This window comes from Stegastes partitus, unplaced genomic scaffold (assembly GCF_000690725.1).
Source record: "Stegastes partitus isolate 25-593 unplaced genomic scaffold, Stegastes_partitus-1.0.2 Scaffold1000, whole genome shotgun sequence".
Taxonomy (NCBI): Eukaryota; Metazoa; Chordata; class Actinopteri; family Pomacentridae; genus Stegastes; species Stegastes partitus.
Window position 1 is genome coordinate 74628 of NW_007578731.1, and position 70539 is coordinate 145166.

The 70539-nt window shown below is 41.5% G+C and overlaps 4 protein-coding genes across 5 annotated transcripts in view; 3 read left to right on the forward strand and 1 right to left on the reverse strand.

The window, feature by feature from the left end:
• The window catches only part of LOC103366966 (sterol 26-hydroxylase, mitochondrial-like), a 15471-nt gene extending 1793 nt beyond the window's left edge, over positions 1–13678 (forward strand). The window contains exons 2-10 of the mRNA XM_008294842.1: positions 175–365; positions 1185–1384; positions 2654–2851; positions 2923–3086; positions 8329–8495; positions 9346–9427; positions 10285–10521; positions 11438–11571; positions 13207–13678. Coding sequence (XP_008293064.1) covers positions 175–365; positions 1185–1384; positions 2654–2851; positions 2923–3086; positions 8329–8495; positions 9346–9427; positions 10285–10521; positions 11438–11554 — 1356 coding nt within the window. The 3' untranslated portion in view covers positions 11555–11571; positions 13207–13678. The remainder of the gene's footprint in view (positions 1–174; positions 366–1184; positions 1385–2653; positions 2852–2922; positions 3087–8328; positions 8496–9345; positions 9428–10284; positions 10522–11437; positions 11572–13206) is intronic.
• A 23151-nt stretch (positions 13679–36829) lies between these two features.
• Positions 36830–42514, forward strand: tmem198ab (transmembrane protein 198ab). The gene is made up of 4 exons (XM_008294843.1): positions 36830–36986; positions 37999–38580; positions 39043–39245; positions 40120–42514. Exons 1-4 carry the CDS (start codon positions 36830–36832, stop codon positions 40270–40272), a joined length of 1095 nt encoding a protein of 364 aa, XP_008293065.1. The 3' UTR covers positions 40273–42514.
• A 1058-nt stretch (positions 42515–43572) lies between these two features.
• Positions 43573–56076, reverse strand: desmb (desmin b). The gene is made up of 9 exons (XM_008294844.1): positions 55499–56076; positions 52110–52170; positions 51200–51295; positions 49123–49284; positions 47381–47506; positions 47076–47296; positions 45527–45570; positions 44935–45023; positions 43573–43723 (listed from the first exon to the last, which is right to left on the reverse strand). Exons 1-9 carry the CDS (start codon positions 56074–56076, stop codon positions 43682–43684), a joined length of 1419 nt encoding a protein of 472 aa, XP_008293066.1. The 3' UTR covers positions 43573–43681.
• Positions 56077–62245: 6169 nt separating this feature from the next.
• dnpep (aspartyl aminopeptidase) overlaps positions 62246–70539 on the forward strand; it is a 15743-nt gene continuing 7449 nt past the window's right edge. The window contains exons 1-10 of one of the 2 annotated variants that reach the window (XM_008294845.1): positions 62246–62316; positions 62760–62850; positions 65218–65306; positions 65381–65494; positions 66948–67073; positions 68708–68832; positions 68985–69069; positions 69508–69615; positions 69820–69897; positions 70263–70343. In XM_008294845.1, the coding sequence (XP_008293067.1) occupies positions 62311–62316; positions 62760–62850; positions 65218–65306; positions 65381–65494; positions 66948–67073; positions 68708–68832; positions 68985–69069; positions 69508–69615; positions 69820–69897; positions 70263–70343 (903 nt within the window). In that variant the 5' untranslated portion in view covers positions 62246–62310. Of the gene's footprint in view, positions 62317–62659; positions 62678–62759; positions 62851–65217; positions 65307–65380; positions 65495–66947; positions 67074–68707; positions 68833–68984; positions 69070–69507; positions 69616–69819; positions 69898–70262; positions 70344–70539 lie in introns of those variants that run through there. The other variant, XM_008294846.1, reaches the window with a different exon arrangement.

A 70539-nucleotide genomic window follows, 5' to 3' on the forward strand; every position in this document is an offset into this window, starting at 1 on the left:
TCGGACCGACACCGATAAAAGCACTAATATCAGCTGATACCGATGTGATCGCTGATGCATCGTGCATCCTTCCCTAAAAGTGAAGGAACTGCTGTTAGATTCTGTTCATGCACCTCAAAGTTCACCCCAGTACAAACTTCAGCCTCCTTTCTTTGCTTCTCGCTTCGACTCCAGGGCGTCCAGAAGAACCTGTACGGACCCATCTGGCGCTCCAGGTTCGGCCCGTTCGACATCGTCAACGTGGCGACGGCGGACCTCATCGCTCAGGTGATCCACCAGGAGGGCCGGTACCCGGTCCGGGCCGAGCTGTCCCACTGGAAGGAGTACCGGGACCTGAGGGGGCAGGCGTACGGGCTGCATGTGGAGTGAGTGGACGTAGTGTTGTCAGCCTCTACTTTGGGTTCTAGCACGTTCTTCTAGTTCTACACTGGTGAATGTTGTGTGCTGCTGCCAGAGGAGATCGTCTGGAAACGTGCAAAGTGACGATAAAGTGTGATTTGGTATTTTTATTCAGCAGACAGGGAATTAAAAAATAACAACAACAAAAAAAACAGCAGCTGGATCAAAGATGTCAGACGGCTAATATCGACCAAAACAAACATTTTTAAACATAAAGTTTAAAGTTCTGTGAAAGTAAGTTTAAAAAACCATTTTGATGGGCATGTTTTCCATTTTCAAACCCGTTTCGGTGAACTCTAGAAGGTAAACCCTGTGCTGACTTGATTCGTTGTCCTGTTCATTTAGCTCATGGACTGTGAGCATGTCCTCATTTTCCCTTAACGAGTTATAAAACTAAGCACACTTGAATAAACTGGACTTGAAACGTTCTGTTCCTGGACTGAACACAGACCCAACAAGGCAAAAGGGCAAGAAAAAAACCCAAGAAAAACTTGACGAAAACTTCCCGGGCGGCTGTGGCTCAGGTGGAGTTCCTCAGGGCTCCGTTATGGGTCCTCTTGTTTACACCAAAGAACAGAACAATAGAATAGAAACACTTTGTTGATCCTTCAGTGGCCTGAATACAAATAAATAAGAAAAATAAAGTACAAAATACACAATAAAGTGTAAAATATGCTGCTGAAGTGTCAAGTGCACGAATGGACTTTAGAAGAAATATGCAACGAAAGACGGGAATTAAAATGTTCAAGCAGAGAATCATTTACGATCCTTCTGAACCCTTACAGCACAGGACCAGAATGGTACCGGATCCGCAGCGTCCTGAACCCCAAGATGCTGAAGCCGCGGGAGGTGATGAGCTACGCTCCCGTCATCCACCAGGTGGTCGGAGATCTGCTGCAGCGCGTCGAGCTGCTGCGGCGTCGCAGTCCGGACCAGGCCACGGTCTCAGACCTGGCCGCCGAGTTCTACAAGTTCGGCTTTGAAGGTGAAACTCTTCAGTGTTCATGTCAGGGTCACATTTTGACTTTTGGTTGCAGCTCTGTGTCCCTTTCTGTAGTTTTTAGGACAAAATATGAGACACTTTTTAAATTTTCTCTTAAATTTCAAGTCACATCAACGGGGATCCACAGATTTAATGTGTTTACATCAATCTAAATATTAATATGACCTCATTTTTTGTCCATTTTTACAAATCTTGATTAAAATTTTATCCAAATAAAACTACAGCATGACAGTAAACCACCTTGTTGTGGTACGAACTGGTCAGAAATGCTGCTTTTAGGAATATAGCAGGATATAGAGGATGCAATGTGATTAAAAACAGCCTTTTTTATTCTGTTTGGAGGCAGCTGAAGTCATTTCTACTTTGTCTATTTAAGTAAAATATGTGTCCCGTCACTGTCTTTGTCTTCTTTGAGCCACTTAGTGACAATTATTTCTCCAAAATTTACACAGAATCTCAGCATTACAGGCAAAACTCTGCTGTTGTACTTTTTGAATGTTGCAGCTGGTTTAGGTTTGATTATTGATATAATTATGAGTTGATTTCATGTTTTGATTCATCGTTTTTTCATCTCAAATCATCAAAGTTCTTACAGCGTACATGCAGGATGTCTGTCAAGATATTTGTGAAATCTTAGCTTCATATATTAAATGGTTTCCGGGTTGGACGTTTTTAAAAGCTGCCCGTTGACCCACTTGCAGCATTTTAATTTTTTTCTCACGTTGAAATTTGAGGCTGTTTGATCGACAACATCTCAGGAACTACAAAAGACAAAAAGCTGAAATCTTCTCTGTTATTTCTCATCACGTCGCTGATTCAGAATCTGTAATATCAAACAAGCAGATCAAACAATCTGCAGTCGTGGGTGAGTTGAAATATGAAAGAAAAAATGAAGCAAGTCCCACCTTTGAGCTCACATTGACAGAACAATCAGTGATGCGGACGTGAGCTGGTGATGTTTTCTGATCCACGTGTAGCTGCAGGTCACAGAAAAACTAAACCAAACAAATACTTTAACAAAACAAAACAAGGTTATTCTAGTTGAACTCTCATAACTGATTGAACAGGTTCAGCACAGAAACTCAAACATTCCTAGAAAGTCTGATCCAAGCAGAATAATCCTCTCAGCATAACTAAGGAAATATATATTCCTTTATTACATATTGGATGTTCTTTGTGCGTTGTTGTGACATGCAGCTACAAGTTCTCCTGCAGTGAAACCAGCGATAACAAACTGAGCTTCCCCTCCAGGTATCTCCGCCGTCCTGTTTGAGACGAGGCTCGGCTGCCTGCAGGAGGAGATTCCTCACGACACGTTGCGCTTCATCGCCGCCGTCAACGACATGATGAGCCTGTCGGACACGGTGCTGCTGCTGCCCCGCTGGAGCCGCGACATCCTGCCCTTCTGGAAGCGCTTCGTCCGGGCCTGGGACGACCTCTATGATGTAGGTGCGTAGCTGCGGAAGCAACAGAAACCTTCTCGCAGCTTTGGGCTCCACTGACCCGCTGTGCTTTTGCAGCTCGGACGCTCATCGACAGGAGGACGGCGGAAATCGCAGCTCAGGTGCGCAGCGGCGAGGCCGCAGAGGGGATGTACCTGACCCACCTGCTGTCGTCCGACAAGCTGAGCAGAGCCGAGGTCTACGTCAGCGTGACCGAGCTGATGCTGGGGGGAGTCGACACGGTGAGGCTTCGTGCTTCGGTTTGCTGTAGTTTAACCCAGAATTGTAAAGCAGAGGCACCTTTGTCCTCCCAGGAAGCAGAGCTAAAGGTGCAGTCTGGATGAAGATGGTTGATATTTAGCAAGTCAGCAAATTTAGATGAGATTCGACTTTATTGTCATTAAACATGTACAAAACAACGACATGCAGGAGAAGTAAAATAGTGCAGATGTGTTGTTAATATCTATATAAACGATGGTATTTACATGAGCATATGGCACGGTGTAGATTTACAAAGTAGAGTTTAGCACATTTTTAACAATTAATTTCTGCTCAACCATCTCTGACCATCTACAGCATAAAATATATTTATAAAGACATCTGAGAAGTTTTAGCTGATATATGAGATACCTTTGAAATGACACATATGCCCATTTGAAAAATATTTTCTTAGATATCTTTTGAGAATCACTTTGAAACTCCAGAACTGTTTTAGACGATTATTAGACTTTCTAGGAATATTTCATTTCACTTCATGCGTCGTTGTGACCAAACATTAAAGTATTCTACGTGGGGCGTTAGCAGCATAATGCACTCAAGAAGCTTTCAGCTGCTTTTTCTTGTGATGAATCTCATAGGAGTTGATATTTAGGGGCATCTTTGTCCTCCCAGGAAGCAGATTTAAAGGTGCCGATTCTGGAGACAGATTGCTGCGAGTTTGCAAATTCAGCATGTTCCTAAAAGTGCACATGGTGAAGCCTCGGTCACATCCGGGTCTCCTACAGCAGAATGACGCCACGCAAGTCCGTCGTGTTATGAGGTTTTAGCTTTTGTCCTGAAATCAGTTTGTATCGTCCCAGAGCTATTTTTTATCTCCCTTGTTTTATCTCCGGGACGTCCTGAAGCTGGAACCCTATCAGTAAGTTAACAGAGTTTACAGGACAGCATGTTTTGTTTTTTGCTTTTGTTTTGTTTTCTGAAAATCCCGCCAAACCTACGAACGCCGTCAGCACGCCATCGAGCGCGTGACTGACTTTCTCTGTCCGTTCCGTTCAGTTCCAACTCAAGACAATTTCCACGGCAATTGCATGTCACAGTTACCGTCCATGCTTGAACGGACTTTCTGACGGAGCCCTTGCAACCTTTCCTCTACCTCCACGACCTCCATGACCTCTACGACCTCTACGACCCCCACGACCTCTACGACCTCCACGGCACCAGGATTCGCAGAGGATCCCAAAAGCCGTGCGTCCGGTTGTGGCCGAGGCTTGAAAGAGTGTCGCATGGTTCAAGAATCAGCCGAGACTCGTTCGCTGCAGCCTCTGGGACTTTCATCGCCTTCTGGAGGAACACTCGTCTCAGCAGACGGAGGCCAACACAGGCGACGTCATGGGGAGGAGGTCACCTGTTGTTTTGGGAACTACGGAGTCCAGACGACTAGTTTCTTGGAAAGCGTGTGTGTGGGGATATTTCCAGTGCTTGTTCTGGTTTCATTCCAACATTACCATTTCACTTGAGATGTGTGTGTGTGCTGTACAACATCCTATTTCCCTGACCTCTTTGTTCTTGACTCCGACACAAACGCTGCATTTTTCCACAAACAGAACAGACGACTAGTGAACCAGCAGCAGATTCAGGTTTAAAATCGCTCCCTCCGCCTTCAGGTGACACTAAACCCCAAAACCTTTACGCTGAGGGTCCCGTCCTCGTCACTGTCGGCTTCCTCAGAGAGGATTTTAAAAAAGCAGCTTTTATGGTGGAAGAGCTGATAAAACATCATCTGCCTGCTGTCCGTCCATTCGTTGACTCATGCAGACGTCATCAGATTGTGTTTCCAGGAACAGACGGTTCTTCCTGCACTTTACAATCTGTTCCAACATCAGCCCTGCTGTCTGCTGTAGCTTCTCACGACCGACCAAACCCACAGTTTGATGAGCCATCAGTGTTTTTCTGCTCGACCAGCTCTGATTTGCTTAAAACGTTTTTTTTTTTCTCATTAACTGTTGATGATTAAAACGGGATCTGTGAAATTTTCGGTGAAGATTTGTTGAGATAAACTTTACTTGAAATTGCACGTTGACCCACGTTTTCTGGCAAATTTCAGTCGGCGAGCAGTTTAAAAATTAAAAATAAATCTCTGAAAGTCATATTAAAATAAGTGTGTTGATCAGTCGGGTGTGATTGTTAAATTTTTAAACAATCGAGCAGAATTATTTCTAAAACGTTGATGATGTGAGGTGGGACGAGGCTGCACTGGTTTAGTTATGATCTCCAGTTGGTGTCTTTCTGTTTTGTTTTTTATCCATCGACAGCCGGCGTGAGTCAGATCACGGCTCTTGAGAAGTTCTTTGTTTGAAGCCGACGACTGGGAGTTTCCTCACGTCTGCAGAGCTGTTGCCGCCGAACCCGAGAACCAAACTGAAACCTGAAGCTGCGTTTTTCTTCGTCAGCTTCAGTTTGCAACGTATGACGTGTCTGATTTCTCAAAGCGTTTAATGATAAAACAGAAGCCAACCCTTCCCAGACACGCTGGGCTCTGCACGATTCATTTTGCTCATGTGTGAGTCGCAATGCGTTGGAACAAACCGACGTTTTGTTGGAAAACCGTAGAAGCTTCGTCACAGTTTAGGCTGCACACTGAGCTCGAGGTGTGGACCTGCCCGAGGACCGGCTTGTCTTGACTGTCGGCTTGACTCAGCAGCCACCGGTGATGCACGACACAACAAACGTCACCTCAGGATCTGTCAGTGTCGTGTGCGATCACACAGCTGTCACTTCTGACCAGCTGGTGTGAAACAGTGGCGAAAACGGAGCCGAGCAGGAGATCAAACTGCCAAGAAAACAAGCACCAGCAGTTCCTTTTTTGTCCGGCAGCGTGTTCTTGTCAATGAAAAACCAGATGCGCGTTTAATTTGGAGCCAAACTTTGCTTTGGCCGGAGGGAATCAAAACCTCCAGCAGCAACAAACAGAGCTGATCGCAGTGCAAGCCGTCACAGAGCTGGTCTGGCTGCATTCCCAGGCTGGGTTCAGGCTTGTTTGTCATTGCTTTAGCCTCGAGCAGGAGGTTTGTGAAATCTACAAATCTGCGATAACGTGAGCAGAGATGTAACCGACTGGCTTTTACCAGCGAGCACATACCGTTCACATGATAAGCAAACGTACAAAAGTGATGAAATGGATGCACGAGAAGCAAAACAAGCTGTTGATGTGGTCGAGAGGAACATCAGGCCACGGCACGGCGATGGGTTTGAATCTGATTCTGCTTTTCAAGAACAGATGTGGAAGTTTGTGTTTGTAGAACTGATGCTCCAGCCTGTGAACTATGCGATAAAGACGACTTTGGCTAAAACACGGTAACAAAAGCACTTGAAGGACGTGGATCTGTTGGGAAAACAGCGCTGCATTCCTTCAGTGCAATGTGGGAAAACAAATTCCAGAAGACAGATCCACTATCTGCAGCTTCATTTCCTCTCTTCCCTCCCCTCTCTCCTCTCCTATAGGCCATGAAATGTGGTTTCAGACAGATAAACCACAGAAATGTCCACTCTTGGCTGTTGAAGCACACGATTGTCTGTGTTCGCTTCCAGTATCACAACTTTCTCTGTTGAAAATAAAACATAAAATAGGCGTTAAAAAGCTAGTTGGTAAAATGTTTAAGTTGTTTACAATCGTGGGTTAGAAACGAGAAGTTCCAGATGTTGTTGTGTAACAAGGATGGGGTGTTTCTTTAAGTATCACGCCTTCTATAAATCCTAAAATCTCCAGTGAATGACAAACTTAAATGATTACTGCTTTTGTTTTAGATAATAACATTGCAGATTTAGTTACAAGGAAACGTTGTGCAACTCATTTTATTGATCTTTCAAAGACATTTGATGGCCAAAGGTGTCCCACAGGGCTCACTAATGGGGCCTCTGCTGTTTACTCTTCATGTTATATCATATTCTTCTGTTTTTGTTGTGTTTTTAAATAGACAAAAGTCATGTTCTCCTGTGCATTATTCAGAGACACAGATTGAAGCAACTCCTTGTTGGGGTGTACTGACATTTCATACATATGTGACTCAGTTGCGACTCTTCAGGGCGCCGTTTGTCGTCCACAACGGGTAGTTTTAAACAGAAAAACTACAAAAGTTTAGATTCTTGGCTGCTGAAATACGCACAACCTTCTTTTTAGGAGGCCAGACAGGACTTCTGTGTTGGATTTCACTTCCAGTATCACATCCTGATGCAACTTTGTCTCTTTTAGAAAAGAGTCAAAACTTTCTCAGATAATCAGCCATGCTAGCAAATCATTAGGCGCTGCTATATATCCACGTCTTCCAGCATGAAGCCTTTCCTACAAATGTACCAGCAACAGCAACTTAACAACAGTGAAAATGCTCCAGACACCACAGAATACGACAATAAAATAAATACAAAAATCCTAGAATCCCAATAAATAATAAATAATAAATATAGATTTGGTGCTTCGTTTGATGCAGTTTTTGATGCATTGCTTTTATAAAAGTCGTCAGAGTTTGATGAAAATGCTCAGAATTGGTTTGAAGTGTTAAGTGTGATTGTGAAAGGTGTCCCACAAGGCTCAATCCTGGAGCCTCTGTTGTTCTCTCTTTATATTGATAATATTGTTTCTTCTGTTTTTTAAAATGATAATAAGTCATGTCTTTATCAAACACACTCAAATTACTGTTTTAGTCTTTGTGGATTAGTTTTGTTCTCTTTGGTTTAATTACTCTGCTTAGTTGCCTTTTGACATTTTTACCGGTAATTTTTCTCTATAAACGTTTATTAACGCGCCTGTATTTTTGCTTTATTTTATCTTTTTGTTTGACTAGATTGTACATAAAGTCTCAGTGTGTCTCCAAGTTTAAATGAAGGCTGATTAAAGATAACGAGTGATCTGACCCTGAAGGCCTGAAACAGTTCTGATCTCACAGACGGACGATGCAAGTTTTTGGTAATATGTGGTGAAGGAAGTAAAGCTGGAGGCTGTGTTACTGTCTCAGGATCTGCAGCAGTGAAAAGGGGTTTAATTATAGATATCATCCTCTAATTTAAGTGTTATGAAGCTTTTATGCTCAGAAGGAAAGAAATAAAAGCTGCAGGTGCCTGTAGAGTTTCTCACAGTTGCTTTAATTCTTTTGTCCATTTCCATGTGCGACAGTCGAGCGCATCAACAACAACTCACTCTCCGGCTGTTTTTTTTTCAGTGTTTTTTGTCACTCTGGATGAACTTTTCTTGCTTCTTCTTACACCCGCCAGACGTCCAACACCTTGTCGTGGGCCTTGTACCACTTGTCGAGGGACAGCCGGGTTCAGGACGTCCTGTACGGCGAAGTGAACTCGGTGTGTCCAGACAAACGGCAGCCGACCACGGACGACCTGAGCAGGATGCCGTACCTGAAGGCCGTCATCAAGGAGACGCTACGGTGAGATCTTCCTCCAGCAGCAGGTTGAACGTTGCTGTAAAACAACTCAGCCTTTTGCTTCTGTGTCCCCATCGCTGGTTGCACCTGAACTCGTGGCTGTTTTTTTGTTCAAATGAACCAGATAATGTGTCAGTGAAGCAGCAGCAGACAGGTCTTCCTGCACAGCCGTTGAGCTTTAACATGTGTTCCAACATCAACACTTGTGCAAACATTCAAGCTGCTGTAACTTCTCATCGAGCAAAACCGGCCAAACCCAGATCTGTCAGCGTTTCAACAACAATCCTGGCTGCACAAAAGCTTCCACTCGAGCGTGGATGATTAAACGAGGCGTGTCCAACGTTTCTTGTGGGAGTTTATCAGCTGACTTTGTTTTCAAACTTTCAGATCCTCCGTTTCTTTTCTGCAGAGTTTTAGTGATTTTTGTTTTTATTTTCTGGCCTCACAAGCTGGAAACGTGTCCTTCTTGTGGCCATCGGTCTGAGCTGGGAGGACGGTTCGGCTGATTTATAGCTCCGACAGGAATGAGTTCCTCGTCTGCAGCAGCCTCGGGCGCATTCGTTCGCAGGACTGTTGTCATCACAGTCCTCCAGTAGGAGAGAAAACACTGCTCTGAGCGACGGGCTTCACTCAGATTGAAATCCTCTCAGAGCTCGTACAACGTAAAACTCACAACCTGCAGCTCATTCAGTCATGCAGCTAACAAAGAGTTTCATAGGTCTGGGTCCTGTTTGTGATTGTTCTGGTGCTGATAAAGGATCAGAGGCTGTTTCATTTCCATTTTAATCCTCCTCATGTGCCCCGTGTGGTGCTCAGGCTTCGTCCACCTGATTGATTTGTTCCCTTCTTGCAGCCTTTATCCCGTCGTGCCTGGAAACGGACGCTTCGTCACAGAGAATGAGGTGATCGTGGACAACTACTGGTTCCCCAAGAAGGTAGGAAAATAAACCCGTAACCATTAGACATGAGCGTCTTCTTTAGATGAACTCATGAAGCGTGCCGATGCAACGGGTTAAAGCTCACTGATGGTCGTAAATCGTCCTGCAGCTGTGGGAACAGCCAGACAAACTGATTGGGAACGCTTTGCTGTGACTTTTGATGGCGATGAACTGTTCGGCTTCTGCAAAGTGTCCCATAAAAATCCTCATTTGAATCAACAGGAAGTCGGCCAACATCTGCAGCGCCGCCATTTTTTACAGCAGAGACTTGGTTCAAAGTTTAAACGACTCACAAGCCGTTGAATGTTTTCCCTACAAATCCGTGTTTTGGTGTCTTTTACGCAGTTTAAGTTTGATGACGTCAAGTGTGACCAAAGAAGCTATCTGAAGGAAGTGCCGTTAGCCTCGTCTCCTTCTCACAGCTTCTCCTCTGAACGAACAACTTAAACACCAAGACGTCGGCGTTTCTGCCCTCCAGTGTGAGTCTCATCGCTGTAGGATTTATGGTTTTTTCATAAATCACCTGAGAGCTCAACCAGAACTCATTCACTCCCATAAAATGTGGGGAGAAATTCTACGTTGGTGAGTCTCTGACCTGCCACCAAACTGATATCAAACGTTGCAACGCGTCAGAATGTTCTCAACAAGATTCTACTTCACACGCTGAAAGAATTGTTTCGATGCGACGTAGAGTTTTTGATCTGCGGCTGTTTGTTCGAGGGTCTGATCCTCAGGCTGCTGCTGATTGATTCTTTCAAAGTAAAAGCTCATGAAACAGCCGGCTTTTCAAAATAAAAAGCAAACGATTCCTTATGTATGCGTGTTCACATCTTTGTTTCTCCCGTTGTTTTCAGACCCAGTTCCACCTGTGCCACTACTCCGCCTGCCACGACGAGTCCGAGTTCCCGGACGCCGAGCACTTCCTGCCGGAGCGCTGGCTTCGGACCGAGCCGCCGGGCAGCCGCTGTGGCCGGACGTGGCCCGGCTTCTACCAGCACCACCCGTACAGCTTCATCCCGTTCGGCGTGGGCGTCCGGGCCTGCGTGGGGAAGAGGCTGGCCGAGATGGAGATGTACTTCGCTCTGTCCAGGGTGAAAAAAAAACCCATAAAATAATAATAATAATAATAATTAATAATAATATTACTCATAATATAATTTCTTTATTGCATTAATTAAACCAGAACGAGGCCGTCTAGCAGTACAGGATGCAGTGTTTTACCTTTAATATTATAATATCATCAGTATCTCCTCAGTAAGTCACCTCATGGGAAGATTTATAGAAAAACAAAAAGAGCTTTTTATTGTTTTTAAATTGTAGAGATTTTTTTTTCAATTTTTTATGTTGTTATCGACTTTGTAAAGTGTTTTTATATTTATAATAATAATAATAATAATAATAATAATAATAATAATAATAATAATAATGATGATAATGATACATAAGAAAAGGTTGTCTTGAATTTCAAAAAAAAATAAATTAAGGCCATAAAATGTCCAGAAAGATCTATTTTTTTATTTTAAAAAGTTCTTCTCTCTTGTGGTGATGTCGATAGATTACAGATTTAAATATGAAATCAAAAATTAAGACTTCATTTCTCCACAATTATATCGATTGATGTCAAAAATATAATCAATATTTATCATGTAGCTGCACGTAATGTGAAGAGTTATAGAAAACAGAACTATTTATTCTTTTATTTCTTTTTTTGAAAAGTGCTATACAATAATAATAATAATTTTAATAATAATACATAAATCAAAGGTCTTTAATTATTATTATTGTTTTAAATTAAAGCCATAAAATGTCCTGAAAGTCTTTTTTTTTTTAATTTTAAAAACTTCTCATGGTTTTGGATGGATGATAAATTTAAATATAAAATAAAAATTCAGCCTTCTGAGCACGTTTTCTCCACGATGACATCACGGTTCATTGACAGCAGAACACTGGAACGAGCAGGAAATCAAAGCCCAGCCCGCTTCCTGACCGACTCTGTGTCTCCTGCAGCTGATCCAGAACTACCGGGTCCGGGCCGAGGACGGCGCTCCGACTGTGGAGGCCAAAACTCGGACGCTGCTCATCCCGGCTTCGCCCATCAACCTGCGCTTCTCTCCCAGAGCCTGAAGGAGGCGCCGCTGAGGGTCGGTTCTGGTCGTTTCACGTCTCTGTTGTGTCTCATTTTGTGTTTCGTGTTGAACCGTTTCTGTCATTTTGTCGTTTTCTGGTCATTTTAAATCTCTCTCGGGTCTTTTTTTAGTTGCTTTTGTCTCATTTTCAGTTGTTTTTTCTCCATTTTGTCTCATTTTGGTGGTTTTGCATCTGTTTTGTGTCACATTTTAAACATTTTGTGCCTTTTTAAAATCTTTTTTCCCCCATTTTGTCGTTTTCTGGTCATTTTTCTTCTCTTTCGTGTCTCATTTTAAACTTTTCTTTTCCTGTTCTGTCTCCGTGGTCATTTTAAATCTCTTTTGTGTGTTTTTTTTTAGTTGTTTGTGTTTCCTTTGTATCACATTCGGGACTTTTTGTGTCTCAGTTCAACCTATTTTCCCCATTTTGTCTCTTTCTGGTCGTTTTAAACCTCTTTTGCGTCTCATTTTCGTGGTTTGTGTCTCTATTGTGTTGTGTTTTAAACATGTTGTGACTCATTTTTACCTTTTTTTCTCCCTTTTGTCTGTTTGTCGTCATTTTATTTCTCTTTTTGTGTCTTATTTTAATTGTGTTGTGAATCGTTTGTGTCCCATTTTGAACAGTTTTGTCTGTTTTTGGTCATTTTACGTCTCTTTTTGTGTCTCATTTTTGTTGTTTTGTGTCTCTTGTGTCACATTTGGGATGTTTTTTGTTTTGTTTTCATCTCTTTGCTTCCATTTTGTCTCTTTGTGGTCATTTTATTTCTCCTTTGTGTCTCAGTTGGTTGTTTTTTTTTCTATTTTGTGTCTCATTTTCAACAGTTTTTTCCTCATTTTTCTTCTTTTGTGTCTCATTTTGGTGATTTTGCGTCTGTTTTGTGTCACATTTTAAACATTTTGTGCCTTTTTAAAATCTTTTTTCCCCCATTTTGTCTCTTTCTGGTCGTTTTAAACCTTTTGTGTCTCATTTTCATGCTTTGTGTCTCTATTGTGTTGTGTTTTAAACATGTTGTGACTCATTTTTACCTTTTTTTCCCATTAAGTCTCTTTGTGGTCATTTTAAATCTCCTTTGTGTCTCAGTTGGTTGTTTTTTTTCTATTTTGTGTCTCATTTTCAATTATTTTTTCCTCATTTTGCTTCTTTTGTGTCTCATTTTGTTGGTTTTGCGTCTGTTTTGTGTCACATTTTAAACATTTTGTGCCTTTTAAAAATCTTTTTTCCCCCATTTTGTCTCTTTCTGGTCGTTTTAAACCTCTTTTGTGTCTCATTTTCATGGTTTGTGTCTCTATTGTGTTGTGTTTTAAACATGTTGTGACTCATTTTTACCTTTTTTTCCCATTAAGTCTCTTTGTGGTCATTTTATTTCTCTTTTGTGTCTCATTTGGTTGTTTTTTTTCTATTTCGTGTCTCATTTTCAACTATTTTTTCCCCCATTTTGCTTCTTTTGTGTCTCATTTTGTTGGTTTTGCGTCTGTTTTGTGTCACATTTTAAACNGTCACATTTTGGTGGTTTTGTGTTTAGTTTTCAACTCCTTGCTTCCATTTTGTCTGTTTGTGGTCATTTTAAATCTCCTTTGCGACTCACGCGGGACGTCTCGCAGCGTTTTTCTGGTTCTCTTTTCATTTCTCGTCTTTTGTCTGTCTTGCAGAGTGTCCCGGGGAGGAACAAAAGGTCTTTTCTCCATCTGACTAACCGACGGATCGGACCTGCGTGAGGACACAAACACCGGCTTTAATCCAAACACTTTGTCTTTTGCATCGTATCGAACGTCACCATGAACTCAACGCACTTTGCTCCGCCGGCTTTGTTTGTGGTTTCCATCGTTTGTCACAAAGCCGGAGCAGGTTTTCAGTTTTACATGTAAAAAGCGACACGCTGGGTGAACACCGCCCCCTTCTGGCGCTGACGGGCATCACAGCATGAACACAGTCAGTGTGTCGCTGAGCTCTGGATGTCTTTTTAACTTCTTAAAATTGCTTTTGCACAAACACACATGTATATATATGTATGTAGAGTATATTTTATGGCTTCCAAAATAAAAGCAGCTAATTTTATTTTCACCCTTCACAATAAAGTTAAATGTGAAACGCAGCAAAAATAAACGTCAGCGTTTGATTTTGTTTTTATGTGTTTGATGATTTCTGGCCTGTTTTCATTCACTCACGTTTCTGATTGAATAACTTTATACGTAGGCGTGTGTGTGTGTGTGTGTGTGTGTGTGTGTGTGTGTGTGTGTGTGTGTGAACAGAAGTAGGACAAAGTGTGACGCAGCAGAGCGACGGTCGACCTGAATCCTCTGCTGACGGATCGATACGTCTGCTTCACCAGATGTTCGTCCTGCAGATGTTTCGTCTCTTCCTGCATCTTGTGCTTGTTTTTTTTGTCCCGCTTTGCTCATTTTGTGCCACGTTTTGCGTGTCTTTGTGGTTGTTTACGTCGACTTCGCTCAATTTTAGTTGTTTTGTGTCTCAATTTTTTTCATTTTTGTCCCTTTCTGGACATTTTTCATCCTATTTGTGTCTCATTTAAGATGTTTTTAATCATTCTTCACTCTTTGTTTCCATTTTGTCTCCTTTTAAAGCTTTAATTGGGATATTTTTGTGTATTATTTAAATTTTTTCCTCCATTTTCTCTCTTTGTAGTCAATTATCATTTCTTTTGTGTCTCATTTTGGACGTTTTGCATGACTTTTGTATATTATTTGGGACATTTTGTGTCTCATTTTGAACTCTTTCTTGATATTTTGCCTCTTTGTGGTTGTTTTACATTCATTCTGTGTCTCACTTTGGTCATTTTGTGAAGTATTTTCAACTTTTTCCCCATTTTTTGGTAATCTTACATTTCTTTTCCAGCACATTTGGGACATTTTGTGTCTCATTTCAAACGTTCTCCTTCTATTTTGCCTTATTGTGGCCTTTTTTAATCTCGTTTGTGTCTCAGTTTTGTTGCTTTGCATCTGTTGTGTCACATTGGTGTCTCACTTTGATCATTTTGCACCTATTTGTGGTTGTTTGCAGTTAATTGGCTTCATTCTGTGTCTCATTTTGAACTCTTTGTGGTCTTTTTTCATCTCCTGTGTTCCATTTTAGTCGTTTTGTGTCCATTTTGCATCACATTTTTAACTTTGTCCCCATATTTTGGTCTGTTTTTGGCCATTTTACGTCTCATTTGGGACATTTTGAGTCTCATTTCGGACGTTCTCCTTCTATTTTGCGTTATTGCCGCCATTTTTCTGTCTCAGTTTTGTTGTTTGTGTTTGTTTTTGTGGCACATTTGGTGAATTTTGTGTCTCATATTGGACTCTCTGTGGTCACTTTACGTCTCTTTTGGGTTTCATTTCGTTGTTTTCTCATTTTGGCCTTTTTGTTTTGCCACTTTGGTCTCTTTGTGTTTATTTTACATCTTTTAAAATCCATTCTGGGACATTTTGTGTCTCATTTTAAACTTTTTTTTTTTTCATTTTGTGCCTTTCTGGTCATTTTACATCCAGTTTGTGTCTCATTTAAGACATTTTTGAACTCTTTTTTCCCCCCGTTGTGTCTCTTTGTGGTCATTTTACATCTAGTTTGTGTCCTTCTGGGATAAATATTATATTTCTTGGAAAATGACGACGTCCTGGAGCCTCCAGTACAGCAACGCAGCAAGTCCAGATCCTGTGGTGAAGCTCATGACAGAGTGAAAGTGCTCTCAGCTCAATGTTTGAACTTTATTTGCGGTTGTTTTCATAAGACTCAGTCTGTTGGATAAACTCTGGCCAGTAAATCGTCTTAATGTGGATTAAATGTGGTGAAGTGAGTCCATGGAGGTGAAAACAACCCGCATCAGTCATCAGAGCGGCGGCACAGCAGCAGGTTCCTCCGGTTCTGCTTGGACCTGTGGATGCGCTGAGGACCTCGGCCTGTAGGAGCCGCTGCGGGTTTTCCGGATTCTCCTTTTCCTCCAGCAGAGCTTGGCAGGCCTGACAGGTCCGGACTCGTCATTTCTTGCAGCGGAGGCCACCTTGTTCATGTGAGCTGCTCCTCCATCATCCGTCGGACCGCAGCCCGGATGGTTCAGCGGCTTATTCCGGCTTTACGCACGAACCGCGGCCGTCCATCCGGCACCGAAACCCGCGCTGCTCCCCGCGCCGAGGCCGGTTTCTGCGTCCTCCCCTCCCCTCCCATGGATGACTAGTGTGTCCGGAGATCCGCCGCCCTGCAGGCTGCCGGGACGCGCAGCTCCACACCGCCGGAGACTCACGGGGGCAGATGGTCGCCGCTTCGGGCTCGGGACGCCGCTTTTGCCGTCATGTGAACGCGGACGAGGCGCGTCGAACCGCCGGGGATGATGGTGAGTGTCCGACCGACGCGCACGGTGCGTCTCTTTTGTCTCCAACACCTGCTGTCAGACAGGAATTTACGGGAATCTGCCGGAGCCGCAGGCCGGGCGGATCAGAACCCGGACGGTTCGGCCCGCAGTGGACGCTGAGGTTCTGACCCGGTCGGCCTTTACAGTCTGGTGCGTGTCTTTACAGCAGATGGATGGATGGAGTGTTTTTATCCGTTAAATGTACATCCGTGGAGGCTGAACTCTCCCACGGTCCCTGAATGTGTCAGAACCCGTCCGGAGCTCCGTTTAAGCTCCAGTGATCTGATTTGTTCCGAGACGTGTCCTCTGCTCAGATGAACCAGAACCGTGTTTATGTGGCTCCTTGTGAGTCCAATAAGAGGAGGACATGCAGGAGGAACCACAGAAGGCAGAAAGAGATTCAACAGAAACCAAATAAACAGGATGGCAGCAGAAAAAACACGAAAATCACCTCAAAGTTCGTGTTGAATGAATGAAAAACACGTGGAATTTAAATAAACGGAGGATAAAACCATCAAAAACAATAAATAAATGAATAAAAAGGGTTAAAGACAACAAAGAATAAATAAAATCTGGAGTTTATTGATCAGCGGATCAGCTGCTGACCTCACATTCAACATAAAATATCAAATATTCTTCATCTCCTGCTTCTTATTTCTGAGCTTCTGTTGCTTCTTTAGACTCATGTGACACTAAATCCAGTATTTATGACGTCTGGCTGTTTATATTTTTAACTTTCTGGCATTTTGGAGACAAAATCAAATGTGTGAATGTTTGCTGGACGTGTTGGATGAGTAAACCACCCAGAACTGGACTTTCCACTTCAGTCATTAAACTAATCTGTTAATCGTTACCTTTAGACGGGTTCTGGTTCCAGCCGGCCTCATCTGTCGCCGTCATTTGAATATGACTGTTTTTATTCCTCTCAGTGTGACTTTAATAATTAGCTGAATGAGCATCAAATACGAGGACGTTTGCACAAAAACAAAAAGCTCACGTGACCTAAATGTAATCATGACGAAGTCCAAATCCAAAAAAATGTTAAAATATGTGATCTATACGTTCCAAAGCGTATTTCTACCATTTCGAGTGTTCGACTTGTTAAAGCTCATCCAGGAGTCCAGCCTTGTTCCATTCATGAGCGCATCTCCAACTTGAACCCAACGGTGGCGCTACACTGTTGGAGGCACGGACACCAAACTTCACTGGGTTCTTTCTTCTCCAACCCTCCAGAAGTCCACCAAATTTCATGACCATGGGGATTGTAGTTTTTGCGTAGTCCTGCTCGCAGACGGACCGTTTTAGTCGTAAATGCTGTTAAACTCTGAGACGTCTCATGTCGATCATTCAGCAGCTTTAGATACCAGGAAGTGTTTGGCTTTTATTTCTCCATATTTTACATTATTTTTGTCTCTTTGTGTCACATTTGGCACATTTTTTTGCCTCATTTTGAGCTTTTTGCTTCCATTTTTGCCTCACTGTGGACATTTTTCGTCTCATTTTGGTGGTTTTGTGTCTCCATTGTGACACATTTAAGACATTTTGCAGTTTATTTTTGAACTCTTTTGTTTTCTGTTTGTCTTTTTGTGGTCGTTTTACATCACGGTTACATTTAAATTTGGTTGTTTTGCGTCTCTTTGTGACACATTTAAGACATTTTGCATTTCATTTGGATCTCTTTCTTTCATTTTGTCGCTTTGTGGTCGTTTTGCACCTCTTTTGTCACTAATTTCAGTGGTTTTGTGTCTGTTTTCTGTCACATTTGGTACATTTTTTGCCTCATTTTGAACCTTTTGCTTCCGTTTTTGTCCTGCTGTGGTTGTTTTAAATCAGTCTTGTGTCTCATTTTGGTTGTTTTGGGTCGTTTTAAAGTCTTTATTCTCCACTTCGTCCCTTAGCCGTCACTTTACATCTCAGTCGGGTCTCGTTTTGACCTCTTTGCTTCCTTTTTTGGCTCATTGTGGACATTTTACGTCTCTTTTTTGTCTCGTTTTGTTGGTTTTGTGTCTCTTTTCTGTTGCATTTGGGACATTTTGAGCTCTTTTTTTCTCCCCATTTGTCTTTTTGTGGCCATTTTACATGAAGGTTGGGTCCGAATTTGATTGTTTTGCGTCTCTTTGTGTCACATTTTGGTTGTTTTTCTTTAATTTTGTCTCGTTGTGGTCATTTTGCATCTCTTTCGTGACTCATTTTGGTGGTTTTGTGTTTGTTTTGTGTCACATTTGGCACATTTTGTGTCTCATGTTTAATGTTTTTTCCGTTCTGTCTCTTTCTGGTCGTTTTTCGTCTGGTTCGTGTCTAATTTTGGTTGTTTTGAATCTGTTTTGTAGTTTTTTTGTCGACCTCTTGACGGACTTTGTAACCAGAAAGTTGACTTCAGACTTGAGCACCTGCTTCTTTTATACATTATTTTACCCTTTTGTCATCGTAGCAGCAGCAACAGCCAGACCATAAACGTATTCGTGGTGTTTTCACGGCGCTGAGCTTCCCGGACTAAAAATAAAACCCCACGAGGGTGATTTGAGGAAAGAATGAGTCCCTCAGACAGAACTGCTTCTTTCTAGAGATGCCATTTTGAAATGTGAGCTCAGCAGCTGCACAGGATCCATCAGAAAGGAGGAAGCTGGCCACCGTTTGCACCCGCCAGGAGCAAGGAACATCCCAGGATGCACTGCAGCTGCAAGTTGATAAAGTCGCTGTTTGAAGCCTCGTTCTTCGGGAGGCGTTCTCGCTACAGAACCGCCTGCCGGCTCGCTCTGAGCTCTGCAGACAGGAGTTGTGAAGCCGCCTGATGAAACCCTGCAGACCTTCTTTGTGCATTCGCTGCGTGTCGGCCGCCGTCTTATCGGTGCAGTCAGCCGTCTCGGCTCGAGCCCCGCAGGCCGCCGGGGGAATGGAAATGCCACAACACGTCGCTTCGGATCCGGCGGCGGGTCAGGCGTGGTGCCGCTCGTCCTCGCCTCATGTCTGCTCGGTCACAAGCTGCTCTGCAGGTCCACCGACGGGACGACGCTCCACCGAGTCACGTTTCTGCAACGAGCGCTCGACGGCGCTTCAGGCTCAGCGGCGGGAATCTGAGGCTGCATCACGAGAACAAAAACACACATTTAGAGTCGTCGTCCAGCACGTGCTGCACGACGACAACCAGCTGCAGTCTGAGGATTTAAATATACAGAAAATAACACTTCCACAAAAATATGTAAAAAAAAGACAAAAACATAATACATAGCAGCCAATAACATGGAAAACACCACATTTAAATATATTTCTATTGGATTTAAATGCAGTAAAACAAAGTAGTTTAAAAGTAAAAGATCTACTGTTTGTCAAATATACATTTTTGATGACGTTATTTTCAATATTAGCAGTTTTTTATTTTGTTCTTTTTATTGTCACACTTTATAAAAAATCTTTATTGTTATAAAATTATAAAAATCAGAAAAAAAAGCAAGTATCTGTAAAAAGTTATTTTATTGGTAAAACTCTAATTTCATATTCACACATTATTAAAGAACAAATTCCTGATTGTAAAGGTGCAAATGTTTGAGATAATTTACAGTGAAAATCTGAATCAGACTATTTTGCAATTTAAAAACAAATCTGGACTTCAACAGTTAGAAAAAAGAAATCACAAGTTTTCCTCAGGAGACATTTTTGCATATAAATATATCTAGTATTTAATATATCATTTTATATCTATTTATTATACATTTAAAATATTATTTAATGTGATATATAATATTATAATTATATAAATATATTATTTATTTTATGGTCACACACTAAAGTTTGTAAAATACACATCTTTGATTACTTTTTAAAATTTATTTATTTTTAATTTATTTATTTTTACAATTTTAGCAATTTTGTTGTTGGTCATCATCTAAATTTAAAAAAGAAATCTGTAATTTTACTGGATATTATCGGAAATTTAACAAAACTAAATCTGTAAAATAACACTTTAAAACATGAAATACTGTTTTCTTTAATACACTATATTGTTTTCTTTTAAATAAGAGCAGATATCTGTTACATATTGTGTTAAAATGAGCTTCAACCGGTCGCATCGGCAGCAACAAGCACAAACTCTGTTGAGCTGCAGGAGGTTTTGGTTCCGGCGGAGACGGTCGCTGCTCCGGCTCGGACTAATTACTGGACAGACTCGAACAGCGAGCCGAGACCTGCAGGCGGCTGAAGGCCAGATGTTTGGTGAGAGCTGACAGCTGCAGAGACGAACATCTGGAGACCAGAAACAACAACGCCGATCCTGGAATGAACCGAACGCAGAACGACAGCTCGTTGAACAGCATCGTGGTTCTGGTGCTGAAAGATGATAACGTGGATCCTTTCTCAATGTTCAGGGGGAACATCTGGATGTTTATCAAACCAAAGAAGACGTCTGAAGGTCGATTCACGAGCAAATTATTGATCAGATGAAATAATAATTAACACAGCTGCACTTTTTCTGACAGAAAATGAACCAGAAAGTCATAAAATAAACCCATAAAGATGGTAAATGAAGGAGAAACAATATGAAACACTGAATGATGTTAAAAACAGTGAAAACAACCACAAACATCTGTGAAATTATTCCGTTTTTATTGGATGTAAAAACAGTAAATCTGTATTTTGAGGTCACACATTATAAAAGAACAAATGACTTTTTGTAAAATTCCAGATTTTTCACATTATTTACATTTTTTCTGGTGAAAATGTAAAAAACAGAAAAAACTAAATCTGTAATAAAACAGTTTAAAAAAAGATTTCTGAACATGTTTTGTCTTTTAGATTCCAGCAAACATGTGAAATAGTGACTTTACTGATTTAAAGGCAGTAAAAATAATAATTATAAAAGAAAAACCAGTAAATTTGTAGATTTGTCATGTGGACATTATTTATAGTTTTGTTTGTTTGTTTTTAACAATCAATATGTAAACAATCCTTTTTTTCTATGATTTTTATTGGATATTATCTGTAATTTATCAAAACAAATTCTGTTAAATTCCACTTTTACACATCATTTACCTTTTTTCCTTCATATTCATTTATTTTTTAAATAACATGCATAATGTGTGTGTGTTTTTTTACTTGTGAAAATTGTAAAATAACAAATTTTCTTTAAATAACAGCAAATATCTGACAAACACTAATATTTTTTTGATGATTAAATTACAGTAATTTTACCGTCAAACGTTTGAAAACACGTTATTTTTCTTTCGGATTTCGGTAAATTGAGCAGAACGCTGTAAATCTGTTAAATAACGGTTGAAACACGTTGGTTTTTTGCCTCCTCTGCTGCGTTTTCACACCACAGCACCAAGAAAACGACGTCCTGAGCCGTGTTCTGTTGGTTTTTCTGTCCGTTCTGCTGAGATCCCCGCTCTGTGTTTGGTTTCTCCTCCATGGGAACAAAGATGTGATCCTCCTGAGAGGCGGCGAGCTGCAGGATTAAGACCGAGCAGGAGGAGGGTGGCGCTTACGTAAGAGAGAAAAACGAAGGCAGCGAGTTCTTTGAAGTCCACAAACAAGCTGCTGCAGGTCTGACGGCACCTGATGTGAACCTGAAGGTGGAAACTCTCCAGGCTGCTGGTTTCCTCTCTTCAATAACATCATCCCACAGCTGGTTGCACCGCCACAATTCAGCTGAAAGTCTTTGTGTTGCTCTGAGCAGCAAGAAAAAGCTGCTTTATGAGCTAAATGCCAAACCTGCCCGCTTCCTACCAGCTATGTGGGTAAATACTGTCAAACTAAACTCCTGTGGAGCTTCTTATGCACAATAAATAGTCAGAAATGTAAGTTAAATATGTTTCAAACCAGACTGTTCCCACAAAAACGAGATTATTCAGCTTTATTCACATTAAATCGTCTGCGTCGTCTCATCTCGTAGCATAAAAACCCATAAAAACGGATCCATTTGGTGCAAAATGTCCCAAAACAGGAAGTTTGTCTCCAGTTTCGGCGCCATTGGATCAAACTTTCAGCAGCTTTTAGGTGTTTTTTGGGTATTTGTTGGTAAAATTTGAGGATAAAAGCAGCTGAATTATAACAAAACAGGAGTTTAAACCAAAGAAGGACGAGCAGAAAGGAGTCGAGCTGTTTTATGGTGATCTTCAGGATTAAGATTCATTTCCTACAGAATTTTTTAAACGTAAAAAATCCACGACTAAATTAAATATAATTACATGTTTAATTGTAGACAAACGACGTTTAAAAAAAAAGTCATTTTTATTTAAAATTTTAGAAAATACGTTCAGGACAAATTAAATTTATGGCGATGATTCCAAATGTGTTTTAATTGGCCGGCAGCTGTGATTAATAACAGAAACTAAACCTGTTTAACTAAATAAAGTCTAGTTAAATAATCCACCTAAATATTCTCCTTTAAAGATGATTATTCAGTGTTTAATCTGGAAGCGTGTGGAGCAGTGAGAGCGCCAAACTACAAAAATCAACCAGTAAAATAAAAGTGGAAATAAACAGAAAAATAAATAAAATAAAACATAAATAATCTGACAATATTAATCAGAAATGAATCCAGAAATGAAAAAGCTGATAAAACTAGAAATATAAAGACAAATAAATAAAATAATCATAATTTATTTATTGTTTTATTATTATTATTATTTTATTTTTTAATTTAAGTTATTTTATTATTATTATTATTTTTTTAATTAATTTTAATTTTAATTTATTTATAACGTCGCTTTAAAAGTAAAGGAAATATTCAGACATTTTTCAGTGCTTTTTTAAATGAAAAAATAATTTAAAATAAAAAAAATTAATAAAAATTACAATAATAAAAAATACATTTGGAAAAATAAAAATAAATAAAATAATAATGATAAAAATATTATTATTTCATGTATTTGTTTTTATATTTCTACTTTTATTCTTTTATTGATTTATTTTTTATTTGGCTCCACAGAAGCGTCTCAAACTCGTCGCTCTCCTCTGGTCCGTCTTTACGTTTTTGCCTCCAGCTTTTGTTTCTTTGATCCTTTTAACGTCGACAAACCAGATGCATGATGGGAAACGTTTTCTTTACTCGTCCACGTTGAGCCACATAAACCCTGAACGGTGAATATTTGTGTCTCTGTTTCTGCTTTAGTTCTGACCCAAACCCTGAACCAGCTCCAGGAATTCTTTTTCCTTCCTTATGAGCAGCTCCGGTCTGAATCCTGTGCTGCTGTGTGTCAGATAAAGGCCTCAGTGTCTTCCTGCCCGTCAGCAGATTCCCCACATTTCACCCAATCAGAGGAAACAGCTCCGTCCCGGTTACGTAAGCCGCCGCCCGCCCGCCCGTCTGAGGAGGTGCGAGGACGCCTCGGCCTCGTGGCTCGTCGTGCCGGCGTTTTGTGGGTGACGGACGGAAATAGAGCGAGTCACGTAACGCTGCTCTGCTCAGAAAATAAATAAGTGGAGTGAGATGAGAAGAGAAACGAGACGCTGCAGCGATGCTGAGCGACGTCAGGCCTCCGAGCGCCGCCGACTAAAGCAGCATGTAGAGGATGTGAGGGGAAGCAGACGCTTCGCTTCACCTTCTATGGATTTATCTGATAAACAACCTGAAGCAGAAAAATCTAATTCTATGAGTTTAAGGCTCCAATGTCACATTTCTGAGCTTGTTAAAGTATTAAAGATGTTTTGTGCACTAGAGTTGAGTTGATTAGCTTTGCTGTAAAACACAAGATGTGTTCGTTCCTGAGCTTTAAAGGTTCTGATCGGCCGGTCTTTATGCTAAGCTAAGCTAACTAGCTGCAGGCTCAGACCTGATTTCTAAACACAGCAAACTTTATGTTATGAAATTCTCGTGTTTCTGCCCAGTTTGATCTTTTGAATGAGAAAAAGGAGATGAAACCGGCTGTAAATGTGCATTTTAAATGTTTTTAGTCGGTATTCAGTTTCACAAAAAAGCTACGTTGCTAAACTTAGCCCACATAAACCCCGTATCGTACTATCATTTGGATTTCTATCATCAAAATCCAGGTTGTGCTTCGTTTTCCTGCATTTATAACCATGAACCTGATCCTGATCCCTAATCCCATCCTGTCTTACTTCCGGTCTTTATGCTAAGCTAAGCTAGCTAGCTGCCGGCTACCTGTTTAGACCTGAGGGAGCGTGTAATTAAATCCTCGTGTTTTTGCTCAGCTGGATCTTTTGAATGAGAAACAGGAGATGCATGTTGGGAAACGGGCTGTAAACGGTTGTTTCTCTGAATTTTTAGAACGTTTGTGTTGATTGTGAGGTGCGCAAAGAAAACTACGCAACTAAACGTAAACCCTGGATTGTACTGTAATATGGACGTCTGTTATCTAAAATCCAGGTTGTGCTGCATTTATATCCATGAAGTCTAATCCTGTCCTATCGTATTGCACGTCTTTATGCTAAGCTACGCTAACTAGCTGCCAGGTCACAGTACATGTTCGGAAACAGGCTGTAATTGTGTGTTTTAGAATGTTTTTTTGTTGATATTGAGGTGCACAAGAAAGCTGCTTTACTATTATTTAGGTTTCTGTTACTAAAAATCCAGGTTGTGCTTCATTTTCCTGCATTTATAACCATGAAGTCTAATCCCGTCCCATCGTATTGCACGTCTTTATGCTAAGCTAAGCTATCTAGCTGCCAGGTCATGGTACATGCTCGGAAACGGGCTGTAATTGTGCGTTTCAGAATGTTTTTTGTTGATATTGAGATGCACAACAAAGCTACGTTCATAAATTTAGCCTACACAAACCATGTATCAGACAATATTTGGATTTCTATCATCAAAAATCCAGTTTGTGCTTCGTTTTCCTGCGTTTATAACCATGAAGCCTAATCCTGGCTTTAATCCCATCCTGTATTTATGCTAAGCTAAGCTAACTAGCTGTCGGGTCAGGACGCATGTTGGGAAACGGGCTGTAATTGTGCTTTTTAGAATGTTTTTTGTCGACATCTTGGTGCACAACAAAGCTGCTTTCCTACTATTTAGACTTCTGTTGATAATAAATTCTTCGTTTTCCTGCGTTGAAGGCCTAGAACTAAACCGGGCCCTCTGCTCAGCCCCCTGACCCGCATCCTGCCTCCGACCCGCCTGACTAACATCCTCCTCTGCACTCGGTCACGTTTGTGCAGCAGCTGCTGCTCGTATCGATCAGCCGGCGGCTTATCGGCAGGCCGGTCGGCGCCACGCGACAGTCGCTGGCAGCTGGGCTCTGAGCGGCCGGCCCACTCTGAGGATCCGTGGGTTTGTTTTGTGGAACCTCGGATGCTGGAACCTCAGTCAGATGTTTGTCAGGTCAGTGATGGAGCAGCTCACCGATCATTTAGCAGCTTTCAGTGGAACTACCGGCGAGTTTAGGTTCATTTATTTTTAGGTGTTAATGTTATTTTTGGTCATTTTGAACGATGAAAACAAACCCAGTAAATCTGCTCGTTGTGATTCATCTAAACACCATCTAGGACACTACTGTGTGCTTTTATTTTGGTAGATTTTCCAAACTTTTACGTTTCTGAAGTGAATTTGAAATGACTTCAACTATTTTATGTGTTCATGTGTTTTTTTGCGTGACGATAAAACACTAAATGTTCTGGTGGAGACTCATTTAAACCTCTTTTACGTTTATAAAATATGCTTTTACTTTGACAGATTTGCACTCGTATCAATATTTAACCTTTTATTAATAATTATAATTTATGTGTAAATGTTTTTTTTAGCCATTTTGCACGACGAGAACCAAACTTTGTTTTAAATAAAATAGAATAAAAATTAAATTAAATGCAAAAATAAAACACGATAATAAAACTAAACCATGTTTGTAGTTTTATAGTTTCATGTGATATAATATTAGTTGTTTTTTTAAAAATAAAACCAAACTTTGTGCACGTAAAATACAGATTTGTTGCGACGAAGACGAAACGACTTGCAGATAATCAGGGACACGTTTTATTTAATTAATCACTAATTAAATTTGTGATTAATTGAATCATTTGCATTAATATTCGTATTAACACTCATCATAATTTGAATTTTATTAATATAAATAATCAGAATAATGAGTTGTGAGTTTATGTTTTGGGGTTTTTTTGCCATTTTTTTGCCAAAACACATGAAAAACTTCTTATAATGGAGATGAAACAAGACAAATATTCAGTCGGACGTGATTCATTCAGGCTTCGTCTGGTTTTTATTTAATTAACCGTTCAAACGAGATCAGTTCTGTACTTTATGAATCGTTTCCTCTCGTCAGATGCTTCAGTTCAGGAATCAGAGCAGCTCAAAGTCTCAGCAGGTGTTTCTCTTCACCTGTCTGCAGCTCAACATGTGGCTCGTGTCTGTTTCTCCCGTTTTGAATCATCGCAGACTCGATTCAAGAGCAGTGACTCACATGTTAGCAGGCGGTTACGTAACGTCGTGGTGGGAAGACTGCTGCTCGTCCTCCGTCCTCCTCGTCCACGTTGTGTGTTTACAGCATCAGCAGCACATTTATGTTTAATAACTTCTGCTGTCGGTTAATCACACGATTAGTCATTTTAATTGTGCTGCAGCTCCTGGACGGCGGCTAAAGCACAAAGAAAACCGTTAAATATGAATCCTGCCTCGTTGCTACACAGGAATCAGTCACATGGTTCTGATGGAGGGTTTCTTTGCCTCTGAGACGTCGGCTTGTTGACTTTCAGCAGCAATCCTGCATTTTGTAGATATTTTTTTATGCGTTAGAAGTTTTTTCTTTGACCAAAATGTGTGTTTTACCAAATAGAAGCAGCTCTGAGGGGCAGGTGTAACGAAAAGAGCATCGATTATCGTCAAATAACGTCTAAATTCACAAAATGTTCATCCGGTCTTTTGTCCTCAACCCAAAAATGTTCAGTTTGCTGCCATGAAAGAGGAAAGAAACCGGAAAAGATTCACACTTACAAAGCTGGAATCAGAGAATTTAGACTTTTTCTCTTCTTCTAAATTAAAATTAGGATAAAATAAGAAGCAATGCTGCCATTAGAGTAAGAAAATCAAACATTACACACGATATTTACACTGAAATCACACAAACTGTTGAGAAAAGTCGTAACTCAGGTGACGTTTGTGTGATTGTTCACGTCTGAAGCGTCTTGTTCAGCTCTGATAAACTCGTCTTTGTGGGTGAAAATGTGCATTTAAGAGCAACAAGCTCAGTTCTTGTGTTTGTGGGAATTCAGTGTTTTTATGAAAACTTCCCGACAGGTCAGTTGAAATGATGAAAACGTGATCAGAGAGGATTTCTGCCGTCTGACGCTCCTGCTCAGAAATCCTCATTTTCACCAAATAAAACTCAGTCAAGCCTCCGACGTGACCGATAATATAAATATCATCACAGTGACTTGATTTCAGATTCAGTGTGTTGCATTTAAGTTTATTTTTTGTTTTCTTTGTCTTCTGAGCGACGTCCGGCAGCGACCGGCCGGTCTTCTGCATCCATTCCTGTCTGTTTCGGCGCCGTCCTCTTGTTGTTTCGAGTCGTCTTCGCCTTCTGATGTCGTCGTCATTCAGAAAACGTCGCTTCTCATCTATTTTCGTTGCTGTTTTTTTTCCTTTCTGAGCCTCCTTCCTGGTGCTAAACGGGATCGACGTGCGTCCGCTTCGTATTTCTGTCACGCAGCAGCAGCAGCAGCAGGTCGTGCTGTTTCTCATCGAGGCTTCGTTCACCCACGTGTTGTTGTGATTCGTTCTGGCGTCGGCGGGATCTGTTTGCGTGACGCATCGACAGCTGAGACGCCTTTCAGAGCTGCTGCTGTTCGTTACTGTGAACTAATTCTCTACTTCTGGGAAACAGTCGAGCAAAAAAAACAACGGAGAAAATCCCAAAAAGTGAACAAGATGCGCTCGACTTTTAAAAGCGAAAGGAAGCGACGACATGATGAATAAATCGAGGAGGGAACGTCGAACGAATTCTTCTCGTTCACTTCAAGTTTCAGAGCATCAGGAAGGCGCAGCAAACGTCCTGAAAGTCAGACTTCGCTTCAGATTTTCTCTTCGTAGCGTCGACGTGACGACAGCAAGTCAAACGTGTGATTTCTTGAAAACTCAAAGCAGAAATTCAGCTGAAGCGACATTTTTTAAAAGTAAATTATGGATTAAAAAAAACCTCATTTGTGAGAATCGGCTCCACGTTGGAGCTGCGACGATGATAAAAGTGGTGAATTTGAACATTTTCTTTCCTCTTTTATGATAATAAACTGAATATCTTTGAGAAAATAAGACGTAACTAATCGATTGGTTCATTAAACAATCAGCCGATTAGGTTTTAAGCTCCATGTTTGACTCGTTTGTTCTCCGCCGCTGCTAACGTGATAAAAACACAGCGAGAAACACCGTAAATCGTGGCGTTGACGGGTTTTTGAGGACTCGCCGGGCTGATACAGAAAGACGGATGCAGCACGACGAAGCTGCAGCTGAATGAATGAAGCGTGCGGCGCCGGCTGATGAGGTCACCGAACTTCCTGTCGTCTGATTGGCCGTTTTGAAACCTCCGAGCGTCACACGAACACAACATAAACGCAGGATTCACTTTCCAACTCGAACGTCTTTTTACAGATTTAAAAACGGCACAACAGAATTTTATTTTCTTTTTTTTTAATAAATGAGTGACAGAGTTCTGAAACTAGAGATGAATGTTTGGACCCACCGAGGCCACAGAGACACTAAAGAAAGTCGGACTGTGTTTGTGAGCAGACGTTTCATTGAGACGCTCGATTGAATCTCCTTCTGTTCGTGTTGAGCATTTATTAAAAGGACGCCGCCTCATCCTGCACCACTGGGCTGCTAACATGCTAACGTTAGCACGGGGTCGGTGTTTCCTGTTGGTTGTTTCTACGTTCAAAAGCTCCTCGTTCAAAAGTCTGCGAATCAGCAGCATCTAGACGCGACTCTCAAGACGTCCAAAAAGCTTAAATTAAGACCGATTCAGCAGCCGCACGCCTCAGATGTACGTTTGAATAAACTGTTTAAGAACAAATCCAGAATCATAGCGTCCACGAGTAAAGGACGGCCCGACCATCCAGGCCGATGTCCTGCATTCTTCTGTGATTTTTCTCAGCTGATTGGCGGTAAAACAAATTAAATGCAGCCGCCTGAAGTTGACGAACTGCGTCTGAAGAGTCTCTGAAGTCAGAATTTGCAATGCACAGCGTAAAGAAGCAGCAGTTCTGGGATTTGAGACTAAACGTTTCTGAAGGAACCTGATGCTCGTGTGGACTCCAGCACCCAGCTTCCTGCAGACTGAATGATGCAGCGACGGTTTGATGTAGAAACTCTTTGTCTGAAACTGTGACAAACGGCAGCAGAGTGTGACTTTGCTGCAGCGGCCCAGACGGAGCTGAAGCGTATTAATAGACGCCGTTTTCTTTATTCATGAGGACGCTTCGTTGTTGAGCCGTCGCATCTGTGTCAGTGTGTCTGGCTCCCAGTGAACCTGCTGAACTGCAGCTTGTCGGTTCTGCGCTCGGCGTCGGAAAGTTGTTCCGCTCTGACCGAACGGCGGAGATCCAGAGAAGTTTATGGAGTAAAGTAAAGGTGGAGCTGGTTGGTTAAGCCGTTAAATGAGGATTACTGGTCATTAAGTTGGTAGATCCATTTGAAGAGCTGAAGGCGACTCGTCATCGTGTGACCTGTTCACATGCGTCATAACCATCAGTTCTTGGTGTCGTGCTCCGACTATGTCACGTTTGTTTTTTTGTGATTTCTGTTGGTTAGTCACCATCTAACGCCCTCGTGGCTGCTGGAACTCGTCGGGCGTTCTGATATTACGACTTCTGGTGTCACGGAGCTTTTCTGATTAAACCCGATTAATCACACGTGCAGCAGAGTCGGAGACGTGTGGATGATTCTCCTACAGGCTGTCCAGCAACCAGCAGCTTCAGATGTGTTCAGAAGAAGAAGGTCACCAACACGTGTCGGGCCGCTTCATTCATCCCACGGTGCAGACATGTGCAGTGAAGGGGTTAAAAGTCATCAGAAGTGATCAATGAGGATTGATTTTTCCACATGTGCATGTTCACATCGTACAGATTCCTCTGGAGGTGGAAAACAACAACATGAGATTCTTCCAGGAGTAGAAAGTAAAGAAGTGATAATACGGCACAGACGTTTTAAATGTGCAAAATAGTTCATTACTGTTTAAAATGAGTGCCAAACTCTGAGTGTCAAGTCTGCAGAAATGAAATGAGGAGGAACTGACGCTGCATGAACCAGACTTTTACTTTAGTTGTTTGGGGCAGTGAAGGTGGCAGAAAACTGTTTATTTACACGTTAACGTCACGCTGACGTCTCACACAAGCAGCTCCGACTGCCTTTGATTTGTATTTTACAGGTTAATTATTGAAAAACTATTAAATCTGCGTAATGAAACGACAAAAAAAAAACCCTTCCAGCCCTGTCCGAGTGTCCGACGGCAGCGTGCAGCAGGGAAACTCTTGTTCGGTGCACAATGAGGCAATTAGGTGCTCAAACAGCGGTTGAATGATGGGTTGTAATTAGCAAGCGCTTCGTTTTGTGGGTGAGAAATCACGCGGTGTGACGCCTGGACGGTGGAAACTGTGAGAGAGATGATTTATCATGACCTGAAATCTGAGGTCTTGTCCTTAAAATCTGTGCAGACTCAGATTTTTGTCCTCAGATCGAAGTCGGAGTGTTTCAGCGAACACCAGCGTGTCCTCACAAGGGGAGCAAGACGAGGACACCCTCTGACGAGCACAGGGAACAGACGGCGCCGCTGATTGGCTCTCGCGCTGTTGCTATGGCGTTTTAAGCCGCCCCCCCATTGGTCGGGGTCTCTCGGACCGGGATCGACCTGCCGGGCTGTCTGTCAGCATCCCGCCGTCGCCACGGCAACAGACAGGAAGCGGGGCGGGAGGCGGAGGAGAAAGAACGGTGTTGTTGTTGTTGTTGCTGCAGCAGCAGAAGGAGAAGAAACTCCTCTGTCATTTATTTCCTCCCAGTTATTTATTTATCTTTCCAGGGGATGATCCTTCTGCAAACTGCACTTTTTTTTTTATTTTTATCCGCAGCACAAAATGGCTTAATGCGTCCACGCACACATGAAACGCTGCAGGGTCAGTTGGTCGCGACCCGCTAATCCCTCCGAGCAAAAGATGATTATTAGGACGACATGTTTGGATGAGAAGCGGGGATGTGAATGTTGTCCGTGACGTGTTCATTCATCATGGTACGGCTCAGATGATCTGCTCGTCTGTTGCTGTCGGTCAGGTGGAAGTTGTTTATGTCTCAGATATTGTTCCTAGAAAACAACACACGTCTGGTTTAATGTCTCTCCTGAGCCCAGAACGCTGCTGCATCAGAGTTTAGACTGATGTCGACAGGAGACGCTCGACTCCTGGTGCATGTTTTGGGCATAAATCAGCTTGAATATAAATGCTTTCAATTAAAATTCTGCGTCTGTCATGGGAGGCAGTTCGTTTGTGTCCAGAGCTTCGTCCGGTGGGCTCGAGGTCGACGGCGGCTCACAGCTGCATCCTTTTTTTAAACCACCTTCCCTGCAGGAAAGTGACATGAACGACATGTTCACATTCACCTGCTGCGTCTGACAGCCGGTAGCTCTGCTGGCTTTGGAGGCACACGAGCAGGAATCTAATGTAGCATCAGGCCTTTTTGTTGCTCAACACATCCGCTCACTTCATTAGATAATCCTGTTCAACTGCTCATTAATGCAAACCTCTGATAAACCAATCAGATGGCAGCAACTCAGTGACATGTTAACGTTGGAAATGAGCATCAGAATGGAAAACAACGCTGGTTTCAGTGACTTTGAATGCTTGTTGTTGCCAGACGGGCTCAGAAACTGCTGATCTGCTGGGATGTTCAACCAACCCTGGGGTTTGCATAAAACTGTGCGACAAAGAGGAAATGGCCAGACGGGCTGGAAATGACGGGAAGGCAACGGTAGCTCAAAAACCAACCGAGGTATGCAGACGACAGAAGATGCTGATGGTACAGTCATCGAGTCATATGTCATGAAAAATCGACAAAGACAAAATATGACAAAAATGCCAGAATATCGTTTGTCTTCAAAGATGTCACAAAAAAGTAGAATCACATGTTGACAAAAAATGTCATAAATATAGTCTTAGTATGGTATGGCGTCAAAGTTGTAAAAATTTTTAAAAAATTTAAAAAATAATAAAAATTGCACAAAGAGGTTGTCGAATTGTATGTTGTCAAAAAGTATCAAAAATGTAAAAAATAAAAATGTTTTTTAAAAAGCCACAAAAACGTTAAAATGACAGAACAATGCCAGTCTTGTATGTCTTTAAAGACGGGGCAGAAACGTAACATCGTATGTCGTAAAAATTTCACAAAAACATAAAAACAATTTTAAAAAATGTGCGGAATCATACGTGGTCACAGTAGTACAAAAATGTTCAAATTGTATGTTATCAAAAATGACACAAAAAGTCTTATTATAGTGTGATATGGTGTCAAAAATAATTCAATAAAGAAAAAATGTAAATTGCACAAAAATGTAACAAAAACATAAAGAATGTTTAAAAAAAGTTACAAAAACAAAGAACGTTACAAAAATGTTACAAAAACACAAAGAATGTTACAACAATGTTACAAAAACCATAAAAATCGACACAAACATGTCAGAGTATCATATAGCACGGCGTCAAAAATGTTTCTAAAAAATGTCAAAAATGTGATGGAATCACGTCATCAAAAATGTCACAAAAACATAACAACAATTTTAAAAAATGTGCGGAATCACACGTGGTCACAGTAGTACAAAAATGTTCAAAATGTATGTTATCAAGAATGACACAGAAAGTCTTATTATAGTGTGATATGGTGTCCAAAATAATTCAATAAAGAAAAAATGTAAATTGCACAAAAATGTCGAATTGTATGTCATCAAAAATGTCACAAAAACATAAAGAATGTTACAAAAATGTTACAGAAACGTAAAGAATGTTACAAAATGTTACAAAAATGTAAAAATCGACACAAACATGTCAGAGTATCATATAGCACGGAGTCAAAAATGTTTTTAAAAAAATGTCAAAAACGTGATGGAATCATGTCATCAAAAATGTCACAACAACAACAACACGGATGAGAAAACGTTGTCTTGATAACATTATTAGAACGCTGTGATGTTCGTGAGTGTCGTGGGAACAAACAGAAGAAGTGAGTTAGAAACAGGGAGGGCGGTGACGGCAGGTTGTAACCGAGAAGGAAACAAAGGAAGAGGCAGGAAAGTCGAGGAGGCAGCGCATGAATATTAGAGTAAAGTTCCCGAGACAGGAGTTGCATAAGCACCTCTGACCCAGAAACCTTGTGCAGTCGGACTGAACTCACCCCGAGATGGAGGGAACGAAAACAGCCGGAGGGGGAGGAGAGGGGAGGCGTGGGAAGGAGGTGAAGGAGGCTGAAGACAGTCGGCAGCGCTGCTCTCTGCTGTGGTTTTGTCCTCGTCTGCACTCTCAATGCATCACTCGTACAGTCTGACATCAACACACGTCCTGTTGTCAGAATGTGCAAGTTTGTAGACGAAGACTTTGGGACGTGTCGCTACGTACAGCAGAGCCTTTTGTTCTCAGCGGGAAGGAAAGGTTGAGCGGACCGTGGAAGAAGACGGCGAGGACAAAGAGCCGTCTGAATAATGAAGGCGGCGAGGTGAAAGACAAGGTGAGATCCAGCAGGAAGTCAGCTGACAGGCGCTCGCCGGCAGACGCTCAACTGCACCGAAGTGAACAATTAAGGGCGGCGCAGAGACGGAGAAAGTCAAGGCGGATTTATTTATCGAGTGCTTTAAACAAAGGCCTCTCCTGGAATACAGATGAGGCTGCAGGAGGGGAAACAAAAAGGAGGGAAACCGGAGAAGCTGTTAAAGGTTAAAGGTACGAGACTGAAGTATGGATGCTCAGATACCTGCAGGAGGCTTCAGCTCAGCAGCCAGAGAGAGACGTGCAAGATGAGAACGTCATGAACCACAGCGAGACAAAAGAAACAGAGAATGTCCCGGACGCATGATAGAATCAAACGTCATCAGAAATGAGAAAGACGCCATGGAAGTGTATGACCACAAAAATATCACAAAAATACCACAAAAACATCCAAACTGACAAATTAAAAAAACCCCATAGAATCGTATGTCGACAAGAATGTCACAAAAATGTCAAATATTGCCCCCAAGAAACATTACTGAATCATACGACGTCAAAAATGCCACAAAAGCGTCAAAAACAGCCCAAAAACAGGTTATTGAATCGTACGACCTCGAAAATGCCACAAAAGCGTCAAAAACAGCCCAAAAACAGGTTTTTGAATCGTATGACGTCAAAAATGACACAAAAACTTTTAAAATGTCAAAAACGCTGCAGAACTGTATGAAGTCAAAATGACACAAAAACGGCAGAAAGGACAAAAAAAACAAAAAACACCACCATAGAATTGTGTGTTACCAAAACTGCCACAAAAACCGAAAAAATTGACCACAACAAAACTCGTATATCATCAAGAACGCCAGAAAAATGTCAAATAAGTCAAAAATGCTGTACGATGCCGAAAAGGTCACAAAAATTTAACAAATGACAAAAACACGATATAATTATATGTTGTCAAATATGACACAAAAACACTGTGTGATCGTATGATGCCAAAAGTGCCACGAAAATGTAAAAAGTTGTCTCCCCCAAATAAAGTCATAGAATCATGTGACGTCAGAATGCCACAAAAACGTCAAAACACCACATGATTATGTTGTCAACGTAAAAAAAAACAAAAAAACAAAAATGTAAGTCGTTGTCAAAAGTGCCAAAAAAAATGTACAAAAAAATTGCCCCCCAAGAAAGTTATAGAATCGTATGACGTCAAAAATGCCAGAAAAATGTCAAAAAATAGGTTTTTGAATTGTATAAAATCAAAATGCCACAAAAACAGCAAAAAGGACCAAAAAAAAAAAACACCATAGAATTGTGCGTTGCCAAAAATGCCAAAAAAAGAAGAAAAAAATTGACCACAAAAAACTTAATAGAATCATATGTCGTCAAAAATGTCCCAAAAAAATGCCAGAAATATGTCAAATATGTCAAAAACTTAACAAATGACAAAAACAACAAAAAAACAGCAAAAAGGACCAAAAAATAAACGCCATAGAATCATATGTTGTCAAAAATGTCACAAAAACATCAAAAACACCACATGGTTATGTTGTCAATGTAAAAAAAAAACAACAAAAAAACAAAAACGTAAGTCGTAAGTTGTCAAAAGTGCCAAAAAAATGTTTAGAAAAATTGCCCCCCAAGAAAGTTATAGAATCATATGACGTCAAAAATGCCAGAAAAATGACAAAAACACATATTATTGTGTCACATGTTATGTTATATGTTGTCAAATGTGACACAAAAACACTGTGTGATCATATGATGCCAAAAATGTAAGAAGTCGTCTCCCAAAAAAAATCATAGAATCGTATGACGTCAAAATGCAACAAAAACGGCAAAAAGGACCAAAAAAAAAAAAAAACAATAGAACTGTGTTGCCAAAAATGTACAAAAAAATACAAAAAAAACATCAAAGATTTCCCCCCAAAAAAGATGTTATTGAATCGTACAACGTCAAAAATGTAGTAAAACGTGAAAATGACATAAACGACACATAATGCTGTCAGAAGTGCCACAAAAGATAAAATGACATGAGGTCAAAACTGTCCCAAACCCTGCTGTAGTGTGCCGTTAGAAAAGCCCCAGAAACAACCACACAGACCAGATGAGCGTGGTGGAGGGCAGGAGAAGCCCCGACACAGAGTTCTGGTCCAGACGGGGGAACTCGAGGACACGGCAGCAGCTTCACCACGTCCATCTGAACTCATCTTCTGACCTCACACGAGCCCGGATGACTCGGAGCTCGTGTCTGTGCCGGATCGACCTGGAGGGCGGCGCTGCTCGCCTCGTGATCAAACGCTGACGAGAGGCTGCCGTCGCTCCAGCGCCCGCTGCGATCGGATCTATTCTGGTCCTGAGCTTCCGCCGTGGAGGGTGAAGCCAAGCTGTGTGTGCGCACAGAGCAGAGTCTGTTCCATCAGAGCTGCTCAGTCAGCCGGCAGCGACGCCGTCACATCGGGCAGGTGGTTGTTCAGGCTTTGATTTTTTTAAAATCACATCAGCTTCGGCTGCGTTTTTACAAATCGTTTGGTTCAGATGAGTCGGTTTGTGGTGGTTCTGCTGAAATCCAACATGCAGAGACGCCATGTGTTCACTTCAATGCATGTTCTGCTGGTTTGTTAGTGAACACAGGAGTTGATCTGTTTTTATCTCCATGTTTCAGATAAAAATCTACTTAATTAAATGTGTTGTAGTTTATAACGAGCAAACTTTAACTGTGGTGAATGTATTTGTCGTTCAAAGGCATTTAGATGTAACCGGATCAGACGATTTAAAAAGCAGTTTTCATACAGATGACACACAAAGTGCTTTACAGATGAAAGGAATTTAAAAAAGCCATAAACAACAACCTTCATGCTGCAAACGAAGGACTCCAACACACAGGGATTATTAACGATGCACGCAATAAACAAGATAAACACATCATCTCTTTAAACTGAAGAAAGAAAGATGAAGTAATGCAGCAGTGAATCTAAATAAATACGTGACCAAATAGAGAAATCAACAAATTAAATTAGCTCCAAAAATAGTCACAAATCAATAAAAACAATCAAAGCTGGCTGAGTTTTGTGGCCCACGAGGACGAAGCGCTGCCTCGCTGAGTGCTCGTTAAATCACATCCTCGTCTACGTTGTTGATGACTGACCCGGTTCCTCCTCTCTCAGGTGAAGCCATGCACCTGGGCAGCGCTCCATAACCGGCCCGGTCCCTCGCCTCCCACCTGATCGCCCGTCCTCCTCCTCCTCCTCCGTCGCTCCTCGGCCGACTCTCCTCCTGCCCCGTTGGCCATGACGACCACCCTGGAGACCCTGCTGGCCCACCCGGACCAGGAGCTGGGCCCCGAGTGGCTGGACGGCTGCCAGGACTCGGCCGGCCGCTACAAGGTGGTTCCCTCCGTCGTCTGCTCCATGTGCTGCCTCTTCGGCATCATCTACTGCTTCTTTGGTGAGTTGGACTCTGTGAGAACTGGTTCTGGTACCGGGCGGTTTTTTGTCTTTGTCCACAGCTCGACATCGGACTCTTGAATCCAAACAGTGATTATAACATGCGTCGCATTTATTTCACTTTTCAGGTCCAATAGAACATCTCATTTCATTTTTCCCGTTATCGTGTGTGACATCATCTCATCCCCAGATGGCCGCCGTCCCTGAGCCTGGTTCTGTTGGAGGTTTTTTTATTTTTCCTTCCCGTTGAAGCGTTTTTTTCGGTTCCTTCCCACCGTCTGCCAACTGCTGGCTCTTAGGGAGTCCAAAGACAGCTTCGGCTTGTTGGCTGCTCTGTTTGTTTTTTGTCTTTTTTAATTCATAAGGTCTTCGCCTCGCTGTGTGAAGCGCTACGAGGTGTCATATGGTGCCAGCATCACTTTTTGCTCCATTCTAGCCTTAGTTCAGCTTGTTTGGTTTCAGTCCTGCATCGTACTTTCATCAAACCAGTTGTTTTAGAAGAAGAAAGTTGTTCAAATGAGGGCCGTGGTGAAACCGATGCTGAAGTACACCTTCACAAAATGCTCCTCAGCCCTCATTTGACAACTTTCCTCTAAAACAACTGGTTTAAACATTACGACTTTATTCTCGTAATATTAAAACTTTATTCTCGTAATATTAAAACTTTATTCTTGCAATATTACAGCTTTGTTCTTGTAAAATTCTGACTTTATTCATTACAACGTTATTCTCGTAAAGTTACAACCTCATGCTCATATAGTTCCGATTTTATTCTGGTAAAATTACAGCTTTGTTCTCATAGAGTTACTATTTTATTCTCAAAGTCTGTGGAAGAATGTTTTTCTTAATGTGGCCCTAATGCTCCGTCATACCTGCGTTTCTTGCGTCATCATTATTATTTTTCTGTCTGAGCAATATGTGGCAGAAGAATTTCCATTTGGGGATCAATAAAGTTTCCTCCCATGTGACTGGTTTGTGCCTGTTGATGTTCATGTTTCCTGCTCTTCTTTCAGGATATCGCTGCTTCAAGGCGGTGATGTTCCTGACGGGCCTCATGTTCGGCTCCGTCGTCATCTTCATGCTCTGCTACAAGGAGCGCGTGCTGGACACCCAGCTGAGCGTGGAGGCCTCAGTGGGCATCGGCCTGGGCATCGGGACGCTCTGCGGCCTGGTCACCATGCTGGTTCGCAGCGTGGGCCTCTTCATGGTGGGCCTGCTGCTGGGCCTGCTGGTGGCCGTGGCCACCCTGGTGGGCATGGAGGAGCTGTCCGACAGCCCCCCGCGCTCCGTCTGGGTGCCCCTGGGCGTGCTGCTTGGCCTGGGCATGCTGTTCGCCGTGCTCACCCTGCAGTGGCAGCGGCTCTTTACCACGCTGTCCACGGCGGTGTTCGGCGCGGCGGTCATCACGGTGGCGCTGGACTACTTCATAGAGCTCTTCGCCCTCGTGTTCTACATGTACGAGCGGATAAAAGCCGAGTCCGGGAAGCCGGTGTGCTGGCTGACGTGGGTGGTGCTCGGGGTGTGGCCCGCCCTCACCCTGCTGGGCGTCATGGTCCAGTGGAAGGTGACCGCTGAGGGATACTCCCACACCAAGGGTGAGGAAAACTGGCTGGGATGCTCGTCTGTGGTGCGGGTCACTGGTTTGACTGAATGTAAAATCAAATAGCTGTGTGTGCTCAGCATCATGGTGTGTTCAGGGACAGTCAGCGGACTGTGTAGAAACCAGCTTCAGAGGTGGAGTCGCCTCCCAATTACTGATGAAGTTAAAATCTGCTGGATGAATTCTGTCACTGTGTCACTTTGGGCTCTTTAACTCTGAATCTTCCACCTTAGGTACTGGATAAATGTCTCCTGAAGACTGTCCTCAGAAAAGTGTAGTTTCAGGAGTTCCTCAAGGCACCTTCATGGGTCCTCTTGAGTTTGTATAAAGATGACCCATTCTTGGTCATCATTAGATGGTATTTTCAGTAATTAAGGAGTACTTTGAGAGCCACAGCTGTAGTAAGGCATCAGTCTGTCAGATGTTCTCCTCACCAACCTTCCTCCGTCCTCCACAGTGATCATCAGCCGGCAGCAGAGGAGGATGCAGGTGATGCGGATTCGCCAGCGGGACGACCGCTACCGCAACAAGAAGAAGAAGAAGCAGCAGCACGGCTCCACCTCCCACCATCACCACCAGGCCAAGCAGCTCCACGCCGAGCAGGCCTACCGCCGCAAACCCAACCCCATCCGCCGCTACGACACCGACGTCCTCTCGCCGGTGAGGAGCCTCAGCAGTGTTGTCGGACTGGTTTTTGTTCCAATTTTTGTTAGTTCAGCTAAATATGATTTGCTTTCACTTGACAAGGAGAAAGCTCTGTTTACGCTGGTACGTCGTGGAAGCTCACCCCAGACATACGAAGGAAGATATCTGGAACTTTCACTTTCACTGCTAATCTAAGCTAAAAGATGTTTCTACCATCTTCCAGCAGATTTTCAAAATTTAAAGTCAAACTCTGGTTATATTTATATTATTCTTGATATAGACATCTGTGGGGTTTGTTGTGACTTGTGGACTTAGAATGAGCGAAATTAGAAAACAGGACCGCGTGACAATGCTAATGCTAATAGCTAACACCTTCTTCTTTTTTTTTATGTTGGACTGAGTTTGCAGGCGCTGGACAACAGTAAATGAGGAGTATTTTGAATCGGTGAGGATGCTAGCACGCTAGGCTAACAGGCTGCTGCTTTCCGATTGAGAGCTAGCCAGCTGGAAATGGAATTACCGAACAGGATTTTTGGTGTTTGACGATGCTGATAATGCTAATAGCTCACTTCCTTATTTCTTTAATGTAAGGCAGACATAAGACTGAGATTATTGTTCCATTTTCTGTTGGCTCTGATATCAGATAAATATATTTAGGAGGCGATCTGTGGCATTTCCTCCTAAAACCATGTAAAAACCAGAAATGGTGAACAATCACAAACCACCACAGTTTCCTCTCATCTCTCTTCTGAATTATTAAGAATGTTAAATTGCTGCTAAATGAAAAATTCAAATCTTGCAGTCAGGAGGAAACCAGTCTTTTAAAGTTTTACTGTATGTGAGTTCATGTTTAACTCCATACTTTCTCTTGAACCATTTTTTTTTCCAGAGCTACATCCAGAGTTTTCGGGACCGGCAGGTGCAGGCCCAGCCCTTCCCGGGCCGGCTGGTCGGAGGCTCCCATGCCGTGGTGGAGATGGGCTACGACTGCGGATCCACGACGCCCCTCACTGGAGCTGCAGGACCTTCACTACGGGTCTGACACCTCCGCCACCTCCCGGAGGCCTGAACACACCACTGCACCAGGGAGATACGTGACTCTGCAATCACTACCCCACCTGGGTGTAACCACGCCTGTGCCGGGACAAACCACCACTGGGTTCAAATGCAAAGATTCTGGGTTTAGCCACACACCTACGAGGATAGAAAATAGCCCTTTACTAATTAAATGTTGGACCATAAATCTCCTGGAGCCATCAGTGTGGTGCAGAGGTTCGATTGACCTCTATTTCACTGTCTGTCAGTAGATCCAAATGCACTAAATGCATGCATGCACTTAACACAAACACACACTGCAGCTACAATCTTAAGGGGTCCGTTCGAAAACCCGAAGCAGCCTGCCGGACCCGACCTGTGCGCTAAAACAGATCAGGGATCAGACTGCAAACCCGCCTCAGGTTCTGACACAGGCTTCAAAACACAACTCTGCTGTTTCTACCACCGTTCCTCAACCGATGCTGCAGAAGCAACTAGTTCCTCAGCCTGTAGGCCTCTTTAGAAGTCATCTACGAAGGGAGGTAAAGGCCCTTCAATGCAAACCGGGATCCTTTATTTGCTTTCTGTGCCATCTGGACTACAATTAATGTCGTTTTTAAAGAGGGGGAAACCCTTTGTCACCCTTGGTGCTGGACAATACACTACTTCAAGCGTCAGACTGCTCTCTGAAGGCCCGGGGATCTGTTTAAACGGGTGCCTTGCCCCTCCTCGGACTGTGCAGCGCAGCGACAGGAGGGGGGTTACTGGCAGGTTCCCCATCAGTGGCTTGTTTTTGCATTAAATGTGAGGATTCTTCAGGGGAGAGGAGGGATGTAGCCGCGGAGCTACAGCGAGCAGGGTATAACGTTTCTGGAGTCGGCTTGTTGTCTTCACAGATGCCTGGATATGTGAGGAGGATTTGCTTTCAGCTGAGGAGGTCTTGTTTACACTGGCACCTCGGGAGAGCTCGCCCCAGACATATGTAGGGGGATGTTTGAGAAACTGTGCTGGACATTTTAATCACTGCTGTGAAAAACAATCTCCAGGAGACGGCTTGAAATGCGAATCAGAGCAGCTGAAAGATTTGTAGACCATCGGCGAGGGTGTTAAACTTCTAAATCTGAGGTCATACTGGAGTTAAACTTTGCTATGAAATCCAGGTGTATACGTTTGTGGGGTTTGTTATGACTTAAAATCTGTAGATGATAACTCCCAAACAAGATTTTTGATGCTTGATGATGCTAATGCTAATGCTAATAGCTCACTCCCTCGTATTTTTTTTTGATGCGAGACGAACAAAAGACCGAGTTTCCACAAGTCCGACAACAGCAACACAAACGAGCGGCTTGAAGTTGGCTAACTTGCTGCTAGCCGACGAGTTAGCCAAGCTCGAGCTTAGCTGCATGATGGCTCCTTCTAAAAGCTAAAACGTTAAACTAAAAGAATAAAGATTTTTTCCGCAAATATGACCAAAAACATCTTCTTATTAAAACCATGTGCACTGTTGTTATTTTAGCAAATGAGGGGTTTAGAGTTGGCTACCTTGCTGCTAGCCCGCTAGTTAGCCAAGCTCGAGCTTAGCCGCACGATGGCTCCTTCTCAAAGCTAAAAAAAACACAAAAAAATAACGTTTTTTGACCAAAAACATCTTCTTATTAAAACCACGTGCACTGTTGTTATTTTTTAACAGAAATGGACGTTTCTGTTAAAAAGCTAGCCAGCTAATTAGCCTAGCTAGCTAGCCTTTACTTTCCAAGTTGAGCTTATCTGTGCGATGGCTCCTTTTGAAACCAACGTGAGAAGCTTTTTCTGCAAACATGACCCAAAACATTTCTATCCTCTTTTAGAAACCATGTGCTCTGTTGTTGGAAGTTGTGTGTTTGAACTGAAATGGAAAATTTAAGCCAGTGGAAGTCGGTAATCAGTTGCATTTGTGCTTCAGGCTGCTAATTTCATCTAAATTCACAGTTTTAGGCTGCGTTTCAGTTTTTCAATCATTGTCTTTAGCTGCAAAGAAACCGCTTCCTGGACCGTTTTTTTTTAAAAGCCAAAAAATCGTCTGAGAAATGTGAGAAAGCCTTTTGAACGGACTACAGCGAGGTGCCGGTGTAAACAGGCTGGAGTGTGAATGAACAAAGTGGACTCGTGGCCATAACAACTTGTACTTAGACCAACTCCTTCCATCATGTGCATTGACTTTTCTTTATCTGGGACGTTTGTTTTTTTGTCAACAGTGAAAATGTGAATACTTTGTTAGCGTCTTTACCTTTTTAAAGGGAAAGCAAGCCGACGTGTGGGGAGGGCGGGGGGGGTTTACGCTACGTTTTTACCTGTCGGTGAGAAGCCGAAATGCATGAACCCAGTCCTCCGACCCGCCCAACACCCTCCCATCCCTCCATGTGCATCGATGTGAACTTTGTACATAAAACACAGCACTTACTAACTTTCTTTCTTTTTTTTTTTTACCATTTCTTCGTTTTCTTTTCTTAGTACTCTAATTTAATTCTTTTTCCGGTGGGATGTATTTATTTGCTGATTTATTTATTTCCTGAGCCGTTCTGTAAAGGAGAGTGCAATGTCACCGCTGTAGGCCAGAAAACTCCATGCTTTTAAAAAAAACAACTGAACTACGACTATAATTATTAAAGCATGTGTTCCTACGGGCCTGTACGCAGTCTGTGTGTGCGAGTCGTCTTTCGGAGCAAGGACATGAAGACATCAACCAGCTGAGATGCATGAAATCCACTTTGCCTTTATTAGCCAATAATGTTTGAAAGTCACAGCGGATTACGTTTCCTGCTGACAGCCCCGTCCTCTGCTCTGTTTCTTCGTATTTCCAGCCTCACACATCCTCCCCCCCCCAAGTCTTATCCTTCGTTTCATCTCCAGACACCTTTTAATCTCCTCCTCCATCTCCGCCTCTTTATCTCTCCTTCAGCGCAAACAACCTAGAAAACCAGAAGAATCCACGCCGCTGCGCTTTCATGTTTCAAGTCCGAGTGGTGAAAATTAATCAGTGTTTGGCTGCAGAGAAATGGCTTAAATTAGAGCGCTAAGCGTGTGCATCTTATTCAAGAGGATGCTTGAAGTGCTTTTACCCTTTTAGGTGCCAAAAGAAATGGAGTACGTTGGTGATACACTGCAAAAAGCTGTAATCTAGACACGTGGCTTGCTGTGGACGCCGCTGCGGTTGATTATTTCTGTCTTTAGGTGCACGTTGAAGGCAGAAACAACAGCGTGGATATCTAAAGTCAGCAGAGATGATTTCAGCTCACGTACTTTCAAACAAGAACAGTACAGGCCAACATGAAGGTTGTAAAGTCTTTCTGCTTAGTTTTTATTTGCTTAGTATTTATTTTCTTCGTCTGTCCAGAATCATGGACGGACAGCAGTGTGTTGGTTTCCTGCCTTCTTCTTTACATGATGTCCTGCTGGTGCTGCGTCGACTCGCTGACAACCTGAAGGCAAGAAAGTCAGGATTAGGTTTAGAAAAAGCAAATATATCAGCATCAAGTCGAATGAAACGGATCATTTGACCAACAGGAAAGTCATCGAGCTTCATCCTGATGAAACGAAACAACGATTTACTCTCATTTTGTAGACATAACGGTTGTTTAATGCAAAAAATCTGTACGAAAATAGTCTTTGTGTGTAGCTCTGAGTGCGTTTTGAGCTGGTGGCGGGTTTTATTCTGCATATGATCAAAAACAAAATACCCACAATGCACAAGGAAACAGATCAGGTGTTGGGGAGGAAGTGGCAGGAACATTTTTAAGCATCATTTGTACTTTATTTAAGATGCAGAATAGAATTTGTTTTGTTTGAAATGCACCATTTATCAGCTCATCGATGTCTGAAGTCTTTAAAGATCACTTTATTATCACGTATAATCATTTTTAACCACAGATTTGCTCATATAGAGATAAATTAAGTCTAAGATATCAGCGATGTCATCAGTCTTTTCCATTTATGAGCTTAATTCTCTGCGAATTTAAACAGAAACGCTCGTATTTCCTTTTTAAATCCGCCTGGTCTCGACTAGAAAACGTTCAGGAATGTCCCCAGAACGTGACCCCGTGAGAAAAGCCGGCGCCGAAAACAGGCTGAAACACTTTGATTTTGAGATCGGAGGCGACGCTTGCCCCGACACGCCCGTGACGCCTGTTTTCCCGCGAAGCCGTTTCCACTGAAGGGTGTTTGTTTGGCTCGACTAGTCGCTGCATGCGTCGCCACAGTCGCTCCCCGGCGACGAAACGTCTCCAGGTCGCAAAACCGTTTTTAACCAGAACAGAAACAGGTCACGTCAGGCTGCTGATAACGAGGTGAACCTGGTTATTTGGAGCAGAACGAAGTCAAACTCAACACCGACCTCCTGATCACTGATCGATGTGGGGGCCATTAGTTTGGGTCCAGAAGTGACGCCGGTTAAACGGATCAATAAGTGAAAGTGGCTGAAACGTTCCATCAGTCTGCGATAAAACCTCAACAGCTGCTGCAAAATCTGTGCTAGAATCCAGTTTAAAGGTGCCTCAGACTGGATTGTTTGTCTTCTTAAAGCCTAGAAATGTGAATATTTCCTTTGCGAAGCTGCAGAGACGCTCTCATATTCTACCGACCTGTTCAGGTGAAGTCCAAAAACAGCTAAAATGTTGGACGGCGCCCGCCTTACCTCTCCGTCGCGGGTCTCGATGGTCTTGATGAGGACGGTTTTCTTGGAGTGCATCTCGGAGGAGCGCTGCTGGTGTTCAGGACTCGTCTCTGGTCAGACAAAACATTCAAACAAAGTCGCTGTTTGTAACGATGCAAAAGCAAATTCTGGCCCAAAAAAAGCAAAAAAAGATGCACGTCGTTGCGTTAATGTGATCCAGGAGCTCCGTTCAGATGGTAAAACTGGTGACATTTAAGTCTTTGAGTTGATTTGAATGTATTTAAACTCATATTCAGACGACTGATTGAAGAACTGAGCAGGTGAGTTAAAGTGAAAGCAGCAGAACTAATAAAATAAATGATGATCAAAGTGTTTGCTAAAAGTGACGAAGAGGAGCCGAGATTTGCAGCTTAAACAAAATGACAGATTTCACATTTCATCCACTTTGGTGTTAAATCAGATCTGAGTTGTGTTTAAAGACATTTTGACTTGTAATTCTGACTCGTGATGTAAAACTGTCAACAGGAAACAGGAGTTAGTTCTGCTCCGACTCGGGCCTGAAGAGTGTGCGCCCTCCAGTGGTGCGTTCAGGGAACAGCAGATGAGTTCGTACCTCTGAAGCTCAGCGTGGAGTAGGTCTGCACAGGCAAGGCGATCCTGCACAACGACGAGAGGAAAACGTCAGAGTAGGAACAATCCCTCATCGCTGCTTCAGCCTCTAAAGGCCGTAAATTAACTCGAACCTTCAGTTTTTACAAGAAAAAAGTTCATATTATTCAGAACAATCCTCTTATTTCCTTCGTTTTAGTTCATTTGAGTGCAGATATTGTTGCATATTTTGGTTTTATTTCCATCGACTCTGCAGACGTTTGAACCTCCTCAGCTTGTTGAAGTTTCCAGTCCTGCTACGTTTCTTCTGTTATTTCTGTGTTTCGTGTCTTCCAGGGGTCACTTTCTGCCTCCTCATGGTGGTTTTTGCACTTTATTTTTATTTTTTTTGCCTCTTCATGGTTGGTTTTGCGTCTCTTTGTGACTGTTTTGTGTCTTTTAGAGGATTTTGCGTCTCCTTTGGGTCGTTTTACGCCCATTTGTGATCATTTCACTTCAGTTTTATGTAGTTTTTCATGTCTGGAGGTATTTTTTTGCCTCTTTATGACTGTTTTGTGTCTCTTGAGTCATTTTTGCATCTCCTACAGCTTGTTTAATGTCTTATTCTGCTAATTTAGCTTTTTTTCTTTCACTTTTTGCCTCTTTATGTTCGTTTTGCATTTGGCTGTGATAGTTTTGTGTCTTTTACATCATTTTGCGTCTCCTTTGGGTTGTTTTGGGATCATTTTGTTTCTGTTTCATGTCGTTTTTCATGTCTTGGTGTCATTTTTTGCCTCTTTATGATTGTTTTGTGTCTCTTGAGTCATTTTGCATCTCACATGTCTTATTGTACTAATTTAGCTTTTTTAAAACATATTTTTCGTGTCTAATGGTCACTTTCTGCCTCTTCATGGTTGGTTTTGCTTCCAGCTATGATTGTTTTGTGTCTTTTACATACATTTATGTAGTTTTTTAATGTCTTGTGGTCATTTTTCACCTCTTTGTGATTGTTTTTTGCATCTTTATGATCGTTTTTTGCATCTTTATGACTGTTTTTTGTGTCTCTGAAGTCGTTTTGCATCCTGTTTGGGTTGTGTTACATTTGTTTGTGATCATTCTCATGTCTTTGTGTCATTTTTTGCCTCTTTGTGCTCATATTCGTATTTTATGGCTGTTTTGGCCTCTTTGCGTCGTCATTTTGTGTCTCTCGTAGTTGTTTGATAGACGGAATAAAAATATTAATCGTTGTTTCCCAGTTAAGACGCCCAGACGGCCAGGATTTTAAAAGCACCTGTGAGGGTTACGTTGACAAAATAATTCTTATATTACGTCAAACAGATCAAGTGTTTGACAGTAAAGGCTGACGGTAGCGGCCGGCAGATCGTTTTAATTGGGCTCCAGGTCATTCAGACATTTTTAATTAACTGGGTGGTGACATGAATATTTATTAAACCCAGACTTTCCCACTGATTGGTTAATTGACTGTCCAGTAGGGGTCGCTAGCGGCTGATTGGTTAATCCAGTCAGCTTGTTGTTTGGTTTCGGATCTTTAAATTCTGTATTTGAACACCCACCTGCTCTCCTCCCCTTCCAGCAGCTTCCTGTAGGTGGCGATCTCCACGTCCAGCGCCATCTTGACGTTGAGCAGGTCCTGGTACTCGCGGAGGTGGCGCGCCATCTCGTCCTTCATGTTGGAGATCTCGGCCTCCAGCCGGGCGATGGTGTCCTGGAAGCCGCCGGCCTCGCGGCCGTGCCGGTCCTCCATGTCCCGCATCTGCCTCATCAGGGACTCGTTCTGGGGGAAGAAACCGTTCAAGATCTGAGAACCTGGACTCTGAGGGGACAGTGAGGCTCAAACGGGTCCGAGTGGGAGACGTACGGTGCCTTTGAGCGAGTCGATCTCACAGGTGTAGGCCTGGATCTGGTGCCGGAACTCCATGGTCTCCTGCCGGGCCTGTTTCAGAGCCTCGTTGTTCTTGCTCACCGCCTGGTTCAGGTCGGACACCTGCAGCAGCAAAGGTCACATGTTAGCATCACCACGAAGGCCTCTGGCATCGAGGAGCTGGAAGTCCAGACACACGGTTCGGTTTCTCACCGTTCTGTGGAGATGTTTGGTGTCACTCTGACTCTGCTCTGTGGAGATGTTCATGTGTTTGTTTTTTCTCTCTGTGATTGTTTTCGTCATGTTCTGTCTCTTCTACGACCTTCTTCATGACTTCAGGGCCAGTTTTAGCTCCTTCATGATTGTGTTGTGTGTCTCTGTGGGGTTGTTTAGTTTTGCATCTCTTCTAATTGTTTTTCTTTTCCTTCTGAATCAGTTTCATCTCCTTCGGTTTGTTCTGTGTCTGTTTTGTGTAGTTTTTTCATGACTTCAGGGTCATTTTTCTTAACATTTGCACCTGTCTGGTTGTTTTGCGTCTCTTTATGATAGTTCTGTGCATCTTTTCAGCCATTTTGCGTCTCCGTGATGTTGTTTTCTGTCATTTTATTTCTCTTATGTGTATATTTTTGTGCCTTGGTGCCATTTTGAACCCATTTAAGGTTGTTTTTGTGTATTTTTAGGATTCTTTTCTGTGTCTTTTCAGCTGTTTTGTTCCTCCTTCAGGTTGTTTGTGGTCGTTTTGTTCTTCTTCTGTGTAGTCTTGGGTGTCTAGGGTCTTTTTTTGTACCTCTTGGTCCTTATCAATAGTTTTTTGCACGTCATGGTTGTTTTGCATCTCGTTGTGTGTCTCCTGAGTCATGTTGGATTTGCTTGGAGTTGTTTTGTGTCTTTATCGTTGTAATTTAGCTTTTTTTTTCTTTCATTTTTTGCCTCTTTATGTTTGTTTTGCACTTAGTTGTGATTGTTTTGTGTCTTTTACATCATTTTGCGTCTATTTGGGATCATTTTGTTTCTGTTTTATGTCGTTTTTCACGTCTTGGTGTCATTTTTCGCCTCTTTGTGACTGTTTTGTGTCTCTTGAGTCATTTTGCGTCTCCTTGAGGTTGTTTTGTGTCTTATTATTTTTTGTCGTGTCTCATGGTCACTTTCTGCCTCTTCGTGGTTGGTTTTTGCACTTTATGGTTGTTTTGCATCGAGCTCTGACTGTTTTGTGTCTGTTACATACGTTTTATGTGGATTTTCACTCCTTTGTGGTAGTTTTTTTTTGCCTCTTTATGATTGGTATGTGTCTCATGAGTCATTTTGCATCTCCTGGGGTCGACTTGTGGTCGCTTATTTTCTGTGTAGTTTTTTTCCTTTCTTGGACTCGTTTTCTGCCTCGTCCTAGTTTTGCGTGTCTTTAGTTGTTACTTTGTGTGTGTTCTGGGTCATTATTCATCTCCTTGTGGCTGTTTTATATCTATTTAGCGCCTCTTGTAGTTGTTTGATGGACTGAAGAATTGTTTAAACTTCACCGTTAGCTTCCAGCACATAACTTTCATTTGGTATTTCACTGTTTTAATCAATAGTTTTTCAATATTTTTAGTTAATTTTAAGCTTTTACTGGCATTCAGGACTGTTATTTCCGTGGTTTTAGGGTTGGATGGGGAAACCTTCAGGCCCAGATTCTTATTAAAAACAGAAACGGATCAGTGAAACGACCCGGCAGCTGCAGCACACTGAGAACATCTGTCTCTGACCTTGGACTTGTACCAGTCCTCAGCCTCGGCGATGTTCTTGGCGGCGATTCCTTCGTACTGAGCTCTGATGTCCCGCAGCGCCGCCGTCAGGTCCGGCTTGGACATGTCCATCTGGATCTGGACCTGGGTCTCCTGCATCTGGGTCTGCAGCTCACGGATCTCCTGCAGGAGGACGAGGAGGAGGAAGAGGAGGAGGAAGGAGGTGAGCAGCTGGAGCTGTGTGTGTTTGTGCAGAATGGCGGCTGGATTTATGTGCATTTGTCTGCAGAGTACAGACGAGATTAAAGGGATTAGCTTTGTGTCGGTCTGTCTGTCTGTGTGCACATGTCCACCATAAAACCCTGGAAACCAACATGAAACCATGAGGGAACGACCACGATGACCTGCTAAACGTCTGCGTCGGTCACATTTCAGACTTTAACGCTGAAATTCTGCATCTAAATGAACCAAACTGCAACAGAAGACACATTTCAGAGAACACGTGATTGCCTCTGAATTAATCAACATAATGAAGAAATTAACTGTTTTTGTTGTTTTGCATATATATTCACTTTGTGTGCGTCTGTTCTTGCAGCACAAAAATGTCGTGAGTGTGCAGCTGTTGTAGGCTGGAAAAGAAAAGGGACGATTTCATGAAAAAAAATGAAATTGACAAAAACTCTCTGATATTAAAGTGGTAAATTTACAATAAAAAACTAATTTATGAGACAAAAAAAAACTGATTCATGAGAAAAAATGTTGAATATTAAAGACACGAGTTCACAACAAGAAAAACTTTGATTTCTCTGAGATTAAAACTGTGGATTTACCAGAAGAAGAGATTAAACTTTTAGAGATTAAAGAGGGAAAAAAAATATTTTACTGTTAAAATTCATAAATGTCTACAAAAAATAAAATAAACTGAGATTGTTTTTTGATTAAAGCACAGATTAAAACTGTAAAATGTGCAAAAAACTCTAAAATTTATCAGAAAAAAAACTTTTGGAAGATTAAAGTATTAATTTATGAAAAAAAAAATAGTTTACAAGATTTTTTTCTTAAAATAAAATTTGTAAATGTGCAAGAAAAAAATATTCTGTGACTTTGAAGTGGTGAAGAAACTCCCAGATTTAAAAATAAACGAATAAAAATATTTTCCAAGATCGTGAAATCATAAATTTGAGATTTTATGAAAAACATCTGAATGAACAAATCAGAAAAAACATTTTAGTTGCTGCTTGTTGTTGCCAAACAAAACTCAAAAATGGCTTCAAATGCCTCTGAAATGTGATGAGAATAAACAAATATGGGACATAATGAATCCTGGATATGCTGTAAATGGGAAATGTACAGAATATGAATTTGTTCATGATGAGTTAACTCGGATGGAAACTGATAAATATTTAAATTCCATATCAACGCCTCCTTTTTTTAAACTTCTGTCCAAGAAACAACAGAAAACTTTCTCTAACAGCTGAAGCCACATGTGTCATAAACTACGTTGTGCAGCTTCACATCAGCAGCAAAAGCTAAACAGAACGCAGCCAATGATGCTTGAAGGAATCGTTTCTGACTGTTTTTTCTTTTGCATTTTGCAGCTCAAAGCCTGACTGCTGCTCTCTGAACGCATCCTTCTGGCTGCAGACTCGTCTCGTCACATTTCAAACCCTCCGGGCTGGAAACACAGAACCAGGCCTGTGCTGCTGAGCGACGGCCTCTACCGCCGCTGCAGAGTCATTTTAGTCGTGCATCTGCTGCGGGAGATTTGCTGCCGGCGTGCAGGCTTTGTGGGTGAAACTGTACACGTCAGATGTCACGACAGATGCTGAGCGACTGCAACGCATCACAGGTTCATCCCTAATCTTGGGACGCCTGTTTGTTCTTTAAGCGTTTTTACTGAAGCCTCTTTGACTCCTAAATTGTTTGTTAAAGTCACGATTTGTGACTCATTTCCTTCCCATTGCCTCAGTAATTGAACACTTTGTCAACCTGTGCACCGACATGAGCCTGTTTCTGTGTTTCTCTGTGACGTCTGTTCGAGGCAGAAGCTGCTAAAGCGCTGACGGATGCAGTGAGAGGTGGTGAGAAAGGAGGAAACCTCTTCGTGGATCTTCTTCAGGAAGGCGATCTCCTCCTGCAGCGTCTCGATGCGTCTCTCCAGGTCCAGACGGGCCAGAGTGGCAGCGTCCACGTCCTGCAGAGGTTCCACAGGGAGGGTTAGAGTTCTGCTTCTGGAGGAACGAACCTGGTCTACTGGAAATAACTCAGAATATTCCAACAGTGAGCCGATATAATGACGACTATAAACGATCAGACCTGGAAACAAGCAAAAAAAAGACTTTAACTTGAAGATGCATCACTTGAAATGAGTCGGCTGTAGAAGAAATAAAACCAATTTACCTCCTGCACACACACACACACACACACACACACACACACACACATATATATGAAGGATTAATGTCCAACAATCACAAAAGTAGACTTTAAATAACTTTGTTCTTACAATCCTGCGACTTAAACACATATTTAGACCTTCATCAGGACAAATCGTTGCTCATAAAGTGAAATATTTTACGTGTGCGTGCATTAATTTCACTCCTAAATCCCAAAGCTTACCATCAGTTTGACTTTGGCACGAATAAGTTTGTATAAAAATGCAATTTAACCCCAACTACTGACTTTTAGTAACATCCAAAATAACACTACTGTAAGTAAATTGGCCCCTTTTTCATCTTTCTGTCTGTAGAATGTTATTTTAAAAAGAGGTTTCTCTCCCTTTTATTACATTTCACAAACAAATTATTGAATATATTCTGATTTTTGCCTTCGTTTGCTGAAGCAGCAGCCTCATTAATCGGCTTTTTGCTGCATGACGTTGAGTGAAGGTGCTGCATCTTTTCATTCCAGTGAAGTTTGTGCAGATGTCCTCCTTTAATATGAGTTTAAATAATGTTTTTAATGTGCTCTACCGATCACAGATCAGGAGGGCTTCGTGCAGGACTTACGGCTCTGAAAGCAGCCAGGTTGTTCTCTGCGTCCTCTTTTTGGAGAATCTCCTCCTGGAGTCTGGAAAACGGCGACACAAAGAAAACGTATCATTAAACTTAAGCTTTAAGCAGCTCTTTCAATTCATTACCAAGCAACAAACTCATAACTACGCTTCAACTGAATGGTTTAAAGAGCAAAAGGTGACTTTTTTTTTGTTTAAATGAGCATTTAATGTCAAAAAAGAAGCTCTTAAAAACACATTTCTACCTCATAAACTGCTGATAAATCATAAGAGCGACATTTATACGATACAGACTATAATTTAAATTAAAGAAAGTGTAAATGCTGGTGTCCACACAGGAAGCAACTCAATTCAAATATAACACAAGAAACAACCTAAACAATGCACTTTATTTAAATGTAAATCCACTGAGCTCACTGGTTCTGATCACGCTTCACTGATTCAGGCTAGTTTAGAACATAAATGATCTGAACTGAAACACAATAAACAGGTGACATTTCTGTTTTTAACGAGGCACAAAAGCGTCTTTAAATCAAAATGCTCTGAGGACAGACTGAGCAGGACGTCCTCCAGCTGAGTGAGGGCGCTCTGGAGCTCCTTCCCGCCGCTGTTTGATGTTTACTTTGCGGTAGCGCCGTCTTCTCTCTGAATCTTTACAAAACTGGCACTTCAAATGTAAACGGAGAAAGGACAGATCGCCGCAGATCCCTCAGATATGTCCGAGCTCTTTCCTCTCCTTTTATAGAAGACGGCGGCGTAAACACGGTGCGAGATGACGACTAACTTTGGTCAGAGTCGGGCGGCAACACGTCGGTTAATTCATCATCCTCATGCTGCAGGAGAATCTTTCAAATCAGGAAAAGGAAGCTTAGAAATGTGTCACATCTCTAGTTAATGCAGAAACAGGAGCTTTGTCATGCGGCTGTTTCAACCTGAGCATCATTGTCGGGTCTAAATATAAGCTGTGGCGTGTTGGCGTATTTATATCTGCTGGAGCTTTGCTGAATGGCTTCATAATTATCAGCCTATTTTAAATCTTTGCATTTCGGTCTTTGTCCTTTTGATTTGCAGCAACATGCTTCCATTATTCCTTTTCTATCTGTGCTATAAATTAACTTTTAAGTCGTTGTTTTGCACCATGCAAGATATTATAGGAGAAAATCTGCGTTCACGTTTGTTTCGGTGCATTAATTTGATCATCTTGCAGGAATGGCTAGGCTAGCGGTAGCAAAAAGTAATTTTAAAAGTATGTCATTATCATAATTTTCAGAAAAACATGACAATATTAAAAGTAAAAGTTTGCATAATTTATACTATAATAGGCCTACAGATTAGAACTCTGACTTTAGATAGCATGCTAACTAGCTTTAGAAGTACGTTCCTACAAATCTAAAATACAAAACTAAAACAGAATTTTTGACATGTATTGTTACCACAAGGGCTAAACATTGTGTTTTTGTAGAAATGTGGGGTTTTTGTGGAAATAAAGTAAAAATACAAACCAATCAGCAGCCGCTGCACTCTGGCTAGCTAGAGCTAGCCGGTGAGCTAGCGCTAGTTTGAGCTAATGTGCCAATTTTTTCCCCAGTTTTATTATTTAAAACAAAAATCAGCATCCGAGTGTGTCATATCACTAAAATAATTCAGCTGAATCTAATCATAACGATGGGAAAAGTAGCACTAGTTACTAGTTAGCGAGTGGTGCTACAAGCTAATTAGCCTAGCTTAGTGGACTAGCAGTAACGGCCCTTTCTAGCGCCTTCAACTTTACTGACAAATATGTGATATTTCTATATTAAGCTACTTTAGGTGACATATTTCGAGTGATTCAGTTACTAGATGCATTTATTAATCTTTAAGAAACTAAAATAAGAGCATCTTTTGTTAGCTAATGCTGCTAATTCTTAAACACAGTCCTCTTGGCTGCTCGGATTACATTTACGTTTTGTGCAAAGTCAGTCAATAAATAGTCAATAAACATCCTTAAAGTGCATAAAAATGTAGTTTTAGAACTTTAATATCAGTTTGGCAAAGAACAAAAAAATATATATTTGTTCCCAGTTTCACTGTTTTTTGTCATTAATGTTTTTAGATTATTTTTTTTTTACTTTACTTTTTTTTTTTAGCCAACATACTCACTGAAATATTAATTTTGATGTTTATTCTTATTATTATTATTATTATCATTAATTCTATGCCTTATCCTTTGATTTAAGCCTTTTTTTTTTTCATATATCCAGGACTTTCTATGATCCTCTGGTCCCGCTGCATTATTTCATTATTTTCTAATAGTTTTATTCGCCTCCTACCAGAAACACTCTGTTAGACGCTAAGTGTCATTCACCCACCAGCAGCTAAAGCTCAGCCTGGTTAGATAAAACCTCCTCCCACGGCATCGACACTGACTCATCCACAATCTTCTCTGACATCTTTTTACATCAGGAATCGTGATATATTATCATATTAATTGTAAATATAGAATATTCTAAACAAAAAGCACCGTTCACTGCCTCCGTCGTCAGTCTGCGAAACCGAACACACGCAGAAACGTTTGTGAAAACCGTCGGGGTTTAAAAATACTTCCTGTAACTACAACAAACACGAGCTGACGCCTCCCTGGGCTCCAGCAGCCTCCGTCCATCCTCCTCCTCCTCATGTGGTCGGCGGGATATTAACACGCTTCACTTAATCACCGTTTCTAGTTTGAATTTAACTCCCACCTTCTCATTTCTGCCCACACACACACTCTATTTATTGTCCGCTGTTTCTTCAAAGGTTAAAGTTTTTATCATCGTTTTGATCAAATAAAACTGATTTCACGCAGCTACACGTCATCGCTCAGTCCCACAGAGGTAAACAAACAAGAGAGGAGGAAATAAACACAAACAAACAACTGCTGGAACACATGCAAACGTGAGATTGTGTTTGTAGGAAGCAAACAGCTTCAGGTAACGGCACCGACAAGTTCTCAGGAATTAAGGATATTTATCATTTTAGACGTCTGTGTGGTTAAAGTGAACCATGAGGGAGCGTTTAAACGTTCCGAATGTGTTTGGAGGATGTTGTCGGATTATGATGACAAAAGAAAGAATATCTTCAGGAGGCAGAAGGTGTTTCTAGATCATATTCCTACAATCTGATGTTCTAGTAACAGAGCAGGAACATTCTCAACGCAACATCAAGAAAACGTTTTGAAAACATTATTATTTAAAACTTCCCGCTGCGATCGTTCCGACAACTTTGCAGAACTTAATGGTTTTTGGTGTCTTTAGAGGTTTTACTAAAAGAAAACGTAACTAGAACTTTCTCACAACCTAAATCTAACCTTCCTCCAACCTAAAATCTCCTCTTAAAGAACCACGCTGCCGTCGTAGCTCCGCCCACCTGAGTTTGATCTTGTCCAGGTCGTCCACCAGGTTGTCGCGCTCCACCTCTATGCGCGACCTCTGATTGGTCAGGATCTCCACCTGCCTCCTCAGCTCGCTCATCTCCTCCTCGTACAGGTCGGCGATGCGCGTGGGCTCGCGGCCCCGCAGGCGCTCCACCTCCACCACCAGCGCCTGGTTCTGCTGCTCCAGGAAGCGGACCTTCTCGATGTAGCTGGCGAAGCGGTCGTTCAGGTGCTGCAGCTCGGCCTTCTCGTTGGTCCGCGTGGTCAGGAACTCCTGGTTGAGGGCGTCCGCCAGGCTGAAGTCCAGCGTCTCGCCCATGCCGGCGTAGGAGCGCCCGACGGAGGCCCGCGAGCTCGTCACCGGCCGGCCATAGTAGCTGGAGGAGACCCGGTAGGCGGGCGTGGAGCTGCTCCGGGTCACCTCGTAGACCCTGGAGGCGACGTGGCCGCCGCCGCCGCCGCCGCCGTGGCCCAGCACGGAGCGGTTGAGGGAGGGCGAGGCGTAGGCGCCGTGGCCGAAGGTGCGGCGGTAGGAGGAGGCGGTTTGGGCGGAGGAGCTGTAGGAGGTCATGTTGGAGGGATCGGAGAGCCTGGTGAGGGCTGCAGCACACACGAGCACTGAGGAAGAACCTGCTGCCCCCAGCTATTTGTAGTTACCCCCACCCTCAGGTCTGGGCCCTCCTCCCTGAGAACTGCCCTCTGGAGCTGCTGCTCCCTGTTGGCCTCCCACGTTCTCATACCTTCTGCTCTCTGGTTCTTCTCTCTTTCTCCACTTTATCAAACCTCCTTCCTAACTCCTTTCACATGATCTACACTTCAAAACGCATCAAACAACAACTAAAACTCAACATAAAGAGTCTTTCATTCTCTGTTGAAACCAAATCGTGGCAGAACAAGACTCTGGACCTCTTGTAGATTTTTGCAGTTCAGTCTTTTGGACGAAGGCGCAACATTATTTTCTTCAAAAACAAATCAAAAGCTGGTCGAGCTAAAGCTGCTTCGAGGTGCAGCGACACGTTTCTACTGGAGTTGTCTTTTTAAGGAGTTTATTATGAACCGTACGTTCTGTTGTTCAGCGAGTTATAGAGTCAGAACAGGCACCAGAACAGCTGATCTAAGGCATGGAAGGAGCTGGCTGTGGTGGAGCGAGGAGGTCGGGGTGGATGGAGGGGTCAACGGCTGTGTGCTGTTTCTACAAACAATGACCTGAATGATGAGTTTCTGTCATTTTGCTTCTCTTTGGGGTTATTTGGCTTCTATTTATTGTCTCTTTTTGGTTGTTGTTTTAAATTTCACTTTTGGGTTGTTTGGTTTTTTGCAATCTTCTGCAGCCATTTTGAGTTTTAGCTAATGTATCTGTTCGTGGTTGTTTTGAGTCCGTTTGTAATCAATTTGCATCCTTTTGTATTTATTTTGAGGCTCTTTGCACGTGTTTTGCATCTATTTTTGAATGTTTAGTCATTTTCTGATCATTTTGCATCCCTTTGTGATTGTTTTGAGTCCCTTTAATAACCATTTTGCATCCGTTTGCGTTTATTTTGCGTCTCTTTGTAGTTATTTTGAGCCCCTATCTAACATTTCTGCCTCGCTGTGTTCAACTTGAGTCTCTTTGTTGATGTTTTGCAACCGTTTGTGGTTGTTTTGAGGCTCTTTGCACGTGTTTTGCATCTACTTTGAAATGTTTTCTGATCATTTTGCATCCCATTGTGATTGTTTTGAGTCCCTTTAATAACCGTTTTGCATCCGTTTGCATTTATTTTGCGTCTCTTTGTAGCTATTTTGAGCCCCTATCTAACATTTCTGCCTCGCTGTGGGTTCAACTTGAGTCTCTTTGTTGATGTTTTGCATCTACTTTGGAATGTTTGCTGACCATTTTGCATCCCTTTGTGATTCTTTTGCGTCCCTTTGCAACCATTTTGCATCCTTTTGTATTTGTTTTGGGTGTCATTGCAGTTATTTTGAGCTCCTATCTGATCATTTTGTGCCTTTGTGGTGGTTTTCAGTCTCTCTTTCATCGTTCTGCAACTCTTCTGTCTCCACGTTGACTGTCTTGGTTGATGTTTTGCATCCCTTCTTGGTGGTTTTCAGCCTCTTTCTAGTTGTATTCATTCTTTTTTTGGTGGTGTTGAGTCCCTTCGTTGCCATTTTTGATCATCTGGAGTTGCTTTGTTGTTGTTTTTCATCTCTCTGTGGTCTTTTGAAGTGTTTCTGAGGTTGTTTTGAGTGTCTTTGTGGTAACTTTGTGATTGTTTTAAGCCTATGTAATAACGTGATTAACCAGTCATTCTCTGTAACGACACATTTTATACCTAAACCAAACTTATTGATAGAAACCCGTCTTGTGAATCCTCTCTGACGGACGGCAGAACGCCACCGCGGATCCTTTGGGAAAGCGATGACGAGCTACGTATTTGGTCATTTTGTTGAATCACGCTTGAGGCACGCACAGGTTCACGAGAACATGTCCTCCTCTTTGCTTCTGTGATCTCATGCCACAACAATGTGAGGAAGCAGCGACGGTGGCTTTCCGTGTCGTCCTCACATGGCGAGGCGGCCCAGGTCGTCAGGGGGGAGAGCGCCGACTGGCCTGCCTTAAAAAGGAAAACTATCCCATCCTGAGAGGCTGCAGACGCTCCCAGAGCAGGAGAAACCCACATCCACAAACAATGTGTGCCAGTAATGATGACATCGTCAGCATGTCTGACAGCGACGGGAGTTTAAAGGGAGGCTTCCCTCTGCCAGCACCGAGCTGCCAACGCCTGAGTCACGTCCGGCTGAAGCTAAACCCCGTCTGACTCTCTGGATATCCAAAATGTCTCTTTTATCCTTCACACAGCTTCAGAATGACGTGCGCTGTGCAGAAGAGTGAACTTTTTATAGGTCTGATTAAAGAGGAATCAAACGTCTGAAGGAAGGCAGAGACAACAGCTGCTGTCAAAGAAGCATTTTTGGTGTTTTTATGTTTTTTTTCTGGTGGTTTTATTGATTTGTCTTGATTGATTTTGTTCAACGATCTTCCTGAGTTTCCTCCTTTATTTCTGCTGAAACCCTTTATAGTAAGAAAGTTTATTTATCCAACCCCTGAACATAAGCAGAGGTCATTCAAAGCGGTTCACAAAGCCAACAGTAAATCCCCCAAAACATTCAAACGTATAAAAGACAAAACACAGCAGAGTAGATGATTAAATAGTACTGATTAGTTAAATAAAGTGCAATTAAAAAGCACCAGTGAGCTTCTATAAATGATGCTTGGACAAAAAGCTTCTCACTTTATATGTTTTTATTTCTGTAATTTATAAAAAGAAGCGGTTTGGTTGTCATGTGGGCTACAGAGCAGGTGAAGGAATACTCACACAGCAAATCTGAGTCCCTATCTAATCATTTTGTTCCTCTTTCTGGTGGTTTTGAGTATCTTTGTCATCATTTTGCTTCTTTTTCTGGTTGTTTTGAGTCACTTTCTTGTTGGTTGCATCACTTTGTGGTCATTTTCAGTCTATTTCAGGTGGTTTTTCATCTCTTTGTGGTCATTTAGAGTCACTTTGTTGTTGCTTTTTAACACTTTGTGGTCATTTTCAGTCTGTTTCAGGTTGTTTTGAGTCTCTCTGTGGTCATGTTGCATGCTTTTCTGCTTGTTTTGAGTCTCTGTGGCCCTTCATTTGACATATCTATAGCATTATATTTTATTTTGTTGCTGTTCTGCATCTCTTTTTGGTTGCATTTAGACCATTTGTGATCATTTTGCCGTCCTTTGTGGTCATTTTGAGACCCTCACTGTGGGTTCTTGGTGCATGTTGTGCATCTCTTTTTGAAAGTTTACAGCCGTTTTCTGATCATTTTATATCTTTTTGTGATTGTTTTGCATCCTTTTGCATTCGTTTTGAGTCTCTTTGTAGTTATTTTGCTACTCTTTTGTCTTTATATTGTCTTTGTTGATGTTTTGCATCACGGATGTCCGATTTGTTCCGCGCGGTCTCCTTGCCACACTCTACGCATGCGCCGTGCAGCCAAAAATGGCCAACTTTGAGAAGCGGCTGTGCAGGTGAGTCCGCAGGTGTCCGCACCTGTACAACCCGGAGCGGAAGCGGTACAAGGACGTCGTGCAACAACTCGTGGAGAGAAGTCGCGTTCAGTTTGTAGAAGGACGAGACACGTGGAAGTATTTACGAGGCTGGTTCGTGAAGGCGAAGAAGAAGCGGAGGAACCATGATGGTGTCCGCCAGCTGCCAAAAAGGTCTGATTGCCTCCAGCTGATAATTAAAGCTGCGTGATTACACAAAAATAAGCATGTGTGTGTTTATTACCCCACATGACCAGAAATACTTCCGGTGTAGTTGCTCCCAGTCAAAGTCTAAGAAATTTAAGCATTAGTTTAAAAAAAAAAATCCTGAAAATATAAGTATAAAAAATAATATAAATGTATACTGTACAAGTGAATCACATATATATAAAATACATATTTTTTCTTCACATGTTGGTAGCTTTAAAAGACCAATACAACTAATATAATGCGGTTTTCCACTTGCCAGGAAGTGCTGAAATCTGTTTAATACTTTAAAATGGCGTAATTAAATGAATAAAAATGACTTTTTTCTGCTCAGATGTGTATATTCTTGAATATATTTGTTATTTTATTTATCATTGTTTTTATTTTTTTCTTTCTATTTCACTTTTCTTCTTTTTCTTTCCCATTGCTCATTCCTGGGCGACACCAACAGCCAAAACCAAATTTCTTGTATGTTGTGCATGTACGTGGCCATTAAAGCTGATTTCATTCATTAGAGTTCTGTTTTAAAGATTAGAAGCCAAATTGCAAAGCAGATGGTTTGTTTATTTGACATGCAAAACTCATCATATTAAATACAGCCGCTCATCTCCACAGACAACAGAAACAACACTATAATAATGCCTATGATGGTAAATATTGTGCACATAAAAGGAAATTAAAACACTGGGGATGGCAGTTATTGTGTTGCAAGAAAAGCTCCAGAGATAAATCTAAAGCTGTAGACTTTCATGCACATTTCTGTCAGATGATCGCTTTTTGGAACAATACAGGCTCCTGAAAATATGTCTTGAATTCAACCTGTAGAACAACAAACTGTGTATTAGTTTTACCCCTTTGAATGTAAATTAATGTACAACTTATTATTTTTACTAAGAGGACACCATTAAATCCTTGTATTTCTGGTGTGTTTGGAGACATTCCCATATGATCCCAACGTGTTCAGCACTTCCACTGCACCCTGTTACTCTCACATCTAATAATAGAAACTGAATCGTACTCGTTTTCCTCCCTCTGGGCTTCCTCAAGAGCAGCAGAGACGAGGCTGAAGACAGCAGAAGTAAACATCTCCTCCTCTTTCTGCCTCCTCAGGGCTTTATAAGGCCGCCGCCTGCTCAGGGGGGAGACGGAGAGTAAACACAGAGGTTTTCAGATAGAAAATTACACCAAAGGAGAAAAAAAAACGAGGGAGGGCCGGCTCGGTTATTCTGCTCAATTAAACATTTCTCATCACTGATGTCACAAAAAATCACAGCGTTGTTAAATAATCGATCAGAAACGATGCAAACAGTCCGAATAAGGTGCGTTTAGTCGAAGCCTCGTAGATTCTGATGCTCTTGGTTCAAATTCTTGTTTTGTGTCGCGAGAACTTGTTTGTTTTTTACCTTTATTACGATTTTAAACAGCAGCACTACACATTTATGAGTTCAAAAAATAGCGGAGTAAGTGTAATATATAAATAAAAGAAGAAAATAACAAAAATTATAAGATACTACATAAAAAAAAATAAACTCAGAGAAGTGCTCGATAAAGATTGTTATGGTTTTTGTTAATATTATTTTTGATTTAATTTATTTTAGTGCCATATAAACTGTTACACATTTACTAGTTGAATGCAGCAGCACATGCAATAACATAAGTTTTGTTTTTATTAGTTTGTTTTATTGACTTCTTGAATCCTTACAATGCACCTTTACTTGCATTTTTATTAGATTTAATTGGGCTGGTTTGCAAATGGTGCACAATGTAAGTAAAATATAACAAAAAAAAAATCTAATGTATTTTTAAAAAATGTATATTTTATTTTAAAAAACAAAATATTTTATGATTACAAATAATATTATGATAAAATTATATTATGAAATGTAATGCACAATACAGTTTATAATAATAAACTTCTATATCACTAGCAGCAGTTCCATATTTATCTAGAAATCCACTGAGCGTAATACGCAACATGCATTAAAGACTTACCAAATGTTAAATTGCACGAATATAAGAAAGAAGACTTTTTTTCCCTGGTTTTTATGATGTCACGTCAGCTCCTTGATATACAACATGACTCATGTGTTAGTGTTTTGAAGTGCAAATGGTGCAAAACTATAAGTTAAACAAATTAATTAAAATTATTTTTTAACTGCACATTTTATTAATACATAAAAAAGATTTTATCGTTATAAATATGAGGTATCAAAAAAGTTTATCTTGTATAAAGTCGCTGCACAATTCAGTTTATTGTATCGATCACATATATATTTAAACCCACAGGAATTATATGATCGTGGTTTTGGTGTTTAGAGCAGATTAAAGTATATTTACTGAAGTTAAAGTTGCAAAATAACAAAGTTTGAGGCAGTAATTTATTTTAAAATGTGAAACTGTAGAGGGTGTAATGCGCCTCCCGGCCGCCGGGTGTCGCTGCCGCTCTTCGCCTGTAAACAGTAAACTGCGTGTGTGTCGCTGCTGCTGCTAATCTGTCAGTTGCTGGCTGTCTCACGGCGGCGGAGTTTAGAAGTCCAATTAATGCAGGTAAGTGCCATAAAAATGAGTAGTGTCGGCTCGTTATGTGGAGGTGTTGCTCCGTCACTGAGAGCTGCTTTGACTTTGGCCGGCAGAGGAAGAGGCGAGAAGAAGACGAGGCACAAGTCTCGAGTTTTCCCGTTCAGGTTAGCTAGCAAAGGTTTGCTAACAGCCGGTGCTTCCTTTATCGGACAGGATCCGACTTGACGCGGCTGTTTCCTGTTTACAGTAGATTTCAGCTGTAGTTTATTTCCTTTTTGTGATTGTTTCCGCTTTATTCGCGTCTGAGTTCCGGATATTCCTTTTCCGCTAATGTGAAAGCAAAGTCTGGAGTCTCGTGTTCAGCGTCCGAAGTTGGAAGTAGTCGCCGGTAGCTGCTAGCTGTGCTGTCTCATTGCTGTTTGTCATTAAGTTGTGTCATTGACTCCTTGTTTTGCTCTTAATTCCTTCAGTCTTTGATCATGAAGAGCTCCAGGGATGCGGTGCAGTCAGCAGCCAGAGAGTTTCTGCAGTTTGTCAACAAAGGGGTGTCTCCATATCACGGTAAAGTCTGAAAAACTGTGATTTTATACCTTAAATTTAGCGAAAGCTGCTTAAAATCACTGACTTCTCTGTGCTGAATGCTGGAAATTCACATTTTAAATACATGTGAATGCACTTAAATGCATGTTCAAGCTTATTTCAATGCATTTTCACTCCTCTGTCAACATATATGCCATGATACTATTGTGGGAAGCATCAGACCAAACTCCATTCAAAAATCTTATAATTTAAAGCCCCTTCGCTTACATCAGAGACACTATTATTCTAATCTTATTCTGTATTATTGTTAAATGTCCAACCAGCTACACAATATAATAAGCCACATGTGTTGAAAACATAAACGCTGCTTTGCTAAAACTGTAAACGTAGAAGGAAAACAAAGACTTTTTGGTTCTATCTTGTGTATTGAAAAGCGAGCTGGAGTTCTGCACCGTGGTGTGTCGACAGGACAGTCATTCGTTTGCGATGTTACACCTGGAGAAATTAGGTGCAAGCAGTGTTTAAATGTCCTGGTATTCTCTGATGAACTCTGCAAAACCCAAACACTACGTTTACTCTGAGGGGAGAGTCAAAAAAGATGCCTGAGAAGTAAAAATAAAAGCAAATAATTGATATTTTTGCTTACAAAAAGATTAAAATGATCATTAATATGACTGACTAACAGACTCAGAGCACATCCTGGTAAATGTAATAGTTTAATAACTTGTTTTTTTGGCCTACAAAACACCCTAAAGCTGATTATTCATTATTAAAAGTCCTGCTGAGATAAGACAGAAGGTTGATAAGAGAGACAGCAATAAGCCGCCGGCCGTTTGGCGTGAGATTCTCTTCTTGAGAAATCAAAGAGACTTGCGTGTGTCAGCGTTAACGAGTGGAGACGCTGATCAGTTCAACAGACGACTTTAAGCCTGAGATAAGATTAACGTGGAGCAGATCTGCGATAGAGACGTCTACCTTTGGCCTCTGACCTCTTGAGAGTCACAAATAGTGTTATTCAGAAATACATGTGTGGTACGAATAAGACGAGAGCAGCTTTTTGATCTGAAATTATTAGTCGATCGGAAAACAAACCTGCGAACGTTGTGGTGGTTCAGAAAATAGTAAAACGACAAAAAAGCTCGACGTCTGAAGGAGTCGCGTGATTGTTGTGGAATAAAATGATTAAAATGCAGCCGTTAAATCATCCTTAAATGTGGTGAAACTTGCTCAACCGGTTTATTCGGTATTTTCCAGTCAGTTCTCAGATTCCTGCTCGGTCTGCGTCGGTCAATCATTTTATTTATGTGTCACTTATAATCGAAGCGACTGAAGAAGGACCACGACTTTAAACGCAGGCTGGGAGGTGAGCGGACGGCAGGACGCACTGAAAACACCCAAAATAAAACCAGATGACTTATAAGATATGTCTGAGAAAACAGACTAGAGAGCAAATCAGCTGATTAAACTTCCATCCTACAAAACCAATACAGAATTAAATATTAATAAGTGGTTCGAGCAGCAGTTCTCAAACTGGGGATAACTTCAGGGGGTCACCAGATCATTTTAGAAAAACAAATAAATAAATAAAGCCTACATTTATCAAATAAATGTGTATTAGGGCTGTAAAAGTTAAAAGTGTTTGCTTCCTCCCACTCCTTTTTTGAACTTGCTAATATCATGATTTGATTATGTGATATAATAATTATTTTTAAAACCCCTTTTAAAAATTTCCTTTGGTTCTAATATCCTTTTCACCTGTTCAAAAGAAAGAAAAAAAATCAACTCATTCAAAAGAAAATGAACGTGTTAATGTGAAGAGATGAATCTGTGGAATTAACACGTTAATCATTAACGCATGAACGCACAAACAACACACTTATTACTCATGATATCATACAAATTCAGACCAGGGGATCATGAACACTAACTCATGTTGTCTTGGGGGTCGTGGCTCAAAAAGTTTGAGAACCGCTGGGTTAAAAATGACAATAAAATGTTGGTGAAAAATTAACTGAATAGCTGTAAAAACAAAAAAAACAAGGATTAAACACGACATAAAAGCAGTTTGAACCGTTTTAAAGTCATGTGGACTTTGAAAAGTGCTCCATAAATAAAGATTATTGCGATATTAAGTCGTTTTAGTGCCACGAAAACTCATAAAAGAGTCGGAAAATCAGTGTAAACGCTTTAAAATTGTCCTGAGTGCGACTAAAAACTTTTTCCGTGGCAGTAACTTAATGCTGAGCTAAAGTTCTTCAGCACTTCGGTGTCACAACCACATAAGTTCATTCTGGTGGAAGCTTGTTCCAGCGTCGGTGACAAATCGCTCCGACTTTCATCAAACCGACAAACAGTCGGACAGATTGACGGTGACTCTTCCTCCTGCAGTGGTCGAAGAATGCAAGCGGCGGCTGCTGGAGGCCGGCTTCGTGGAGCTGAAGGAGACGGAGCAGTGGAGCGTAGCGCCGTCTAACAAGGTGAGCCTGTCCAGACACGACATCCTCGACCCGCCACGCGTGAATCAAACCTGAACAAACTTCTGTGTCTCCAGTACTTTGTGACCAGGAACTTCTCCAGCGTCATCGCCTTCGCCGTGGGCGGGCGCTACCAGCCGGGGAACGGCTTCTCCATGATCGGAGCGCACACCGACAGCCCCTGCCTCCGGGTGAGATTCCGCCCCCTTCACCTGCTCTCACACACACACCTTGGCAGCGCCCCGGATGTGAAGTCGGCTGAGGCGGCCGAGTGAAGTGGCGCTGGTGGTTTTTATGAGCGTGCAGAAGCCGAAAGAAACGCTGTGATGCAAAACCAAACGACAAAAGTACAACATAGACGACAAACATCCGGCTTGTTGGAGCGACAGTCGTCCTCAGATGTATTCACACCCTTCAATTAAAGAAAAGGCTAAATTTACACTCAAATAACCAGAAACTGAACAAAGTAATAATAAATAAAAAATTTGCTAAATTATACTTTAGTGAAATAAGACGTTGCTTTGAATTGTGGTTGAAAAGAATAATTTTAAAAAACTAATTTAGAGCACTACTGATGAGCAGCGATTGGTTCAGAGGGTTCAACTAAATATTAGCTCACGGCTCCATCAGGCTGTTATATGTTATATGTTTTTATATTTCTGTTGAACCACAATCCAAAAACAACGTCATGATGTTCATTACATTTTTATTTATTATTAATTTTGTCGATTTCAACTTGTCTCAGTGGCTGAGCTTATAATAAATCTATCTATCTATCTGTCCGTCCGTCCGTCCGTCCGTCCGTCCGTCCGTCCGTCCATCCATCCATCCATCCATCCATCTATCCATCTATCCATCTATCCATCTATCCATCTATCTATCTATCTATCCTTCTTTTTATTCTTACTCTGTGTAATTGTGTTTTTGACCAATAAAAGCCTTGAATCCTAATAAAAGAAATTTTAAAATCCTGCATTTATATTGGAAAAATATACAAACAGGTGTCCAGATACACGTTCTTAAATTTAAAAACGGATAAAAACGGTTTTAACTGGGCACAAATACTGCAAAACGAATCCAAAAATATAAATATTGGACTGGACTGAGTTGGATAAAACCCCAAAAACTAGCATTATTAGATTATTTAAGCTAAAGCAGGTTTCGCTTAAATAATCCGCTCGAGGAAATAACTAAAAAGTAAAATAGAAATAGCAGCGATTGATCAGTTTGTCTGTTTTCTTTATATTCTGTCACTTTTATCGCTCGCTAAGATCTTTTAAGTTTACCAGTTATCGTCTGCGACTGTCTGCTAACTAAGCAGCTAGCTGTTAGCGTAGCATTGAGAGCAGCTAACTTCCTGGTTTGTTGGTGTTTGGAGACGTTTGGCAGAGAGAGGAGACGGCGTCACACCTGAAGAGTTTATTTAATTCAATAACTGGTCAATAAAAATACAGAAAATCAGAAAAAAAAATCACAAATATCAACCAGGACGACACTGGAAGTTGTTTTCAGGTCACTTTCTATACAGCGTCTTTATTTTCATTATACTTTTATTTTGAAATCCAGTCAGAAACATTTTAGACTTCTACGATTTGCAAACGATGTAAAATCAGGTGTTTGTTTACGGAGTGTTTGTGCTTCCAGGTGAAGCCGCGGTCCAAGAGGACGAAGCAGGGCTGCCTGCAGGTCGGGGTGGAGTGCTACGGCGGCGGCATCTGGAACACCTGGTTCGACCGCGACTTGACCATCGCCGGCCGCGTCATGGTCAAGGTACCGGGACGGAAACACAAACACAACGTCCCTACAACGTTCAGGTTCAGCTGCTGGTGTGGAAGACGGTTTTATAAAACAAGCTCGTTTTAGGAAATACAATTTTAATTTTAAACATCTTGTTTTTTGTTTGTTTGTTTATTAAAACTTATATTATGCGATAGAAATACAAAATTATATATTAATTAATTAATTAATTAATTAGTTAGAAAACAGTTAAAACTATTTTAAAAAGAGCAATTAAAGAAGTCAAAAAAAATAAATAAATGTTTTGGGAAAAACAGCACAAAATACATGGATTCATATTAAAGATTAAGTGTCACATAAAACAATTAAAATATATATATAAAATTGAAATTTGTATTTTAAATATTTAGCAGATGCACCAGTTATTTTTCATGTGACTGGAAGAAAGTAATTCAGCTTTTTTTTTTTTTTTTTTACTGCTGATAGACAAAGCCCAGATTAATTATTTGAGGTATTTTTGGTATTTTTATAAAACAAAAACAAACAGTGAGCGCCGTCAGAATCATGTCTGACTGATGAATGTGCGTTTTTACACCTCGTCAGTCTGTTTGAAGGCACTAGATGGTAAAGACGGGCTGGACGATGAACAGACAGCAAGACAAAATACCAAAAATAAAATGAGGTCATTTGTAAAATGCTCATAAATAAATAAAAACAAAAATACATTAGAAAAAAAATCTTTTAATAAAACTTACAATATACAAATAAAAAATAAAATATTAATAAATGTTAGAAAACAGGTACAATAATTTAGACGAAATAAAAGAGAAAAATATTTTTAAACAACAGCTTAAAGTAAATGTGTAAAAATTTAAAATAAACTTGTTTTTCATGCCGTACAAACTAATTTGGGTTTTAGGTGATGTTTAAAATGCAAATAAAATAATTAAAAACACAAAATGAATTTGAAAAAACATTTTATAAAACGTACAAATACAAAATAAAATATTAATAAATGGTTGGAGAACACTGAAGCTAAAAAAATAAGGAGGAATAAAGACACAAGTATATTTATTTTTAAAAAAGCATAAATGGATTAAAATTCAACAGTTGATTAAAAAATATTTAAAAGCATTTTTAAAAGTTTACTTTAAAAATGTAAATAATCTAAGACAGTAAATAAAAACTGGACTTATTACAGTTATTTTTTAAAAATATTAGATTTTAAAAACTGTAAATAAAGAATAATATTATTATATATATTTTAATGCCACATGAACTGATGTACAATCAGAGAAAGCTCAGATATAGAAGAAGAATTCTGACTTTAAACATCCTACAGTTGTGCTAATTATTATTATTATTATTTCTCTTGTGACTGGAAGAAAATAATAAAAATCTGGATTAAGATCAACTTTTTAATTTTTTATTTTTTTTTTTTAAAGAAACTGACCGTGAGGTTAAACAGAAAGGTGATTGGCTGATTAATGCAAGCAGCCCAGTGTTTCCACCTCGTTATTCTCTTTAGAGCCTCAGATTTCTTTTTTTTCGTACCGCAGACGAGTCCACACACCGTCAGTTAGACCGTAGTGATGCTAACAGTCAGTTTAAGTCTTCAGCAAATAAAGTCTCTCAACGTGACAGAAGTGTGATTCTTGTTCCTGCAGAGCGACGGCCGGCTGGTCCAGCGGCTGGTCCACGTCCCCAGGCCTCTGCTCAGGATCCCTCACCTGGCCATCCACCTGCAGCGCGACATCAACGACTCCTTCGGCCCCAACAAGGAGAACCACCTGTACGTCCCTAGACGCCCAGGTTTGGGGAGTTTAGAAAAGAACGATTGCCAAGTTATTCCAGAGTAACGCCTTCTACGAACTAGAGGACACACGTTTTCTTAAACGACGACCGACAGCTTTTGGTTTCAGGGTTTGCGTGTTTGTGTCTCAGGGTGCCGATCATCGCCACGGCCGTCCAGGAGGAGCTGGAGACGGGATGCTCGTCCTCCGGAGACGCCTCCTCGGCCGTCAGCACGGTAACAAAAACGACAACCCGTGCAGCGTTCGGGTTAAAATCCCAGAATGATTGAGCTCTCAGGAAAATCCGGTCTGTTTTTCTGCCAAACTGTCAAACAAAACATGAATTTTGAGACGAGACTTGTGAGGAATCATTTTGGATTTCGCTGCTTCGAGCTCATTCAATGCTCCTAAAATCTATTTTTTTCAACGGTGAATAATAGATTTACACACAGAATGTCAGATTTAAAACTCGCCGCCCGGGCTTTGTGTGCACTTAAGGAAAGGATAAAAGTTCTTCTGTGCAGCGGGCTCGCCATCACTCAGCTCAGACTCTAAACATTAACTCGTCGTGTGTTTTCCATTAACCTGCAAGCTTTGATTTAATTCAGTTTTTTGGACTCAGGTCGTCAGATGAAGTGATGAAACGATAATCAGGCGTCTTTTCCCCCCTTCAGGCGGAGAAGCACCACCCGGCGCTGGTCAAGGTTCTGTGCAGCGAGCTGGGCGTCGAGCCCGAAGCGCTGCTGGACTTTGAGCTCTGTCTGACCGACACGCAGCCGGCGGTGAGTCTGCAGCTCGTAAACACATCCGGCTGAAGCCCCTGAAGCCGCTCTGAGGTTCATCTGCGGTGCTGAGCCTGTGAAAGGGGCTCAAGTCATGTTTAAAACAAAGTCTGAAGTGACAAGTCGCACTGAAAGGAAAGTCAGAGGAGCTGATTGTGTGTTTAAATGTGATTCACTTGTTTTCTCCGTCCTCTCTGGCTGCAGGCTTTAGGAGGCGTGTACCAGGAGTTCATTTACTCTCCTCGTCTGGACAATCTGCACAGCTGCTACTGCGCCCTGAAGGTCAGATTTCACTTTTATTTGCCCCTCGCCTGTTCATCGTTCAGCTCTTTTCTACCTCAGCATGAAGAGGAAACACGTGCACTGTTGATTCAAACTCAGACACATTTTCGGTTTATTTGCAGCCACTTTTCTTTCCTAAAAAGTGGACGTTTGTCTGGTTGAACATCTGCCTGAACCCTAAAACTGAAATGATTAAATGCAACTTCAGTGTTTTGACTCAAACGAAATCAACTCAACAGCGATTTCTGCCTCTGGCTGAATGTTTTTGTCGTTTCTCGCAAAGCAGATCACGTTCTTTGTAAAGAAACTCTCTTTTAAATGATTATTGGTGTTAATAGTAAGACTTTGTCTCTGTTGTCTCTCAGGGGCTGGTGGACTCGTGCTCTGGAGACTCTCTGGCCAACGATCCCAACATCCGCATGATCACCCTGTACGACAACGAAGAGGTGAGTGTTGATGGAACAAGACGAGCCAGTTTGGGGGAATCGACCTCTGACTTATCGGACGACAAACGTCTCAGGACAGCTTATGCTTACCGTGTTGTGGAAAATAGCAGAAAGCTTTTATCTGGGTTCAAAAAAGCTCAATTTGACGATGAACCTTATTTGTGTCTTCCATTCTTCTGTCAGCTGCTTGTTTTGG

Bases quoted from the DNA above. Each gene is read 5' to 3' on its own strand.
- desmb (XM_008294844.1), bottom strand. From the start codon at position 56,076: ATGACCTCCTACAGCTCCTCCGCCCAAACCGCCTCCTCCTACCGCCGC. The intron at 52,171-55,498 runs GTGGGCGGAGCT...GCCGTTTTCCAG, and splicing joins CTGGACAAGATCAAACTCAG to ACTCCAGGAGGAGATTCTCC. The intron at 45,024-45,526 runs GTACGAACTCAT...TTGTCTGACCAG, and splicing joins CTCCACGCTGAGCTTCAGAG to AGACGAGTCCTGAACACCAG.
- tmem198ab (XM_008294843.1), top strand. From the start codon at position 36,830: ATGACGACCACCCTGGAGACCCTGCTGGCCCACCCGGACCAGGAGCTG. The intron at 38,581-39,042 runs GTGAGGAAAACT...CGTCCTCCACAG, and splicing joins GGGATACTCCCACACCAAGG to TGATCATCAGCCGGCAGCAG. The intron at 39,246-40,119 runs GTGAGGAGCCTC...TTTTTTTTCCAG, and splicing joins ACACCGACGTCCTCTCGCCG to AGCTACATCCAGAGTTTTCG.